At 36.4% G+C, this 72089-nt stretch overlaps 3 protein-coding genes across 6 annotated transcripts; 2 read left to right on the top strand and 1 right to left on the bottom strand.

Moving 5' to 3' along the window:
- Positions 1–731: 731 nt before the first annotated feature.
- LOC131159793 (uncharacterized) lies at positions 732–15601 on the bottom strand. Of its 2 annotated transcripts, XM_058114964.1 has the most exons (13): positions 15401–15601; positions 14928–15063; positions 14695–14818; positions 13972–14047; positions 12879–12975; positions 10266–10368; positions 9977–10110; positions 8882–9059; positions 8380–8534; positions 2263–2472; positions 1627–1974; positions 1400–1526; positions 732–1140 (listed from the first exon to the last, which is right to left on the bottom strand). In XM_058114964.1, exons 2-13 carry the CDS (start codon positions 15054–15056, stop codon positions 989–991), a joined length of 1833 nt encoding a protein of 610 aa, XP_057970947.1. In that variant the 5' UTR covers positions 15057–15063; positions 15401–15601; the 3' UTR covers positions 732–988. The 2 variants fall into 2 exon arrangements, with proteins under 2 accessions (XP_057970947.1, XP_057970948.1); XM_058114965.1 differs by lacking the exon at positions 15401–15601 and having other exon boundaries at positions 14915–15050.
- A 22892-nt stretch (positions 15602–38493) lies between these two features.
- LOC131160356 (uncharacterized) lies at positions 38494–39952 on the top strand. The gene is made up of 3 exons (XM_058115975.1): positions 38494–38660; positions 38881–38947; positions 39087–39952. The coding sequence occupies exon 3, from the start codon at positions 39178–39180 to the stop codon at positions 39823–39825; it is 648 nt and encodes a 215-aa protein (XP_057971958.1). The 5' UTR covers positions 38494–38660; positions 38881–38947; positions 39087–39177; the 3' UTR covers positions 39826–39952.
- A 10554-nt stretch (positions 39953–50506) lies between these two features.
- LOC131159687 (urease accessory protein D) lies at positions 50507–70400 on the top strand. 3 transcript variants are annotated; one of them, XM_058114778.1, is made up of 9 exons: positions 50544–50735; positions 50918–50983; positions 51177–51251; positions 51445–51489; positions 63903–63970; positions 64040–64136; positions 66740–66822; positions 66967–67132; positions 70177–70400. In XM_058114778.1, exons 1-9 carry the CDS (start codon positions 50637–50639, stop codon positions 70288–70290), a joined length of 813 nt encoding a protein of 270 aa, XP_057970761.1. In that variant the 5' UTR covers positions 50544–50636; the 3' UTR covers positions 70291–70400. The 3 variants fall into 3 exon arrangements, with proteins under 3 accessions (XP_057970760.1, XP_057970762.1, XP_057970761.1); XM_058114777.1 differs by having other exon boundaries at positions 50507–50735; positions 63903–64136; XM_058114779.1 differs by lacking the exons at positions 63903–63970; positions 64040–64136 and having other exon boundaries at positions 50514–50735.
- The last annotated feature ends 1689 nt before the right edge of the window (positions 70401–72089 follow it).

The following is a 72089-nucleotide window of genomic DNA, read 5'->3' as shown; positions in this document are numbered from 1 at the left end:
CAACTTACCTGATTTGAAAAAAAGTGCAAAAATAATTTGGACATGAAATATTAAAAAGGAGAAACAAGAGAAAAAAGAGCATGACACATATTGTTGACTACACAAGTGCTCTACATGAAAAAAAAAAAAAAAAAAAAAGTGAAGGATTCTTATTTTAATAGTAATACATTTAAATGATAAATAAAAAAATTGAGAAAAATAATAAACAACTAAAATTATAAATTAATCCCTATGTTATTTAACTGGAATCTATTTGAATCCCTATACTACTAATCAGTGTATTTTAAGCCTTGTATTGCTAATTTCATGCAACGATTATTCTAATTAAATTTAATAATGTTATTGAATCTCATTCACATATATAGTGTTAAATTAAAATTACACATTATATCATTGTATTAGAAGCCTAACATTTAAACAACTGAGAAAAAATAGTCGAAGAATTTGTATTCATTTAGTGATATTATTGGTTCTCAATTTAACTTTCTTTCATAATCCATATCCTTGGGAGCCAATGAACCCATATATATGACTGATTTAACTCCCACCATTTCATTCATAAATACCATTAAATTCCTGTCTGATCTCCTATTCTAATTATATCTAAAGATGTATTATAAAAAGATACCAGCCAAAAGCGTCGTCTCGGTTGGCTTGCTTGTGAAACAAAACCCACCACATGCACAAAACCAGAAATTAGTTGTCTTAACAAGATCACAAAATCATCAGCAGAAGAAAATAGGGTGAACATCTTCATCGCCATCACCATCATCATCATCATTATTATTATTTTCACATAAATACCCAATATCCAGGGGCAGGTTAGTGCAGATTACACAACATTGTGGCTTATGCATCGACACTATCAGGGGTTCCCCATAGGAAGGGACAAACTCTGCCTATAAAGACTTTAAAGCCGAGATGTTTAGGGGAGGGGTGGGTTGCTCAAGGATGAAGGTGAAGCTGCAAATGCAGACTGCATTGAAAATCAATGCCTGAAGTGTCTCACTTTCGTAAAAACAAGTGAAACCCCATATTTGTTACAGCAGTCTATGGCATCCCCATCTCTGATGCTCCCACCAGGCTCAGCAATAACACCAATCCCACTCTCACAAGCTTCTTCTACTGCATCTTTCCAGGCTGTTTTTAAACCCAAAAAAAGAAGAAGTGAATTTACAATCAGAGTATCATTTTAGAATTTTATTGTTTGGATCTAGTGCGTGTGTTTTGGTGCCATTCCCTCACCAACCCTGTATTTTATCCTACATTATACTTGGATCAAATCCCAATACTCACCAAATCTCTTTGCCTGAGCCCCATCAACACAAAAACTAAATCCCCAAGCGATCAACTAAATAGCCGACTATAAACTGCAATGATACTTGAAATTAGTACTTACCAAATGGAAAGAATGCATCACTAGCCAAAGCTGCTCCTCTGGCCTCGTCTCCTGCTTTCTTCAATGCTATCCTCAAGCTCTCTAGACGGTTTGGCTGCCCACTACCCATACCTAACATACAGTTATTCTGCCAGATAATGCCAACGATCAGAAATGCTTCTAATTGTCTTCATGCATCAGTCTCCAAAACAGTTGTTTATAATATAAAAGCATAATGTAAAACTGACCTTTGCTATTACAATTGCATTGCTCTTGACATGCTTTACACAGAGCCATGCAAACTCTGCATCATGGATTTCACTCTCACTTGGAGATTTATTAGAGACTACATCAAAGTGGATATCTTGGGGAGTTAAATCATCAGAATCTTGGGCTAGCCACCCCCCACCAACTTGTCTAAGCGAGAGCTTTCCTTTTTCATTCTTGTTTGCCTCAAGTATTCTTAAGGTCTTCGACTTTCCACGTAGAATCTCAAGCCCCTTGCTCGAATACTTCGGTGCAACCACAATCTCATAAAACATCCGAGTTTCACCATCTGTTGGGCTTCTAAACTCTCGTATTTCCTTAGCTAGATCCTTAAAATGCAGCAAATTGTGCACTCAGAACATTTCAAATGGGCAAGAGTCCAAGTTAGGCTGGTAAATTAGTACTTTTCCACTCCCACTTTAAAGGATGGGGAAGTGCTTCTGTTTTTGAAATTAAATAAAAGTTAAATTTGATATATTACACCTGTTTTGATGTACTGATAGCAGTAGTAATGCACAACTTGACATGGGGCGACAAGATTGGTCAACATACACACCAAAGAAGTTCATGCTAAAAAGGAATCCAATAGTTGATGTGAAAGCACCAATATAACATACCTCATCAACTTCTATGTTGAATGCTACAATACCACCAAATGCACTAACAGGATCAGCTTTCACAGCTAACCTATATGCTTCTAGGATATCATTGCGTGAAGCTACACCGCATGGATTTGTATGCTTCACGATTACACATGTAGAGTTTTTAAACTCAGAGACACAGTTCCAAGCTGCGTCAGCATCTAAATAGTTATTGTACGACATCTCCTGCACCAGTGGAAATTGACAGGATAACAATTGTCAGCATTGTAAAACTAAAATATAAAATAAAATAAAAGATAGTAGTTAAAGATATCTGATTCCAAAGAACTCCAGGATTAATCCACAGAAAATCAATAGAAGGGTGGTACAATATAATGAGCAATACCATAGGCAACCCTCTCTCAAAATGAGATCCGGTTATGATAGATTAGTCACAACTTTTAATATTTTAACATGCACTATAGGTAATAATAAGCTTTTTTCCTACAAAAACTAATAATATTTGTCTGGTGAATGATGCATTTTGACCACATTGCGCCATTTGACCAAAGTTCCAGGCACTGACAAATGCTACCAATCTCATGGTAAATGTTACCAAAGTTCAAAGGAAACAGCCTCCTGCATTAAAGCATAAGTAAGGCTGTGTACACTGAGCCAACCCTCCCCCTACCCCCCAGAAAGCAGGGAGCCTTGTGGCCTGGGGACGCCCTTATATATGCATACATATGTGTATATATATCCTGTAAGCTAATCACAGACTTGGAAGATAATTGCACAGCATATGAAAGAGCCCAATTTTTTTCAGTAGGAATATTTAGAAATTTTTTATATCACTACTAAACCTGTTTTGCTGTCAGGAGATGCTACTACTAATTCGCAGATTGACATCAATATTCAGGAGCAAAACCATAGGATACAGTCAGAGTTGGTGTCTGAAATTCAAAATATTCACAGAAAACAAACTTCATGGCCAATATGCACTTTACAAGGTATTGGCAACTTTTGAGGTGTCGCTGGACTTCCATTGTTCCAATCTCCATTACCTGAACATTTAACAATGAGTTTCCTCTCAATTTGGAAGCTAAATTGATTTTTTTTTTTTTTTTGGATCCCACTTTTGTTGCCTGCAACTTTTATTTTTTAATATATTATTGGTATAAGGCTATAAGCAATGATTAAAATTTACAGAACAGAATATTAACAAAAACAAAAGCAGCTTGACCATCTTCAATATACCAAAAAATATACACACTTAAGCCATAAATCTTCTTAGATTTAATGAAGGACGTTTCTTCTCCCCCAACATCTCTACTATTCTTTCTCTGGTGTCTCAAAAACAAACTGAAGGGACAAGTCTAATACCTTCATCTCTGTACAAATACTCACATAGTCACATCCATCCAGGCCCAAAACTTCTGAATACTGGAGCTCGTGACTGCCCAATATCCAACATCAAAAAAACCACTTCCACAATTCCTTGGTCCACCTATAATAAAGATGAATATGATAAACTGAATCAAACTCATCTTTACAGGGATAGCATCTGTTTTCCATTATCCTCCATCTTCTTTGAAGATCATCAAAGGTTAGGATCCTCCTCAAGCTGCTTCCAGAAGAAGGAATTAACTTTACCAGGATTTGCAACTTCCCAAACAATCTTCGAGGAGAAATTGACTCGCATCTCATTATGATAGGAGTTCCCCTTAAAATTGCACCCTAAAATGAGCCTCCTCTTGACACCATCCTCCCTTTGGAGAGAGAGTCTTCTAGTACAAATGAACTTGAGAAAGCCTCATCCTCCCAACATTGCACATGCTTTCAAAACTCACATTCCACACAAAACCTCCATAGTGGTCAACATGCAACAACTAATCAGTTCATCCTTTTCCTTAACCAGCCAAAAATGTCAGGGAAAAAAGATATTTGGGGCCATCCTCACACCACCCTGTCATGCCCAAAATTTAAATAAATAAGGAACTCAACTTTTCATAACCTACAGGCCACAATGAATGCCATGTAGCATTATGTTTTCCCACCCCTATCCACTTCCACAACCACACACCATCATCCCCTACCTTTTCTAGTAGCCCATCCATTCCCATCCAACTACTTTTCAGCCTTCACAATCCTCACAGCAGATTACGCTTCTCTACCACAAAGAATTATTCCAGTTCCCAATAAGGACTCTGTTAAATCAATTAAGGTGATTAATCCCAAACATCCTCTCATCACAGGTTGAACTGACACAAACTCATCTTTCCAGAGATTGGATCTGTTTACCATGATCTTCACTTCTTTGAAGACCCAAAAGTTAGAAACCATCCTTAAGCTGCTTCTGGGCATAGAAACTAACTTTACTAGGATTTGCAACTTTCCATATCTGTAAAAACACATCAAAGACCATCTTCTTCATCACATAAAGGAGAAAGTCCCGGAAGACATGATCATATGCCCTGTCCATAACATGCTTATATTTAAACAACCACTCTTTAATTGACTGTCAAACACCTCATCTATTACTACTATGCATGTGGAAGACTTCCTGCGTCCCCCCCCCCCCTAAAAAAAACAGTAAAATAGATTTAAACTAATAATATGCAATTAAGGCTGTAAACAAACTCCACTTGCAGAGCGTCAAATTTTTCATGTGTCTCTTCTTACCCTTCCCAACTGACTTGCCAAGAAGTCAATATAAAAACTGTATACCATGACATTTTAGGGGTTTCACATCTACCTCCTCAATAAAAGGTCCATCAAGGCAGCAAGCATGCTCGCCACCTATCCTATCAAACTCTATATCCCTTACAAAAATTTACAATCCTCTCACTCTAAATTAAGATCATGTAGAAGTTACAAATAGTCTTCATCTCCCCCACCTCTTCAAATATCTTCCCATCAATCTCCACATTGTTGAAAGTTATGCCTCATATGGGCATTAGCTAACCTATGAAAAATTTTGTATTCATGTATCAACCAAAAGGCCCCAGATTTCTAACTCAAAAGACATCTCCTTAAGCTAGATAAGGTCAAAGATGATATCTTTCTAAGCACCATCATTCTCTCATTCTACCACATACAGACAACCCTTAACCTCCTTCACGTCCAACAAATCGATTTCCTTCATTAACATCTATTTTATCATGCTCACATACTCATATCATTCATAATTATTCTGCCTCCTACTTCAGTCATCTCATCTTACAGAAAACATAAAATCAGCATATCATTACATGAAAGGTTGCGCCACCAGTCCCTCACCTTTTCCCCAAAATACTCTAGCCTAAGTCATATATTCTCTGCAAAAAGGGAAATGAGCCCCAATTAGCTCAACACGTCCAAAAAAATAGAGTGATAGTCTGAGACTGGTCTGCATATAAGCCTCTAGGCCACATATAAAGAAGTGTTCCCCCTTAACTGGACCAAGTAAAAGACCCCATTAAAAGCATAAGGTGAAAGAATATTCACATTAAAGACCTCTATAAACTCTCTCATGCAAGTATTCTCCAAGCACTCCACACTTTATCTTGCGCAATATATTAACGTCTCCAAGCACTCCACACTTTCTCCCATTAGTCACAGGCTATGTACCACCTTTTTTCTCACACTATAATGCATCTCCATAACATCTCTCCAATCTGTTCTTCCTCTAAACCATGAACACCAAAAAATATCCATAAAAAAACATTTACTGAGCCTTCACAAGACAATTTATTCAGATTTCCCCACAGAATTGTCAACCATGTACATCACTTAAAGTCTTTCCAAAGCATCACCGCGTGGTCAGCAGCACAATTTGCAGGCAAACTGATACAGTTCCCCTCCCCTCCCACCAGCACAAAGACTACTTGGTCTCTTTCCACTAGTCACAAGCTTTGTTTGTTGAAGGCAGATGAGATCCCTTTCCATTTCTAAAGCCTGAACCACAGCACCTTCCAGAAAAAATTCAGTCCATGAATGTTCCAGAAAAAGATTTGTAAAGGCTTCATAGCACACCCTGAGATGACTACAACCCCAGTACTGTTGTGGGTCAATAAAGTTCCAGCCTTCCAAATTCCCCTCACACCCATCGCTGATCCTTGCACAATTGGACTAGCTTCCACCAGCGTCCATGGTAACCAACAAGCATGTCCACTCTCCACTATTCAGGCCCCACAGTTGCAGCAGCGGGAGCTCAATTCACCTTCAAGCTGCATTCCACTCTAGGGGATCTAACTCAAGCTGTAAGTTGGTTACCAAGTGAGCTGCATGCTTAAAAGCAAACAGTGTTTTAAAATGCAAAAGTATAAGGTGATGCTTTTTATTCTAGATGAGGCGAGTCATACGCCTTCTAGGAATTTAGTTTTCATTTTAAAATATCTACTTAAATTTTATATATTACAAATAATATAATTTTATTAAATAAATTATGGAATCAGTTATATAAAATCCTAATACTTCAAATTCACTTTACTCCAGCTGTCTTTGCCCCATGTGTGTAAAGCCACAGCCATGTATCTGTCCAAGGAAACAAAATTAGTAATGTGTTATCTTCCCAGCAAGTAAAAAGGAATAAAAAAACAGCATTACTTTAAGATATGGAAGTTCCTACACATCTCTCATAACCCAAATTTCAGCCCTCATCTCTCTCATACTAGTGCTTTTAACACACATCATCTCAAAGAGAATCAAATGCAAAGGGCTCTTCGAGATCAAAACACAAGTGCAATCTCACACATAGGGCTTCTTTAAAGCAGATAAAGTGAGAGAGAGAGAGAGAGAGAGAGAGAGAGAGTTGGGGATTGGATAGGCTTGCCAAAGGGGGTTGAGAGAGGTTTTCAAAGAAGTTTCCAGTGTGCAAGCATCAATCTAAGAGTGAAGCGGGTGTTCCTTCTGCTCTGGAGAAAATGGAAAAAAAGGGGGGCTTTGGGCCCAAATATATATTTTTTTGGACAAGGCATGAAAGCTGTGTCTTTTTCTCTTGGCTGTACACCGAACAGAAAAAAGTATGCTTTTGGGACTTGTGTATTTTAAAAGGAGCCTTCTAATGTCTTAGGGCCATTGAAACATCTTTTAAAACATTGAACTCAAGTTATCAACATATCCAACTCGATCCACATATAAACCCTCGATGTTTTTATTTTCTAACTGATATGGGAAGGAGATTGAGCTACTTCACTATTCTAACATATTGAGGTGCTTCGTTGTTCGTAAAGTTCCTGAATATCCTTCCCACATCCAACACTGTCTTCTGTGTTGCAGGCCTATCAATTTACTTCCTGATTCAATACATACAACTTTTCAACCAGCGTCTCACAAAAAGCCCCATATAGACCAGTACCTTGCTTACAGCATGCACATACAATTGTATGTGTCGACAAACATCACTTTCCTCCGCACATGAAACAGAAAACCCTGATTTTTCTGATTTGCTACACTTCTCCTTCTGTGTTCCCTTTTCCATCCCTAAAGAATCTCACAGATTGTTGGTAAATTCAGAATACTGCATGTTCCATTGATGAAGACAAAATATGGAGAAGGTGTGTTGAAATAAATTAAAAAGATGGGTACACACACAATTCGTACTTGGGTAACATCCCCTCAATGCCTCTTTCAATATCATTTCTCTTTGATCAAAAAAAAAATGAAGTCCAGAGGTGCATTGAAGTTTGCAAATACTTGAAGGGTGGAAAGTATAGGTTGCCATAATTCTTAGAAAATGGGCAAAAAGTGCAATGGAAGGATGGTGAATCCTTCAAGTATAAAGATACACCAAAAAGAGGGAAATAACAAAGAAAAATCAGCTTAAGATGAATTATAAAGATACACATCTAAGAGAGCCTAGAAAATGAGGACAAAAAAGCAAACCAATCACAAAAGTGGGGGAAAATTGACTGCATGTTTGAACCATAAAAAACATCCATCAGGTGGAATGGTAGAAAGGCAGATGATACGTATCAAGCCCAGAGTTCCTTCAACTTAGTCACTCATGCTTCATGAAGTCAAACCAAAAAATAAAGGAGACTCCTGGAATAAAATAAACCACATGAACTAACATATCATGTGTTATATAACATATAATTCAATAATAACTGTACTGTGACCCGTGTGATGTGTCTAAATCATAAACGCAGGCCAATTAACTTGTCACCTGACCTTTCCATGATGTTGAGTAGCAGTTGCAATCCCACCAGCGTTAACCTCAGAAAGACTCTTATCAACATAAAATGCAGCATTTTGATGAGGATTTTCACCATAGCGAAGAGAATTTTTGAGTGTCAGAGGCACTGTCAAGCTGGGAGGGAATTTATCTTTCAACAAAGAAAAACCCATAACAATCATAATGAGGGCATTGAAATCACATCAAATGACATCATGTATCTTATTCTTAAAAAGTTTGATATGAATATGCTAATTTTTCAAATATTGATTTTTTTTCTCTCTTCTCCTACTATGAAATTAAACAGTCATCCAAGGATTACATGACAAGGTCTCTTTCTATTTTTTATCACCAATTGATCACTTCAATCATTTTAGATACAGATCCACTTTGCACAAAAACTGTGTGTTTAAATTGAATCATCTCAAAGCCATAGGGTTTTACACATATAAATCATAAGGTTGTATATAAATAAACAAACAAAAAGCAAAGGAATACCTCCCACTGTCTGCTTCCACAGCCACTCTGAAACTGCAGAATCATAAGAAGCAACATGTTGAAAAGCCTTCCAAGCCAACTTCCTGCGGAACTGCTGGTCATCCTGGTTTCCTTTAAGAAATTCTAGAAGTGCAGGATAGTCTTGTGAATCAACCACCACCAAGACATCATTGTGATTCTATGCAATATGAATGTACCAGATGGAATCAGAAACTACAAAAATTAGAATTTCATATGACAAACTTAAATAATAATCAAATACTCTAGTATTACATTCACATTTTCTTTCGTTAATGTTTTTTGATAAGCAGTTCCAGACATCCAGCCCATAAATATGCAACCTGTGCTTTCTTTTTATGTTTGTCAAAGGCTTTTTCCATCCCAAATTAAGGTTTAATGCCATAAGCCCATGCAATGTGCTTATAGCTCTAGAGTCTGGACTTGACTGGAAGCTGACAAAATGGAAAACATCTTACAATATTTATTGACAATTTGGCATAAGCCCCTGTCCAATCTCCCCAATGATAAAATAATTCAAATGATGGTTTTTTCAACTAGACCTCGTCAGCTACAAGCAGCTTGCCACAATAAAATGTTTCTACATCATCATAAGATGAGCTAAAAGCTTCATTGAGACACAACTGGATCCCCATACTAGGTGCGGATTAGAAATCCAGACCCTATTCAACTAATGACTTTCACAAAGATGATTTTCAGCAACCTAAAAAATAGCTTGTCAAATGACCTCAATGCCCTGATCAATTCTAGAGGCAGAAACCATTAAATACAATGCCACAGTTTTGATCTTTTGGAAATGTTGTGGAAAAGGAAAGGAGGATGATCTGACAATATAGTACTTTCTAAATTACTACAAAGACTAAAAAATGATAAGTTTTTTTCATCATTTTTTATTTACCGTCCCTCATTTTCTCCAATATCCAAATGGAGCTAAACAACAATTGCATTCACTTAGCTTTTAGTTCAGAGTTACACGTGCACAACCGAAGCATATATATGTCATACAAAAAAGAGAAACCCAGTGTAAATTTATGTATAATTTTATTCACAGCAAAATCAGTAAATGTAGATAATAACCTTTGCAGCGGCTCTGATCATTGCAGGGCCACCAATATCAATGTTTTCAATTCCATCCTCAAACTTGATTCCTCCAACAGAAGAAACTTTATCGTAAAATGGATACAGGTTCACCACCACCACATCAAACGTGCCTGTCACAGAACTGTTTTAGAGAAATGCACATCACAAAAGCATGCCTCAAAAGCGTATTAAAAAATGAAATAGTACAATAACTTCACTCACCTTCACTCACAACGTACAATGACATCACATTCTAGTTAATTCAAGAAATTGCAAGAGAACTTACCAATTCCATGCGTACTAAGAGCTTCCATGTGATGTTTCTTGTCCCTCCTAGCAAGAATACCTCCATGTATGCTGGGATGTAAAGTTTTTACACGACCATCAAGCTGTAGAACAAAATTAAATGAGCTTTTAAGGAACATGAACCACAGCTAATATCAAGAGCCACTAGGATATTCTTAGCCCCCATTTGGGAGCACTTAAAAAAAGTGCTTATGGCACTTGTCACTTAAAATAAAAACTTATACTAAAAAAAATTGGTGTTTGGTTTGTACTATAAAAAACACTTACTGCAAAAAGTGCTTTTCCAAAACCACTTCTCTTACAACTATTTAAGTGAATTTTGAGAAGCAATCTAAGATAGCTTTTTGGCCACTTATAAGTGGCACTGTTTATAAGTGAGGTCAATTTTGTAAATATAAGAAAATTTAGTGGTTATTTTATAATTTAAAAAATACATTAGAAGAAAATCATATATTATTTTGTTATATATAAGAAAATTTAGTGGCTATTTTATAATTGAAAAAATACATTAGAAGATAATCATATATTATTTTGTTATATATTATAACATATTAATTATTAATGAAACATAACTCAATTCCAGAATGAAGAAGAAGAATCATCTCTTAATTTAAATTAATATTAAAAATTATAAATTCTAATTTAATTAATAATATTATTTTAACATAAATTAATATGAGAATCATATGTTATAAATATAAATTAAGAACAAGATTACTGTTAATTAAAAAATAATATTATATTATTTTTACTCAATAAAAATATTTAAAAGTTAATTAAAATAAATTTAACATAATTATTAATTAAATTTTTATTTAAAAATTAATCATATATTATATTATTATGCATTATAACCTATTAATTATTAATAAAATATAATTAAATTTGAGAATGAATAAAAGAAACCATTTATAAATTTAAATTAATATTAAATAAACTAAAATTTTTAATTTAGTTATTAATACTATTTTTAACATAAATTAATGTGATAATCATATGTTATAAATATATATTAATAACAACATTATTGTTAATTAATAAATAATATTATATTGTTTTAGTTAATATAAAATATTTAAATTTTAATTAGAAAATCAATATAATTATCATTTAAATTTTTAATAATAAAAATATTAATATTTTTTTTTAAATATATTTAAAAATACATATTAGTTATTATAATGCAATTTTGGATTGAACAAGAGCTATTTATTAATTTAAATTAACATTAAAAAATTTAAAATTTTTAAATTTTATTAATAATATTATTTTTATCATAATTTAATATGATAGCAATATGTTATAAATATACATTAATAACAAGATTATTATTAATTAAAAATAATATTCTTATATTATATTTTTAATAGAAAATATTTAAACTTTAATTATAAATAAGTAAAATAATTATTAATGAATTTATTAATTAAAAAATTAATATTTGTAATTTAAAATATGCTTAAAAATAATCACATAGTACCCTACAATAAAAGTAAGTATCCAAATAACACTTCTTTAAAAACAATCAAACACCACTTAGAACTTTCAACACTTTTCCAACTCAACACTTAAAGAAGACATCAAGGTTTTTAACTTTGAATAATTACATTCATATCTAATTTCATAATGTGGCCCAATTAAACCAAAGGAATAACATAATTTCTAACACAAATACATTAACCAACAATAAAACAACAACATCAAACCAAGGTTGCTAAAATAGAGTGTCTAGTGTCTACGTTGGATTGATAAGGGTCTTGGAGATTATCACCGAATTAGATAAAGAATCCTGAAATTCTAGAAACTAAAAGATAACTAATAACTACTAATAATTTATGTGTTTAGTGTAAAATTTAAAATAAAATAAAAAAGGGTGTTCCCAAGCTACAAAGCTCCCCCTCTTTGCGAGGGCAAGGGGAGGGCCGTCGAAGTGTACAAAGCCTAAACCCTGCTTTTATGCAGAAAGGCTGTTTCCTTACACTCAAACCCGTGACCAACTAGTCAGAAAGGGGCAACCTATAATGCTAGGTTCCAAATACAGGGGAAAAAAAAGAGCAAAATAATAATTACTAGATGCACATAAGTATTGGATTCTAAAAAGATTTTAAATTTCAGAATTCTACAAATTGAAGTAATAGGCTCTAAAAACTATAAAAAAAATTTTAAAAAGAATAGATCTATTAGACAGATACAATTTTTATAAGAGATTCTAAAAATAACTGTAAGTATTTCTACAAAGTAAAATCCAACCCCCCCCCCCCCCCCGGGCGGCGGGGGGTTACACAAACAAATAGAGCTCCAATCACCAAACTCCTCAACCACACCTTCCACAGGAAATCCCCTTGCAAATCCCTGGTCTCTCCACTTCATAGGTCAGGATGTTAAAGAGGAGAAAAGGCAATTTTGAAGATTTGAAAGAGTGCTTTCAGTTAGGGCTACAAAAAAAATATTCTAGTATTTCAATTCAAGGAAAAATGCCCTCTCTATAAATGAATTATTAGGATGAAAATAAAAACTAAGCAAATATGGATGCTGTTAATTAGTCAACACTAAAGCAACCCAACCTAGGGAGGAACAAGAGAAAACAAGCTACCATTTCAGGAAAACAAGTAAGTTGCTCCACTTTAGTGACAGAAATTCCAGCATTCTCCAATGCAGATGCTGTTCCTCCAGTTGAAACAACTGTGTATCTGCAGGACGCAAAGAAGCATAGTTCTCAAAATCATAGGATTCTCAATTTGAATCATACAATTTGATTAAAATCACTAGACTATCAGCTCAAATCTAGAAGGTTAATCGATTTAAGCAAGAATGGACTACAAATCATATGATTCTTAATTTGAATCCTATGATTCTCGACTTGAATTTTACAATTCATAATTTAGTAAGCAACAGATCTGACCTAGATTCAATCATTCAATAGCCATAATTGGTTTCCAGTCAAACCCCCAACCATTTTAAAACCCAAATATTCACCATTTTGTAATGCAAAAAGGCCTTGAAACATTTTTTTCAAGGCCCCTTAGAATTAAAATAGACAAAATTCATTAACTGTTTTCTCTCCTTTGAATCATTTAAAAATTTTAGGGTTCCTAGACATGTTCTAACAAATTTGAAAATCTAGTAGAGTCTTCACTTGTCTGATCTCCTCAAGATAGTATATTTAGAAGCTAGAAATGTTCAGGTATTAAGATTTTTTAAGGATTTAATATTTCAAACATGAGCTAAGCCACTCAAGCTTCATTTGGGAATTGGAATTGACAAGGGGTTGAGGTCCATCCAATACTTTTAGCAAGATAAATCAATATTAATTTAAACTTTTGGTCCTGATGAGTAAGACTTAAGACCACATTATTACCAACAAAGAAATGACCTTGATAAAGGTCATCTGATGTCAATTGTCTACAGTATAGCATCCATATTCTCATACCTAGTATGCAATAAAACGACATGAAAACCAATTACATGGAATGAACATCTTTAGCATTGATCACCCGCACCTAAACACATTCTATGTTAGATCATAATGCTCAAGGTGATCTCAATGTTATGAGATAAAAATAAATATTCTACCAATCCAGGGTTGCTTCCAAGAAATTTAAAACATTGTTGTAAGTATAAATTCAGCATCTAATGCAATATCAAGTGCTTTCTAAAAAAATGTCTTAAAGGCTTCATAAATTCACCCCAAGTCTTGAAGTCCATTGCCAAGAAAAGTCAAATCCTTCTTGTCAGACAATGAGATTAGTGCCTGCTTGTTACCTGAATCAGAGCAGAATCATGTTTTAAAAAATAATATTAATAAAGGGAAGGAAATTTAAAAACAAAAAAACAAAAACAAAAAAAAACAAAAAAAAAAAGGCATATCATGAGGAATATTTCACTGTAACATTCTAGACAATAAATTTCTATATAAACAGGTTAAACAAAATACAACAAAGCGATTCAATATCCAAAGGACAACAAAATATGCTCTCTGGTCCGATCCTTATATGGGTACTGCAAAATGTTGCATGCATTAAGACTACCTCCTAGTAAATGTATTAACCACCCTCCCCCCATCCCCTCTCAACCCCAAGCAGGTAGAAAAATAAAAAATAAAAAAAAACATAAGATGTTGCACCAAGGACAATGAAGAAATTCAGTTTCATGAAGCATCCAATGCAACCTTATAATTTTGGATGGATTATGCCTTAAAGAATATGAAAGAAACCCTCAAAGAGCATATTGAGTATCAAGATTACTAACTCTGATTATTAATAAACGCAGTTTGCACAAGTCAATAACATAAGAATAAACATTACTCACTGCAAAACCTTGTGACTGATCCAGCATAAGCCATCATCATTACTTGTGCATATGCGTGCTCATATACATAAAAAAAAAAGTGTATAGAGAGAGAGTTGCACCAGAAATTGCATACTGAGCCTCAGCCTTAGTTGCAGAAAGAGTTTCTGACTCCGCCATGGCTTTAATTGGACAAAAATTTGATCTCGGTGATGATGCAACGGTGCACAAGAACGAGTTTGAAGGCTGAAAATCATAAATAGTGTAACAAAACAGACTGCAGAATCTAAAATATCAAAAAAATTAGAATCTTAGCAGAAACAATAAAAGTTAAGTTCTTACGGGATTGTATTACCAGCTGGGGCGAACAGAAAGTATTTTGAGAGTGAAAAACAGTGGACGGAAAGCGAGAATAAACTGGCTGCGGAGTGTTTTGGACAACGGCTACAGTGGCAGTAGCATTGACAGCAGAACCCAGCACCATGATATCACTGACCTCAAAGAAAATTTTTTAAAAAATGAAATACATAAGAACAAACGAACACCACTAAATGATATTATGACTGAGCAAAATCACTGGTACATTCGATCAAATAAATGGAAAATCCAGATTCCAGGCCCAAGCCACGGAGGAATCATTCACTCAGCCCAATCCAACACAAAACAATCTCTAACCCAACGCGAACTCCATTTTGGGAGCTCAGGTTCAGATTTGGCTATGACTAGTGTATGATGATGCGTTCATGCGTGCTTGAAATGTGGAGAAAGAATCAATGCACTCGAAGTACGGTCATCTCCCCATAAGAGAGAGAGAGAGAGAGAGAGAACCTGAGAGCTCAGAAGAAGCGGCGGCCACAATGGTGGACCGTGACGGCGGCAGCGGCGGACCGTCGTCTAGGGTTCAATCGAGAAAGGAGAGTTTTTAGTACAAAACAGTGTGTCCGGGTGCTAGTCCACTAGACCTCCGGGAGAAATGTAGCACTCAAATATCAAAATAAAGTCTTTTTTTTAAATAATAAGGAAGAAAATGAAAGCTTGTGCACTAATGCTAATCATTTATAAAATTTGAATTTGCATTTATGTATATTTACAAAAATAGTAATAATTTTAATATCCCTTGAAGTCTTAGATAGGACACAATTGGACAATTACTTCGATAAGTTTATCAGAGTCTTTATTTTTTTCAAAGAAATATAAATGTAGATATAGGATCTTGATTGCAATATTTTAAATATTAAATAAATTGAATTTATTTATCAAAATATAATTTAGAATATTACTTTCAACTTGCACAACCCTTATTAATTTTTTATATGAAAGTTAGTATACATATACGATCTTGAATGAAATGTCTTCGAACACAAAAACAAATCGTGAATCATAATTTAACACGCAAGTTAATTACTAAGAACCTCAAAATTATTTCATAAATTTTAAATTTTGAAATTCTAAAATATAAAAATAAAAACATTGAAGAGAAGTTTGAATGTTCATCTAAAGATGTAATGATATTCACTAATTAGAATTGATTAATAAATGTCACTATTAGCAACCTCTCCAATTCAAGATTTTATTTTAATATGGGTCCAATAATTTGTCTAAAGTTGTAAAGATATTAACAACTTGAATTTATTAATAAGTGTCATTAATGACAACCCGCCCAAGTCAAAATTTTGTTTTTAAATATAGACCCAAGAATTATGTTAAATGCTGCTAAATTTTCATCTAAAATGTGCAAAATATAATAGTTAGTTTTGCCCAAATTAGGGTTCTAAAAAAACGAAAATAAAAAAATGGGATGAAAATGAAACGTATTACAATACTAGAGTTGTTTGCATCTCGAATATGCGAACCAAGATGGGACCCCACTAAAAAGGGGACAGAGCTAGCTATATTGTTTGAGTTTTTTCCCTGATTATCTTTTTTTTTAAAATATATTAAATAATACCCTTTTCTGAAAAATATTTCACAGAATGATTCTGATGTAATCTCGCTACTCTAAGTAGTGAGATTTGCCACATGTTGACATTAAGCAAATCTCGCTACTCCATAGCGAGATTTGGTTGCCACGCGTCTTTGCGAAAATAGACCTCACATTTAAATCTTACTACTCCAAGTAGCGAGATTTTCTGTGCACCTTAATTAAATTTTTTTTCTAAATTATTTGAGTGAAGAATTAATTATTAATTTAAATTTTCACTTATATTTATAGTTTGTAATTTAGTTAAAAATATTTTTTATCAAAAAAAAATTAATATAATAGTCATACACTATAAATATACACTAATTATATTTAATTAAATAGGGAAATCTTTATATATTTTATTGAGTAGGAAATATTTAAATATTAACATGTTCCATTTGTTGCCACTATCTCTAGTACAAAGAGAGCCGATGATCCATCAATTTATCATATTGTTCCTTTTGATGAAGTTAAAATTTTAATTTCTGCATTTCTAGCATTTCATATTTTGTGTTTGTTCATTTATTATCCTCTCTCTCTCTGTTTCTATTCTGCTATTTTTTCCCTATAAATTCTAGCGTCATTTTTATTTTGCTGATATGGGTGTTTTGATTTTTTCTATTTTTTTTTTAAATTGGAATGATGAAGAGTAGAGAATAAAATGTTGATCATGAGGATAACTAAAAGATTGAGATATGCCTCCATTAATTTGGATTGTTAAAGGATTGGGATCATGGCTGCCTCCATTATTTTGTCTCTCCATGTGTCAACTAATATATTACTCATTAGACATTACTATAATTAATTTTGTTCCTTGGGAGTAGTTAGGTTGTGGGATGACCGTCTATATGGCTTATAAGATGAACAGCTTGCTTGGCTAACCAAGTAAGAAAACCGCCTATATGGCTTATAGGATGAACAGCTTGGCTAACTAGGTAAAGACTCTAACCTCTAAAGAAGATGAGACATGCGAGGATAATAAATTAAAGCAAACTTCAAAGTAAAAAGTATACAATGGTAGCAATAAGAACAATAATGTTGCTATGGAAAAAGGACATCTTGGGTTTCTTAAGGTTAACATGGATGGATTGTCAATAGGGAGGAAAGTGGATCTAAATGCTTCTTTTATATATGCTACTTTAGCCCAAGCACGGGAGGACATGTTCGATAATCCAACCACAGGCATCACTTCCATTCGTGAGTGTAATATTTCTTTTTTATATTTTTTATTAGTAATGTATAATTTACTTATTTTCTATAAATTCGATCTTAAATGTTTTGATGTGAAACTATTGTTAGATCATTGTTGCACCTCAATCTAACTATTAACTTTTAGAATCAAGTGGTTTAAGATGACATAAACATTTTGATAATCAAGGTCAAATTAGTAGGACTAGGACAGTAATGAGTTGCATGGATAATTCCTTTCTAGTTTTAAAATGTAATTATGATTGTGTAACTAGGTTCGAGTGGAGAGAGTGAGCAATCAAAAAAGGCCACCAAGCTTTTAAATAGATCATCCGAATTTGTGCTCACTTATGAAGATAAGGAGGGGGACTTGATGCTCGTACGAGATGTTCCTTAGGAGTATGCACCTTTCATTTTGTTTTAAATGATTAAACTAGTGCAATATATTTATACTTATGTATATATGTTTTTGTGAATGAGTCTTTGTGTGTATATATGCACATATTTATGACTGATGTTTGTATATGCACTACTAAGCCCTAAATGGCATCCCATCAAATGACAAGACTAACCTTGTGGAAGAGTAGTTGGTCTATTTCGAGCAACATTTTAAGGTGTAGGAGCAATAGCTCCACTACTAGTAACGTAATATTAAACATTTTGGACCATGCTTTTAAGGCCTGTTTCATTCTAGTTCTTAGGTACTTTGGACAGGCAGAGGCCTTGTTGTTGGAAAAGACAATATTGTCTTTGGAAATTTAGATGGTAAACATATGTTTGTTGGTTTGTGTATAGGATGTTTCTCAACACAGTGAAGAAGCTTAGAATCATGAAGACATCGGAAGCTAATGGACTTGGTACCTAAGATTATTAATTATGAAGACATCGAAGTTTGGAAACGCCCAGATGATACGAAATTATATGTTAACTAATTTACTTAACACAATTATAAAAATCAAGAAAATGTCAAACAAGTAGAGGAAACCACTTTAATACCTATAAACAAAAATAAAGAATATATTTGCAATTGTACTAATTACTCTGCAATTATGTTTATGACTCATGGAATGGAACTGTGGTAAAAGTTAATGGAATCAGTATGTTCACAACGTTACATTCACAAGTTTCGTATACATTCAACCTATCAAAATACTATACTAATTTCAGTAGAGTCCTGTTTACAAATTGAGCATATCCATCCACGCACCTGTGCAAAGAAAACATTCTTCAAATACAATTGATACTAGTATGTTCACAACGTTACATTCATAAGTTTCATATATATTCAACCTATCAAAATACTATACTAATTTCGGTAGAGTTTTGTTTACAAATTGAGCATATCCATCCACGCACCGGTGCAAAGAAAACATTCTTCAAATACAATTGATACCAGTATGTTCACAACGTTACATTCACAAGTTTCGTATACACTCAACCTATCAAAGTACTATACTAATTTCGGCAGAGTCTTGTTTACAAATTGAGCATATCCATCCACGCACCTATGTAAAGAAAACATTCTTTAAATTTAATGGAACCAGTATGATCACAACGTTTCATTCACAAGTTTCGTAAACATTTAACCTATCAAAATACTATACTAATTTCGGCAGAGTCCTGTTTACAAATTGAGCATATCCATCCACGCACCTATGCAAATAAAACATTCTTCAAATACAATTGATACCAGTATGTTCACAACGTTACATTCACAAGTTTCGTATACATTCAACCTATCAAAATACTATACTAATTTCGGCAGAATCCTGTTTACAAATTGAGCATATTCATTCACGCACCTATGCAAAGAAAACATTCTTCAAATACAATTGATACCAGTATGTTCACAATGTTACATTCACAAGTTTCGTATACATTCAACCTATCAAAATACTATACTAATTTCGGCAAAGTCCTGTTTACAAATTAAGCATATCCATCCACGCACATGTGCAAAGAAAACATTCTTCAAATGAACAAATTAACATGCTTGGAACTTTACATATGGGTCCTCTATAGATTCAGAATTAAGAAAAAATACATTATGTACAAATGAAAGAATGAACATATACATGCTGTAGAAGTGAAATAATACGACGATCATCGCCTACTCAGTGCCGCAAGGAGATCGTCTCCGATGTCGGGGTGGTTGCCGTCTGCGTCTGTCCTCACCTGGCTGCTCGTCTGCGTCTGGCGTCTAGTCACGTCGATGTGCTGCATGTCCGTCGTCTCTGCTCGTAGGTACTGGATAATCTATCTCCAGGTGAAGTGGACGGGGAGCTATGTCATATGTAGTCTCTGGATGAGTCCGAGGTGGCAACCCGGGTGCGTCCACCTCCTCTGCATCGAGAGGGTCATCTAGTAGGTATGACATCGACGGGATCGCAGCAGAGTCAAATCAATAATCCTTCGGTCTACTGGAGGGTCATCTGAACTCGATGGACAACTAGAGGTAGCTGCTCGACCACCTCGTACAGGAGCTGCTCAACCACCTCGTGATGCCGGGGCCCAGCATGGGGTAGGGATCCGTCGCCCGTCCTCATAGACAATGTTCAAACCAGCTCTCGCTAAATCGCTCACAGTGGGGTTTGATGATAGTACGTCAACCTGGTGTAATACGTCAGCCTACAGCATAAGAAAATAGTGGTTACGACATTGAACTGTAATGTAAATGGTAACAAATTAGGTATGCGTTCGAGTATTTGTACGAGGCTCATGTAGACCGCCGCGGTCCTATCTACGAAGCGACGTGTGATCGACCTGTACCACGTGTAATACGGATCCTCCGGACCCATCGGGCCGTCTGCCTCCACTCCCTGTATGATGCAGTCTCGCCTATGTCCCCACATACTCACGTACATTGTGTGCTCGGCAGGCCAGTCCGTGTTCCCCCAACCGCGACCATCAATCTCGTGCAGGTCATCCCCACGTACATTGACCCCTGAAGTAGAGAAGCGGTATAGGATGCCCTTTCAAAAGCCAAACTAACGTATCACTCGGTCTGGGAGATTCCACTCGATAATATGAAAACATATGAGTAGCACTCGGGCAACCAAAAGGTTGGACCCAACTGCATAGTTAGTCGGTAGGTCGGCTAAAATGTCATCCGTGTATGGCGCCCATACAAACTGCGTGTAAACATATGGTAAATGTAAGAGGTGGGTAGGGATATCTACAAAGTATGCAAAATACGGTCAATACACATGACCAAGACTACCTCATGCTCCCGGTGCATGTCTAGCTCGAATCTGTACCAGGGCAACGTATGTTGTGCAACACTAGGCGCCAACAACTGATCCCTCCACCTATACAAAATAAAATGTAAGTGAAAAAGGTGTAACTACTAGTACGTATTACCACTCAATATTCGTAGCACTTATACAAGGAATGGATTGTAAGTGGAGTTACTAACCTCCACGCAAGTGGAGCTGGGTCAATCGGGCGTCCGTCCTGGTCCCTCTGAATAAGACACCGGAGACCGTGGTGCGTAGGAGCTAACGACGTGAATCTCTCCCATGCCCAAACCTACAATAAGCGGAGTGCTCCTCCGATCTGTGAGTGGAAAACATCAGCAGCGCGACACATTTCCCGGTACAGCCACTCTAACGTTGCAGAGCCCCAACTATACTGGCGTATCTCTGCTCACTCCGCGAGGAGTGGAAGGAACATCAAGTGTGCGTAACTCCCCGAGAGGTCGCAAAACAGCATCCCACATATCAATCACAGCATGTGGGCACGTGTGTGGCACGCTACTGTGTGATCATCGGCAGCTTCCGGGAGCTAGAGAAACAGCTCACCCTTGAGAAACCACATGCGAATGCGGGCACCAACAAGCTCACCATCTGGATGCACCACTCCTAACAATCTCTCGCACATGCGGTGGAATGCTCCCCCTTGACCGGCGCCTCCCTCTTGTACTGGTCCAACAGTACGACCAGTGACGGACATCCCATCAATCGGTAGCCCAAACAACACCGCGACATCCTGTAGGGTGATAGTCACCTTCCTATGTGGCAAGTGGAACGTGTGTGTCTCCGGCCTCCATCGCTCCACCAACGCGGTCACAAGATGCCAATCCAACTGGATATGGCAAATCTGATATATCCCATAAAAGCCCGTGTCCCGTGTCCAATCAACAATGCGGGGATCCGCGCCTATCCTCTTGTGTACGCTCCGAGTGCCCCCTCGGCAATATAAAACGTTAGCATGCGAATCGGTCCACGCCCGACTGGACCGGTGACGATTGCCCATAGTCAGTACACTAGGATCGGACGGCCCTAGATCGATCCTACAAACAAGACAACATAGTTAAAGCATCAACATAAAAACCATCAGATTTAGTATCCATCATGGCTACTTTTTCGGGTGGAACTGAACAGAAATCTCAGGTTTCATCGTAGATGTGTACAACTGAAAATATCTCACCTAGATTTTTTTCTCAAGATGCACTATTCCCCATTGATGAACAGAGTGACTGAATTGCTCTAAGGCAACCGATAGCATGGAAGGAGATGTGTTCACCGAAAAAGGAAGGTGGCCTGGGGATCTTATATTTGGAATTTAGGAATAAGGTTCTCCTTACCCGAGCCGAAGATCATGAATCTTGACCCAAATGGATGCGGCTGAGTTATTTTAAAGACTCGCTGTTTCGGGATGCAGAGGCTAAGCATGATGCTTCCAAACTATGGAAAAAAAAATAGTTGATCTTAAAAATTGCCTTGTTTAGAAGGAGGAAGTAGTATGGCAGCTAAAAACTTGTTGAAATTATGGGGCTACAAATAGGCAAATTTCTTCATATATTGCATATGGAACGTGTGTGAAACAAAGAGATAGAAGTAGTATGGCACAAAGATGTTTGGAAATGTGGTAGTATTCCTAAGCACCCATAATCTCGTGGTTGACATGTGGCAGCACTCATAATCATTCTTTCGCCCCTCTTATAGCAATTAAATGTGTAGGACACATCATTTAACCTATAAGTGATAGGTCAGTGCGAAGGTCCAGTTGCATCCCCAGGTTGTGTCCTTCTTGGACATCTCGTGTGATTATGTCCTTCTTGAAAACATATGCTACACGTTATATTTTTCCTACCTTCCCGGGCGTCCATCTCGTTGTGTATACGTGAGCTCCTAGGCCGACCTTTATGTCGAGCATATGCAGGATTTGCCTACAAATTCGGCAACAAGGAAGCTGACCAATATGCCTCATGCATAATTGGATGAAAATCCGCAGCATATGTCGCATAGTGCTCGATAGTGCTCCAATATGGCTCAACATACTGGTTTGCATTTAGCCGTGTCTCGGCACAAGCTACGAGAAGGTGAGAGCAGCGATAGTGTAAAGATTGCCACTTCCCGCACGAGCATTCACGCCTCTGGATGCTCAAAGTTTGGACATTATTTCCTTTATGGGGTCCCAACTGCGTGGTCGTGATGCTAAAAGTACCCCTAGACTGATTGAACGTCGTGACTCGATGTCCGGTTGCCTTCAGCTTCCTTCTTTCCATCTCTAGCAATATATGCGGAGTCAACGCATTTCCTCCAAATATTGTGTTACGAGCAGCCTCCCGTCGGCTATTGAAATAATGTGCAACGTGATAAAATGTTAGTTGCACAAGGGCTGTTATGGGAAGGCTACGAGCGCCTTTTAGGACGACATTGAAACATTCGACTAGGTTAGTGGTCATGTTCCCATACCTCTTTCCACCGTCGTGGCACTGAGTCTACATATGAGGAGGGATCTGATCGAAGAACGACTTTGCTGGCTCTCCACCCTCGTCGAATATCCTCTCCATCCATTTGTCAAATTTTCTCACTTGATGCTCCCTTCTCACTCGCTCAGCCATTTGCTTCAGATTGACACTTCGCACTTTCATATTATAGTTGCTCACCATATGTTGAAGGTAGAATCGGTGGTGCGCATGTGGTGGTTGCCAATCATGATTGCGCTGCACTGCAACGATAATCCCTGGATGCCGATCTGATACGAGGCAAATGTCGTCCCTGTCGGTAATGGAACGCAAATAATATAGAAACCAATTTCGTGTGTCGAGGCTTTCCTCTTGCACAATAGCGAATGCAAAGGAAAATATTTACCTATTTGCATCCGGGCACGTCGCAATAAGGAGTTTGCCCTTGTACTTACCATACAAGTGTGTCCCGTCCACACATATAATGGGAGGGCAGTGACGAAAACCCTGAATAGATGCTGTGAATGACCAAAATACAGATACAAAGGTTGCACTGTTCTCGCTACCTGGAACAGGAGTCGACCTCCACTTGACTATAGTCCCAGGATTGTACGCGCGCATCGCTTCCATCCACTTCAGTAACGTTTCATAGGATTTCTCCCAATCACCAAATACTTGGGTAATTGCCTTCTATTTGCCCAACCAAACCTTCTTATAAGAGATTGAATACCTGAATCGACGATTTATGAACTCCTTCAATGTAGCGATTGACGTCGACGCATCTCCCCTTATCATATTCACTATCTCCCCAGCAAAGAGGGACGACGTGATTTGGTTATGGTCTTGCGACAGAAGTTCATTCAGACACGTGTGCGGACCACCATATTGGGTGATTTCAAATAAACGGTGTATCATCCGATACATGGCACGCAATCTCCACACGCAATCGTGGTCCTTACACCTAGCAACCCATAAATCAAGGGTAGATCACACGACGTGGAAGTCATAGTGGGTGCGAGCATGATATATTCGCACTGCGGCGATCAGCTGATCCTTCGATCCGAAGAGCATCCCCTTACTCAACTCAGAGGATTCATCCCAACGAGTCACGCGTATAAGAAGCTCATCCACCGCAATTAAAACTACAGCATCTAGGTCAATATGACCGTACATCGGAAGCTCGCCCATGAATTGGGCGTCAAATGTTACGTCATCCGTGTCACGGTGGGGTAAGTTCACATCATCGGGTACATCATTTAACCCTTCATCCATTTCCTACTCGTGCATGTCTTCATCTTTAAGATGAACATCGTTTGTAATGTTCATGTCCTCGTCCAATGCATCATTCGCAATGGCGAACAACGATGCTGGTCCCGCACTCGGGACGTCTTTGCAACCTCCCTGCAGAAACGTGTCAGGAACAGGTGCTTCGTACGCCGACGGCTCGAATGATGATTCTAGATATTCGTTAAAATCGACCATAGACATAGCACGAACCTCCGCACTAACATCAAGGTGATGTGTTTGTTCGGTGTCTTCACCGACTTCATCCAATTGCTCCATAGGCGCGTCTGACTGCCTAACCGCGATTACACCCATTTGAGGAATGATCTCGACATACAATTGTACCATTAAATATGTCTCATCGACGCAGTGTGTGTCTAATACAATGCGCAGCCCATAATCATCAGATATGGGAACAATTTCGTAGAAGGCTATATTATTTAACACTCGCAAAGGGTATCTTGCGGTCACCCGCAATGCATATTGATTTGGATCAATATGCAAATATTTATATATCTTCGTATATAATTTATTTAATTTACACCTAGGGCCAATTCGAATAGGTCGAATTGGCGGACTACTATACCTAACACCATCTAATCAAGTTATGATGTCCCCCCTATATATAATAATACCGTCACTAGAGCACTGCTTGAGCTTCCTGCCATTTAGATCGGTGATCGGGAAATAAAAAAAATCTACACAAAACAAAATTATATGTATAAGTGATATGTGTTACTTATAGCTTCACGAAATAAATACTTTAGGTTTATTTCACCTTTCAAACTGATTATAACAATACTCAAATGATTAATCACCTATTCACTTTTATCGATATTATTAAAATATCCAAACAAATTTAACAATAAATGACAAGGAACATATAAACAGAACAAATCATTCACATGTTTTTGCGTGTTTGTATTCTCTTAGTTTGACACGTGCTTTCGTTTGTATGCCCTTTCTAAAATAAGTGCACCACTTGTTGATTAGCTTTTCATGCTCCATAAGTGTAGTAACCGGGAAAATAATAATAATAATAATAATAAAATAAAATAAAATAAAATTAATTAATTAAATTAACAAGTAAATGAATAGTATGATAAGGAAAATATATATATATATATGTGTGTGTACATATATATATATATATAAATAAGTTATTATGATATATATGTACATATATATATATATATATATATAAATAAGTTATTATGATTTATATGTAATATATATAAGTTAAAGGTATATATATATATATATATATATATATATATATATAAAGTTGTACAAGTTTCTCCAAGAAGTTTTGCCTTAATTAGTAGTTATTATGATATTAATATATATATATATATATGTAAAATTGTACAAGCTTCTCCAGGAAGTTTGCTTTAATTTTGGAAGTGCTCTCTCTCTCTCCTATGACTCTCTCTCTCTCTTCGATTTCGGACTAGTTTTACGCCGAATCGACAAACCGAAGCCACCACGATGCTCCTGGCGAAATTCTCTACAAATCTGCTAGAGCGGATCGTCAGGGAAACGAAGTTGGATTTTATCCCAAATCCAGGGTAAGACTTTATACTCAATATTTGGATTTTTAACAGTTGAAGAAAGTGATATACGCGTTGAAATATTAAAGTTTAATACTGGGAGTTTTCGTTTCCAGGGGTGTTGATTGGGAAATTAGGAATCATCCCTAAATTTAGGTAAGACTTTTTAAGTCGAATTTGACTTAGTGGTAGTTATAGAAAATGTTCTACATACGAAAATACTGAACTTTAATTCTACAAGTTTTCATTTTTAGGGTGTTGAGTTGAGAACCCTGCAGGTGCAGGGGAAATTTTCTTAGGGGCATTTTAGGAATCAGGTAAAGAGATAAACTAAACTAATTTTGTTTTGAGATAATTTCTTTATATATATATATATATATATATATATATATATATATATATATATATATATTTAGCATCTGATTTGCGGAAAATGTTTTATATTTGCAAAATACTATGAAAATGATCGTATGATTGAATATGTGAAAATCTGTTTGTGTGGCATGAGTATAAAATGTATGAAAAACTATTTTCTGGGAATGTGATTATGGCACGGGTTTTTATGATGGGAAAACTGGCGTACGGGCCAAGATATATTTATATGTATATGTGATTTGCCGGCGTACGGGCCATGTTACGTGGATGAGATTTGCCAGCATATAGGCTGTGCTATGTGATTTGCCGGTGTACGGGCCGAGTTATGTGATTTGCCAGCGTACGGGCTGTGCTATGTGATTTGCCGGCGTACGGGCTGAGCTATGTGATTTGTTAGCATACGGGCTGTGTTATGTGATTTGCTAGCGTACAGGCCGAACTATGATAAAATGTGTAGTTCCGGCGTACGGGCCGATGATTTTCATGAAATATGTATATGTGAAAAATGATATGATTGATTTGATAAATATTGATATGAGATATCCATGTATCACAATTTTTAGTATATGTATATGATATCAGAACCTAGTTGACTTAATCTAGGCTAGCACTTGCACGGTACCGTTGCTTTGTGTCCATGGTCCTCGTGATCATGATATCTATGTTAACGCCGCTGTACGGAGTGGTGTGAGATTGGATGGTCGATGTGGTTATTTTCAAGAAGTGTGCTGCTATCGCCCCTGGTGTACGGACCAGTCTGGGTAGACCCATCGGACCTACAGACTACTATTTGACTTGGCAGTGGTCGGCCAACCATTGTCAGGTCCCGCCTTCGGGCCACACAACCTAGTCATGTGGGGGTAATACATGACAACAGCCAGCTAACCTACTAGGATTGTTTTATGTTATTATTATTATGAGATGAGATATGTTATGAAAATGCAGTATGTTCTGTCATGTTTTGATTTATATATAAGTTTTCCCATATTTGATAAACAGTACTGAACATGTTATGTATGATATATGTTAAACACAGAATACTCATGTTGCCACACACTAGTATTAGTTTATTTCCCTTACTGAGAGGTGTCTCACCCCTAAATTTTACAAACTTTTCAGGAGCCCCTGATAGGCGAGCTTGAAAGCCCCGCTGACCTAATGCTGGATATTTGCCTTTTCTGAAGGGTAAGATTCTTTTTGTAGGGACAGTTAGATTTTGTGGAAAATGTCCCTAGATATGATTTTTGGGATGTATATACTGGGATACCGTGATTGTAGTAACTCTGGTGTTGTAATACACATTGTGATGTATGATATGATGGTATGTATATGATTATACATTTTCTGCTGCATAGGATTCTGCTATATGTTCTGATGTATCCCTGGTACCTACGGGTCTAGGTGGATTGTGACCTACTGAGCTGGAATGTGAGATGTGTGGTATTGATTTTATGATGATATTATTATAAAAAAAAATGTGGAAAATGAGCAGGTCGTGACAGCTGTTGCTAGGCTCTGTAGACTTTAGAGTGCAGTAGAGACAATACCAGAGTTTAGGAAATGGTTTGAGGTTTTGTTCTACAGTCTAGAAGCAGGACTTCCGTGGTAGTTTCTGTGTTTTTCCTGGGGTGACGATTTCAGGAAAACCATAGTAAGCTATTGTTGGGTTGTGTTCCTAGAATGTAGGACTGGCGATTAAAAATGAGTTAGAAATGTTGAGATAAGTGGTGAGGATAGGTGGGTAAATTATGAGGATAGGATTACTGAATTGCAACTGCTATTTTCCAGGATGGATTCAGAAGGAAATAGTGCCCATGCGAGTGGCAGTGATGGAGCAGGACCATCAAGTGTTGTTGGGACCGACTCTGATGCGGTATTACGTAGCGTGGCTCAGTAGGTTATGACTGAGATCGCTAGGAGTTCGAGGGAGCAGAGTGGTCCATCTGCAGGCCAGGGGTGCACCATAGAGAAGTTCACAAAGATGAATCCTCCAGTGTTCTCAGGCGGAGTTGATCCTGTAGCCGCTGAGAACTAGATACAGGAGACCGAGAAAATCTTGACCGTACTACAGTGTACTGAGGAACAGAGGGTCCTCTTTGCCACCTATAGATTGACAGGAGAGGCTAAAAGGTGGTGGACTGCGATGATACTATTGGAGCAGCAGAGGGTGACTCCGATAGCTATGACATGGGACTGGTTTAAAGATCTGTTCTTTGACAGATATTTTCCAGCTACTATAAGGGAGGCTAAGGTAGAAGAGTTCCTGAGTTTGAAACAAGGACAGCTATCCATCCAGCAGTATGTAGCACGTTTTATCGAACTCTCTCGTTTCACCCCATACATCGTTCCTAATGAGGTGAAGAAGGCGAGACATTTTGAGAGAGGCTTGAGGTGAAGTATATTCAAGCAGGTAATGGTGCTGCGGATCTAGGACTTTGCTAAGTTAGTCGACAGGGCAGCCTTGGTAGAGGTTGGTGAGCGACTTGATGCAGAGGAGCAGGGACAAAGGAAGAGATCTGCATCTACTGACTATCAGCAAGGTCATAGACTAGGCGAGTGGAGAAGAGGAAACCATGGCAAAGGACGGAGACAGGAGACGAGAGGACGCGAGGTGCAGACAGGGCAGGGTCCTCCAATCTGTCAGATTTGTGGTAGGAGGCACTGGGGAGAGTGTTGAGCTAGTGGTGTAATGTGCTATCACTGTAGTAGATCAGGGCATATAGTGCGAGATTGTCCTACCACACCAGATGCAGCTCCGGTGTGCTATTGCTGTGGTAGATCGGGGCACATGGTATGAGACTGCCCTACCCCACTAGATGCAGTTCCAGCTCCTAGACCACATCGAGGAGGCTATCAGGCACCACGTAGGGTCAGCAGAGGAATACGACACTAGTTAGGGTGTTTACTCTGACGCCGAGTGAGGCTAAGACATCAGGTGACGTAATGACAGGTATGGTCATTATGCTTTCTTTTAAAATTATTACATTATTTGATTCAGAAGCTACACACTCGTTTGTATCCTCGGGGTGTGTTAAATTATGTGGGGCTGAAACACAATCATTAGATGTTGAACTGTTGGTATCTACACCGACTGGGTCAGTAGTAAGATGTAGTAGGGTACTTCGAGATTGTCCAGTTGATATTCATGAGAAGGCTTTGTCTACCGATTTGATTGTGCTGGACATGCACGGGTTTGATGTTATATTTGGCATGGATTAGCTAGTAGCTAATTTTGCCAGCATAGATTTCCGTGCACGAGAAGTGATATTCAAATCTCTAGGGGAAGCAGAATTTAAGTTCGTAGGGTTGCAAGTACAATCCCCGCCTCAGCTAGTTTCAACTATTCAGGCCAAGAGACTATTACTGAGTGGGTGTCAAGGGTTTGTGGCTGTGGTGAAATAGATGTCAAAAAATGAATTGAAACTTGCTAACACGCCTGTAGTAAAGGAGTTTACAGATGTTTTCCCATATGAGTTACTAGGCTTGCCACCCGATCCAGAGGTAGATTTTTCCATAGATCTACTTCTAGGTACATCGCCTATTTCCAAAGTACCTTATCGAATGGCGCCAGTAGAGTTGGCAGAATTAAAAAATCAGTTGCAAGATCTGCTTGATAAGGGCTTCATACGACGCAGTGTATCACCGTGGGGAGCTCCGGTATTATTTGTGAAGAAGAAAGACGGGACTATGAGGATGTGTATAGACTACAGGGAAATTAATAAAGTAACGATCAAGAACAAGTATCCTCTACCCCGTATTGACGATTTGTTTGACCAACTCCAGGGTACAAGGGTGTATTCGAAGATTGACCTCAGATCCGGCTACCATCAGGTAAAGGTGAAAGCAGAAGACATCTCGAAAACGGCCTTCAGGACACGGTACGGGCATTACGAGTTTCTCATTATGCCGTTTGGATTGACGAATGCTCCTGCGGTATTTATGGACTTGATGAACAGAGTCTTCCACCGATACCTAGACCAGTTTGTTGTTGTTTTTATTGATGATGTACTAGTATATTCTAGGAACTATGAGGAGCATGAGACGCACTTGAGGCAGGTTTTGCAGACACTTTGGGGAAAGAAGTTGTACACCAAGTTCAGTAAATATGAATTTTGGCTTGAGAAGGTCGTGTTCTTGGGGCATGTTATATCTGGAGACGGTATTTCTATGGATCCTAGCAAGATTGAGGCAGTAGTGAATTGGGTTAGACTGAGAAATGTCCAGGAGATCAAGAGTTTCTTGGGGCTAGCTGGATATTACCGTCGTTTCTTTGAGGGATTCTCAGCTTTGTCAGGACCCTTGACATGACTGATGAGGAAGAATGTTAGATTTGAGTGGGACGACTGCTGTGAGCAGAGTTTTCAAGAGTTGAAGCAGAGGTTAGTCATAACACCAGTTTTGGTTATCCCATATGGGGGTGAGGGGTATGTCATTTATAGTGATGCGTCCTTGAAAGGACTTGGCTGTGTATTGATGCAGCATGGCAGGGTAGTTGCGTTTGCATCCAGGCAGTTGAAAGAATATGAGAAGAACTATCCTACACATGATCTTGAATTGGCTACAGTAGTACACACATTGAAAATTTGGAGGCATTACCTGTATGGCGAGTAGTGTGAGATTTTCTCCGACCACAAGAGCTTAAAGTATTTATTCACATAAAAGGAACTAAATATGAGGCAGAGAAGGTGGTTGGAGTTGATTAAGAATTTTGATTGTACCATTAGTTATCACCCAGGGAAAGAACATCTTAGCTGATGCGTTAAGCAAGAAATCCAAGGAGCTAGTGTTGGCGGCTATAGGGATCCAACATCCGATCATGATGGATCTGGAGAGACTCGGCATAGAGTTAGTAGAGAGTGATCTCCCAGTAAGTATTGTCATCCTAGTGGTACAACCTACTCTGCAAGAAAGAATTAAAGCAGCTCAAAAGGAAGATCCAGTATTAGCAGAGGTGATATGCAGAGTGCAGATGGGTCAGGGGGAGGATTTCAGTATTGCAGATGATGGAGCTTTGTGGTTCTGTTCCAGATTATGCGTTCCTGCCGATACTGAGATCAGGAAGACTATTTTAGAAGAAGCTCACAGATCTTTGTATACCGTTTATCCTGGTAGTACGAAGATGTATAGAGACTTGTGTGAAACATTCTAGTGGAGTGGCATGAAGAGAGAAATCGCCGAGTATGTAACCCAGTGTTTAACGTGCCAGCAGGTAAAGGCTGAGCACCAGAGGCCGGTAGGGTAGTTGCAGCCGTTATTCATCCCATAGTGGAAGTGGGATCATATATCGATGGACTTTGTGTCAGGACTGCCGACGACATTACGTGGCCAGAATGCCATCTGGGTGATTGTTGACCATTCGACTAAGACCGCCCACTTTATACCTATCAAGATCAGCTACTCCTTCAGCCGTTTAGCGGAGATTTACATTCAAGAGATAGTACGTTCTCATGGGGTGGCAATATCGATTGTTTCGGATAGAGACCCGCGATTTACATCACAATTTTGAAGGAGTTTGTAGGAGGCTCTGGGGTCTCAGTTATCGTTTAGTACGGCATTCCATCCTCAGTCAAACGGGCAGACTAAGAGGACGATACAGATATTAAAGGACATGCTCAGAGCGTGTGTACTAGACTTTGGCGGTAGTTGGACTCAGTTCATGCCACTGGTAGGGTTCGCGTATAATAACAGTTATTAGTCTAGTATTGGCATGACACCATTTGAGCCTCTGTACGATAGGAGATGTCGTTCTCCTTTGTTTTGGGATGAAGTGGGTGAGCGGCGAGTAGTGGGGCCAAAACTTGTGCAGCAAGCGTGTGATAAAGTTCGGCTTATCAGAGACAGGATTAGTGCAGCTCAAAGCCGACAGAAAAGTTACGCTGACCATTGCAGCAGGAATTTAGAGTTTAATGTGGGTGATCACGTATTTTTTAAGATAGCTCCGATGAAAGGGGTTATGCGCTTTAGGAAGAAGGGTAAACTTAGTCCTAGGTTTATCGGTCCATTTGAGATTCTAGATAAAATGGGACCGGTAGCTTATAGGCTAGCTTTACCTCTGGTGTTGTCCAGGATCCACGACGTATTCCATGTGACTATATTGAGGAAATACGTTCTAGATCCTTCTCATATCAGCAGTTATGATGAGTTGGAGCTTAGTGATTCACTGGGATATGAAGAGGTACCAGTACAGATTCTGGATAGGAAAGTACAGGAGCTACGTAATAAGAAAATTCCTCAGGTAAAGGTTTTGTGGAGGAATCATGCGGTAGAAGAGGCTTCTTGGGAATCCGAGGAGCAGATGGGACAGAGATATCCGCATCTATTCTAAGAAAGTTGATGGAATAAAATGTAAGTAGTTAGATAGTTTCTTTTGCAGGTACATGTAATGGTTTAATTAGTGTAGTATTTTAGTTTTAGGAGAATGGTTTTCTTTTGTATATGTAATCTTCTAAGACTTGAAATGTAACCACGGTATTCTTCCGCCATAAGTGAGGGTAGGTAATAAAATGAGTAGACCCTTTCTCCTGGTTAAAGGATGGCGAGTTACAGGAACAGTAAATTTCGAGGACAAAATTTTTTTAAGAGGGGACGAATGTAGTAACCGGGAAAAATAAAAAAATAAAAAATAATAATAATGAAATAATAAAATAAAATAAATTAATTAAATTAACAAGTAAAATGAATAGTATGATAGGGAATATATATATATATATATATATATATATATTGAAACATATATATAAAGTTGTACAAGCTTCTCCAAGAAGCTTTGCCTTAATTAGTAGTTATTATGATATTAATATATATATATATATATGTAAAATTGTACAAGCTTCTCTAAGAAGCTTGCTTTAATTTTGGAAGTGCTCTCTCTCTCTCTCTCTCTCTCTCTCTCTCTCTTTCTCTCTCTCTCTCTCTCTCCCTCTCTCTCTCTCTCTCTCTCTCTCTCTCTCTCTCTCTCTCTCTCTCTCTCTCTCTCTCTCTCTCTTCGATTCTGGGCCAGTTTTACTCCGGATCGACAAATCGAAGCCACCACGATGCTCCTAGCGAAGTTCTCTGCAAATCTGTCAGAGCGGATCGTTAGGGAAACGAAATTGGATTTCATCCCAAATCCAGGATAAGGTTTTATACTCAATATTTGGATTTTTGACAGTTGAAGAAAGTGATATACGCGTTGAAATATTAAAGTTTAATACTGAGAGTTTTCGTTTTCAGGGGTGTTGATTGGGAAGTTGGGAATCATCCCTAAGTTGAGGTAAGACTTTTTAAACCGAATTTGACTTAATGGTAGTTATTGAAAATGTTCTCCGTACGAAAATACTAAACTTTAATTCTGCGAGTTTTCATTTTCAGGGTGTTGAGTTGAGAACCCTGCAAGTGTAGGGAAAATTTTCTTAGGGGCATTTCAGGAATCAGGTAAGGGGATAAACTAAACTAATTTTGTTTTGAGAAAATGTATGTGTGTGTGTCTATATATATATATATATATATATATATATATATATATATATATATATATATATTTAGCATCTGATTTGTGAAAAATGTATATATATTTATATATATGTTTTATATTTGCAAAATACTGTGAAAATGATCATATGATTGAATATGTGAAAATCCGTTTGTGTGGCATGAGTATAAAATGTATGAAAAACTGTTTTTTGGGAATGTGATTATGGCACGGGTTTTTATAATGGGAAAATCGGCGTACAGGCCTAGATATTTTTATATGTATATGTGATTTGCCGGCGTACGGGCCATGCTATGTGGATGAGATTTGCTAGCTTACGGGCTGTGTTATGTGATTTTTCGGCGTACGGGCCGAACTATGTGATTTGCTAGCGTACGGGCTGTGCTATGTGATTTGCCGGCGTACGGGCTGAACTATGATAAAATGTGTAATTCCGGCGTACGGGCCGATGATTTTCATGAAATATGTATATGTGAAAAATGATATGATTGATTTGATAATTATTGATATGAGATATCCATGTATCACGATTTTAGTATATGTATATGATATCAGAACCTGGTTGGCTTGGTTTAGGCTAGCATTTGCACGATACTGTTGCTATGTGTCCATGGTCCTCGTGATCATGATATCTGTGTTAACGCTGTTGTACGGAGTGGTGTGAGATTTGATGGTCGATGTGATTATTTTCAAGAAGTGTGCTGTTATCGCCCCTAATGTACGGACCAGTCTGGGTAGACCCATCGGACCTACAGACTACTATTTGACTTGGCAGTGATCGGTCAACCATTGTCAAGTCCCGCCTTCGGGCCACACAACCCAGTCATGTGGGGGTAATACATGACAACAGCCAGCTAACCTACCAGGATTGTTTTATGTTATTATTATTATGAGATGAGATATGTTATGAAAATGCAGTATGTTCTGCCATGTTTTGATTTATATATAAGTTTTCCCATATTTGATAAACAGTACTGAACATGTTATGTATGATATATGTTGAATACAGAATACTCATGTTGCCACACATTAGTATTAGTTTATTTCCCTTATGGAGAGGTGTCTCACCCATAAATTTTACAAACTTTTGAGGAGCCCCTGATAGGCGAGCGGGAAAAGCCCCGCTGACCTAGTGCTGGATATTTGCCCTTTTTGAAGGGTAAGATTCTTTTTGTAGGGACAGTTAGATTTTGTGGAAAATGTCCCTAGATATGATTTTTGGGATGTATATACTGGGATACAGTGATTGTAGTAACTCTGGTGTTGTAATACACATTGTGATGTATGATATGATGGTATGTATATGATTATACATTTTCTGCTGCGTAGGCTTCTGTTGTATGTTCTGATGTATCCCTAGTACCCATGGGTCCAGGTGGATTGTGACCTGCTGAGCTGGAATGTGAGATGTGTGGTATTGATTTTATGATGATATTATTATAAAAAAAAAATATGTGGAAAATGAGCAGGTTGTGACAATAAGACTCTAATATGAGTTTTGTTAAGAAGAATAACACCTAAAATAAGATCAATTTTATGTAGATGTCTTTTAAAGGAGGCAACCTAGTAAATCTTCCGGCTTAACATCTTGATATTGCGTTAAAAGATCTTCCAACCTATTATGAACTATGAAGATAAATCCCTTTCTTTTAGCTATTAACGAGTACACAATTGCACTTCCTTTAAACATTTTGGACAAAGTTAAAATGTCATTGCCCTCTTTCTTTGGTATTCGAAAACTGCCACCTTCTTGGTAAAATTTTCCATTAATTAAACGAAATATATTTACTTTAGGAGATTTTTGAGTTAAATTCTTCTAAACACTAATTTATTTAAAACATACTTTAGATTTTGAAGCAAACTTTTTCCACATGAGAACAAATAGATGAATTGAAAGTCTAATGAATAAATGAACTCTAGAGTTTGGAACCAACTTTCTCACCTATAGACCAAATAGATGTATACAAAGTCTAATGAATCAATGAACTTAGAGTTTGGACCTAACTTTCCCACCAAGAAAATAAATAGATGAATTAAAAGTCTATGAATAAACAAACTTTAGAGTTTGGAGCTAACTTCAATTTCCACCAAGAAAGCAAATAGATGAATTGAAAAGTCTAATGAATAAACTCTTAAAACATTAATGTCTATTGATTTTCCCCATATGACATATACTTAGGATTTTTCCAAATTGGTACTTCAACTTAGAATCAAAAGAACTATGAAATGGTGCTCTTAAGCAATTTTACCAAAGAAAGATTAATTGTTGTTTAGTAATTTTCTAATTTAAATTCTAAAACACAAATTGAAAATAGGTTAAAAAAATTTACTTCAAACTAGATTTAGTGCTCATCAATACAATATTCTATTATAAGTTTGATCTTAAAAAAAAAAAAAAAAACTGTTAATGTGGAGGACACTAAGATAAACATCTCATTAAAATGGCTACTAACACTCTGAATAGGCCTAATTAACTATTTCTTTTAATTAGTTAAACCATTGAATATGCTTAACAAAACGTCATATATCCAATATGCTCAATCAAGATATGATATTTTTTCTTATGCACAAGAGGCATATTCATATACCAATATGTTTATATCTAGTATTTATATGTTTAGTATTATTGTGTATATTATGTAACATTAGGTAAGTAGTATGTATATATATGTATGTATTTTAGTATGTTAATATATGTATTATATATATAGGTACACATATTAGCATATATATATATATATATATATATATATATATATATATATATATATTTCTATTATTATTATTATTATTATTATTATTATATGTATGCATTTATAGGTATTTATGTAAATGATTATATATATGCATATATATTATATGTAAACAGTAATATGTATAAGTGTATTATATGTATAGGTACGCATATTAGCATATATATATATATATATATATATATATATTTCTATTATTATTATTATTATTATTATATGTATGCATTTATATGTATTTATGTAAATGTTTATATATATGCATATATATTATATGTAATCAGTAATATGTATAAGTGTATTATATGTATAGGTATGCATATTAACATATATATATATATATATATATATTTCTATTATTATTATTATTATTATTATTATTATATGTATGCATTTATATGTATTTACGTAAATGTTTATATATATGCATATATATTATATGTAAATAGTAATATGTATAACTGTCTGTTATATATATCATATAAAATACATACAAAAAAATTTCAGCATTCTAAACAAAAAAAATTACATGTTTTGGGCAGTATAATAAAAAGGAAAATTCAAATACAAAAATAGAAATACTAACCTTAAAGAAAAGCGCTTCCAAACGAAGTTTTCAGCACTCTAAATTCAATCAACTCTGATTATCAAATAAGCTTTCGATCAAACAAAATTAATTTCAAAATTTATGAACCAAACATTGAGAATGTGTCTTATCCCATCTGGAGTTTATATATGCACGCTCTCGACGGTTTGAACCCCACTCGTGGCAACGGTCACCTGCGCAAACGTCCGGAATCCTTCAACAGTAACCTGCAGCGTTGCTCCTCCCCTCTGCAAACAGGTATTGCTCTATTCGCACAAGGAAGGAGGAAGAACGATTGAATTTAGGCTGAAGCAAATCTCGTTGGTTCATCCAGCAAGATTTGCCATGCGTCGATAGCGGGGTGGATGAGCATTTCAAATTCGAACACGGGTGGCCTAGCATTTAAGTATTCGACGCAAATCTCGTTGGATGAACTAGCGAGATTTGTCACGTGTCGACACGAGCCATTCTCTGAAAAGTAAATCTCACTACTTGGAGTAGTGAGATTACGTCAAAGTTATATTGGAAAATATTTCCCAGAAAGAGGTATTATTTAATATATTTTAAAAAAAAAAAAGATAATCTGGGAAAAAACTCTATATTGTTTCCCAGACTTCAAAACAACCATAGAGAGAGGGGGTGGGAGGGCAAGGGGCGGGAGTCATGCAACCACCTCAAAGCTTTAAAGGGTGGAGGGGGTATTTTGTTTATTGTTATTTTTTTTTATTACATAGACTCCAGCCACTAATAAGCCTTTCGGATCCCCTGATGTGACACCAAACCTATGGATCAGCGTTCTCCCCTTAGGTCTCACTGATCAAGTAAAGTCCGAAATACGGACACGGTTTCCGTGTATCAGTTGGACGTTCGATCAATCCGACCCCAAGGACATATCTTCATTATCAGCCACGATTCCGCTAACTTACAGAAAATTCTCACCATCCATTTGTCTTGCTAGCTCACAAAGCAAACTCTCACAACTAGTCTTTTTAATAAATTTATTCACGTGCGTTGTTCCTCCCTCCTTACTATTTTTTTTTTCAAGGTTAAAAAAAATAAAAAGAAAACAGAACCATTTCCTGCCACCATCCCCACCAAAACCCTAACTCATTCTTCAACGCTGAAAACCCTCCATCCGAGGTCCGGTGGCACATTTTCACGTCGGCCGGGAAGGGAAAGCTGAACGAAGCGACCCGAACGTTGGTGGAATGGTCGAGTTTGCTAGCATGGTTGTGAGCTTCTCTCTCTCGCTCTCTCTCTCTCTCTCTCTCTCTCTCACACACACACACACACACAAATTGCACGTGGTGTTTCGCTGTGCCCACCGTCCCTTCTATGCTTCTCTTTTGTGATTTTAGTTTGTTGAAGTTATTTTAAATCTTTGAAGGTCAAAATTAGTGTTTATTCAAGATTCTTGGAGAATTTTGTAATTGCCTTGATTCTCTGCAGAGTGCAGAGCCACTGACCGTGAGGTGTGAGCTGAGCCGCTGCCATTTTCTGTTTTTGGTTTGCTCCGGTAATTTCTATGGTTTTGGATTTTCAGTTTGTTGATTGTTGTTGATTTTTTTCCTCAAGTTCCTCTTGCTGTTTTCTGTTTTTGGATTGCTGTGGTAATCGCTATTGTTTCTGATCATTATTTGTTTTGCGGATTTCAGGCAAAAATCTGCTATTGTAAGAGTTCAAGAAATGGGTGCTTTATAGGTTAGTCTGCGAATTCAAGGTTGGAGGACTGTTTAAAACCGGAAAATGAGTGTAATTTTAAGATTAAGACATTATTTACCGAATGGGATCTGCCACAGATCCATAATTACCCCTGGGATAGCGTTGGATTCTATCAACTTTAGTGGAATATTTCGAAAACTAACCCAACCGGCAAGGAAAGAGGAGGATGACGAGGAAGAAGTTGAGATAGACCAAAGGAGGCTGCCAGCTGATTATGATCCAGAAAATTTTGATCCCACAGAACATCGAAGTCCTCCAACTGAGCGGGTTTTTAGGCTTGTAGATGAAATATCAGGACTCACTTTGGCTGAAGTTGCTGAGTTGTCTTCAATATTGATGAAGAAAATGGGTATGAATGAAGCACCAGTTGTGGGGGTCATGAGACCGGGAGCTGCTGGATTGGCAGGAATGGCAATGAAGACAACAGCATCAGCAAAGGAAGAGAAGAAACCAGAAAAAACGGTTTTTGAATTAAAATTGGAATCATATGAGGCAGCTTCAAAGATCAAAATAATCAAGGAGGTCAGGACTTTTACTGATTTGGGTCTCAAGGAAGCAAAGGATTTAGTTGAGAAGACCCCATCACTGATTAAAACAGGAGTGTCAAAGGAAGAAGGTGAGCAAATAATGGAGAAGATGAAAGCTATTGGGGCAAAAGTTGTAATGGAATGAAAAAGACAGAAGTATTGGGTGTTTGTTTTCTGCCAACTTTTTTCTGAATCTAGTTTGTCATTTGAAGACAGTTCTTGTTTTTTTCTCCAAATTATTTTCACTGAAATGCAATCACATTTATTCTGAATTTGCCAGTAAGTACCTTTTCCTTGTGTTGGTATCTGGTTAGAAAGTTGAAATGTTTGATATAGAATGCCTAGAAGGTAAGAGTTTTGCTCAATTTTTATTCTTCACGGAAATAATTAGTATCTCTAGCTCTCATTAATTTCTTATATTTTTGTGTTATTGACATATAATTCAAAGGATGAATGAAATAAAGTGGATACTTAATTTGTGGTGTTTCATATGCTTCCTTATTGCCATGATTCTTTTGCTATTGGTTTGGATGTTCTACTGGAAAAACTTAAAGCTTTAGCTATTTCATATTATTTTGTTGGGTGTATTTTAGGTTTTGTGCGTATTTCTTCTTAATGTTCGCTTTCATTCTTTGCTACAGATACTTTATCTGTTGAGTGGGATCATTTGACGGAGATAGATGTAGAAACTGCCTCTTTCTTATCAAATGTATATTTTTCTATTCCACCACCCCCCCCCCTCCCCCCGCCCATTGGAAAGTATTCATGTCATAATTCATAATTTACCAGTGCAGAGATTGTTACTTTTAATTGGCTTGGAGTTGCATCGTTTCAGCACACTGATTGTCATATATTACTAATGAAGAAACAAGCATTTGAGATTTGCTTCTGAATGCCATGTAAGAGACGTAAATGGTGGAAAGTTTAACAAAACAAAGTGATGAAAAGTTTTTGGAAAATAAAAAAAGGCACTAGTTTTGCATTTCTTTAAAATTGAACCATTGGTACCACAGATCCAAGTTTTGGCAACTAAAGAGCTTAGCAATCATTAAGGCATGTGGACAAGTTGGGATCATGCTAATGCTAAGAATATAGATTGTAGTGAATCCACACAATGAAAAAAAAGGCTCGAGCTGATGCAATTCAAAACTAACTAGATGGTTGGGAGATAGTGAGTTCATGCAAGTAAGCTTTTTGTGATGTAGATACAACTTCTTTCGCTCGCACTTTCTTTGTGACAGGTAAACAAGACTAAAATATAGAGCATGCTTATCTAGAAGCATGCATATGCTAGTTGGAGAGAGGTTTCAACTTTTAACTTGAAATTTTGGTGATCAGTGTAGTTGTAGGTTGGATCCATGGGAAGTACTTGACTGAATGAGCTACATTGAGGCGGTTTTAAATTCAAAATTGTTGGCAGGTGAGACAATGGTGAATATAGCATATTTGAATTTGAAGAAATTCTCTATGGTGGGAACTTGCATGTCTCTACCTGCCTAAGATAACTAGAATCTGCCGAAGGATTCATGGAATCATGGCTGTGATGTTTTAGCACTAAAAAACAGTTGCATGGAATATTTCTTTCAACCTGTTGAGAAGAGATGCTTAAAATGGGGTAAGGGTCATCATTGGCAACCATGATATATCTTGGAATCAAGAGTTTCTACCAGTGTATGGAAATCTGGAGTTTAGGTTGTACTGAAAGCTGATAAAAGTGCGTAGAGTTGCTCATTTACATTGCCCTGGAAGACAAAATTTACTAATTGAAAAAGGACATGCTCATAAGCTCTAGTGGTTTCTGTCAGATTGCATGGTTCAAATTATAGAATGAGTTGTAAGGCTTGCTAAGCACTCCTTGATTTCTATTGGAAATGGTCGTAAGGTTGGCTTATCGTGTGATGTCCCCATGGATGTTTCGTGAACCATTGTCTATCCATTAAAATATACTTGCAGGCTATTCATGATGGGAGAAGAAGCACCTTTGCCTTTGGATTCATGATGAGAGAAGAAGCACCTTTGCCTTCGGAAAGGTGAGGTGAAGGTCACTTGGTGCAGCGGATGCTTCTAAACATTCATTACTTTTGCTTCCGTTTTATGATTCATTTCTGCATTTTATATTCCACGGAAGTAAATATTTTCCTCTTAGTCTCATGAAACTCTATTTTCTAAATCCCTGTAATGCATTTTTGGCTCGAGTATTGCAGGGTCTTTTCAAAGCTGATATCTGGTCTTTGAAGGATTGCATTGGGCAGATGCTTGCTATTCTTTCAAATTTTCTTTTCAATTTGCTTTTCATCCCTGAGTTATCCAATGAATATCCATGGCAATCATGCCAATGCAAATGAATTTGTAACTCTCTGTTTCCTTCCCTCTTTCTCCCTGGGCTGTCTTACCAGTTTAACCTCTTTGCCCCCAATCATATTATCTTTTATTTGCTGCATTTGTTTGGAGCATGATAACCATCTTAATAGAAATTTAGAAATTCCCGAGTGAAGACTCTTGTGACTTTTGTTTTGAGACAACCTGATGAGTTAGAAATACCTTATCTTGGCATGGCTGTGAAGATGTATTTATTTATGTGATGTTTAATTTGCGGAATGTAAGTAACATAGGAAAGGATTATAGTGAAAATTGAAATGGAAAGTATGATGAAATCAAGTGATAAATTTGATTTTATTCTATTACCAAACATGCCCATCTGAGCACCAATTGGGTAGGGCAAGCTATGAACAAATTTAAGGGGCCAGGGCCACGATTAAATATTATTTGGCTCATGCAATTTCTCTACTCTTATTAGAGTAGGTTGGTTATTTTTGTTAAGACTTTGTTTGAAACTTTAAAAGCCTGTTTGGAACTGAAAATATTGGGAAAAAGAAAAAAAAATATCAAGGAATTCTCATTCTTATGTTTGATTATCAAGAAAAATATGAAAGAAAATAAAAAAAAAACATCAAATCTATGAATAAAATTTTGATTTTACACATAACTAATATTTAGTTTTTCTTAATATTTAGTTATATTAAAATGAACTTTCATTTTCGAATGATTTTTAATAGAGAAAAAAAATATATGGGAAAATGAATTTCCTCCTTATTTTTCCTTTCTTTTCTTTTCCCACGTAAAATCCTTGATCCAAACGGATCCTAAAGGAAGAAAAACAATTTGAAAAACAATGAATGACATTACGTGTTAAACATATTAGGATAATTTAATTACGTATTTGACATGCAAAAATAAATTTGAATTTAGTTTTTGCTTTTTCAATATTATTCATTTTAATTTTTATTTCGCTTTTTAGATCTCGTGGTGGGATAGTTGTAAAGAGGGGCACACAACTTTTCTTATTTAAATTTGCAGACAAAATAATCCACAAATTCAAGTTGATAGACCAACCATTTGTCTATTCTTTCTTAGGATTATGATGATTATCATACTGCTCTTTACTTCTCTTGTGTAAGAGAGCAGAAGAAATAGTTATAGTGTTGTCAAAACACCACTTTATCTTATACTTGATATTCTCTACTTAATTGATGATAAGGAATAAAAAGATGAGTTGAATTTTTGTTTTCTTTTTGGGATAGAGGTGAGGAGAATATAGTAAGTTCAAAGGGATGCAAGATACAACAAGGCCTATAGACTAGGACAAGCAGGCAAAATGAAAATTAAAACAAACTAGCTATCAAAGCTAGAAAATTAAAAATTTTTTTTTTTTTTTTTAATATCGCCGGGTGTCCACATGTGTTTTACGCTCCGTCACTAATCCCACACTCTATGGAGCTAGCCCCACAACACCACAAGGATGGTAAATACAAGAGCCTAGGGGAAGAATCGAACCCGAGAGGCTTTATCAGCTGACCGTCAAGCGGCACTCTCAGGAAGCGACCTTGCCGCCTGAAAACCACACCCGGGGGCAGTTTCTTGCTAGCCTTTTAGACTGAGAAGTATGGCATCCTATACCCCCTTTTTTTTCATATTATTATACTGAAGAAACCATTGATATCACAAGTTGAATTCTCAAGGATGGCTAGATTCTTGCTCTCCGCATGTGATAGACTGTGATAGCTAAAGCAAACTTGTTTTCTGCTGTGGCTCCTCTTAGATTGGCAATCCTTTTCAGCTCATCATCCCATTTTTGTTTAGGACAGTAATGGATTCTCATAGCAGCAATAACAAAGCATTTTTGATAAGTGAATTTTCAAGAAAAGAATAGGTGAATTTTGTTTTCCTCCATTTCATTGCAGAATATTGTGTTTTGAGAATACAGACTGCCCACAGTTTTTGATCTATTCCCCAACAACCATCCATAGAATCATAGCAATCATATATTAACTCATGGCCTCATACTTCTTCCTAATTGCCTCTTAAGCCTCCATTAAAGATAACTGAGAAAGCTTTTTCTTAGCAAAAGTAATTAAAAAATGAATTGATTGTTATCAACCATATTTGCTTATTAGTATTATTATTATTATTATTTTTTTTTTTCATCAGTCCACTTTGTAACATTGGTCCTAGATTACCTCGTGTGCATAGTGCAGACATTCTATTAGTATTCGATTATATTTGAACAAATTTTCATTATTAATAATATCTAATATGAAGAGAACGTATAATGGATTTTTTTTTTTAATTTTCTTAATAACATTCTTGATCCAAATAAAATTTTAAGATTTACTTTGAGATTTGGAAAGCATTAAGAAAAAGGGAAGATGACTATTTATCAAGGAAAGAGAGAGAAAAAAAAGATGTGTTGCTAGTTATTTTTTGACCAAACAAATCTTAACCCAGAAGAAAATAATTCATGATAAGAATAAAAGAAAAAGAAATTTTTCACCGGGCGATCGAGCGGCCACTTATGGGCGGTCAATCGGTTCCTTTTTTCCCTGTTTTTTCGCTCACGCGCAAAGGTTTTTTGGCACCATTCGAATTTTGAATTCTTTTCTTCTCATGGGTTGATCATTTTGGTTGCGCTATGTGCTCTAATTGTCGCCACGTGCTAGGAAAGAATGACGACATTGATAGTTGACCGTTGATAGTTATTTTAGTTTGAAATTGAATTTTCATAATTCAAAAGTCAAACTTGTTTCCCTCCATTTGCATCTACAAATAAATCATGCATAGGTTATTTTGAGGTAAGCCTACAGAGGGGAAAGAGAGGAGAGTTGAAGAGACTTAGACAGTTCATTTAGTTTGACAAAATAGTTATTCTTTAGAATAAGAATGAATACAATTTAAACTTTTGGAACAATGGAATAGTTATTCCTCGTATATTTCTAATCATTAATAAAAAAAGGAATAGATATTCCTGTAATGCAATTTGGGAATAGTTACTTCTTATCTATTCCTTATTATGGACTCATAAAAAGAATGTTTTGTTTACAATCAATATATGTGAAAGCTCAAGATTGATCTTCAACTCGATAAAAGAAGTATGGAAGCGCTAACTAGAAGTTGTAAAGGAAATTGTTTTCAATCCATTCAAACATTTGACATACCAAGAAGTCCTTGCTATTGTCAATATTTATTTACTGGATACCCAAAAACTACAAAAGAAAACTAATGACTTTTGAGATTTACCTTCCCTAGTGATGGAGATGTAGGGAAAGGTTTTTCAATCTTATCAAATTTTGCATAGAACTAGTTGATTAATAGAAAGAGAATTCACTACTGAAGAAACAAAAGATTTGAGGGAATTGTAATAAATGGAAGAAGATTTATAATAGGATATCCAACATAATTAATCCACAATTTTTATAAAATTTAAAAAGAAGAAAAAAGGATTACTTAAACAAAAAAAGCCAACAAAATGATGTTGACGTCCCATTGAAAGTGCACTTGTCAATTCATAAATTTATAATAAAATTTAATAAAGAAAATGATAGCGTTCATGAAGCTCGAGAGAGTTGCAATCATATATAATCTGAATAATATGATGAAAGGGTAATTGATGACATTAAGAAACGTAGTGGTCCAAAGAGAGAACATACAAGACAATGAAATCTAATTTTAGAAAAGAAGCTAAAAAAGAAACTTTTTAGTACATGCCTTCAAGAAATCTACTTTAGCCATTGCAAATGTTTCGCTTCTATTATCTCTAGAACCTTATCAAATTGTTCCTTTCCATCTAATAGAAAAGAAAAGAGTTCTCTCTTCCTCTACAGTTGATCTATAATGTTTTGTGAGTATTCTTATTGTAATAACCTAAGAAATTCTTCCAAGCCTCGTCGACGAATACAGGGGGTTTCATTGATGAGAGTTCTTCAGGATCTCGTCAACGAAGACCGATCTCGTTGATGAGAAGATACCGAAAGAGGATTTTTGGAAGTCTAAAATTTGTTGACGAGGGAGCAAGTTCATCGACGAACTTTCTACAAGAGGCGTCGATGAATCCGACTTTATAAATAGCTGAAACTCATATTTTTAACAAAATTTTCAGAGCAAAAACATTTTTTTTCTCTCTCTCTCTATGTTTCCCTCGCCTTCTCTCTTCGATCCCGGCTCCATTTCTCGCTGGATTGAAGATCTGAGACCACCACAATGCTTCTGGTAAAGTTCTCTACAAGTCTGCCGGAACTGATTGTTGGAGAAGTTGGTTTGGATTTCATCCCAGATTCCGGGTAAAGTCTTTTTGTCAAAGTTTGGCTTTTCAACAATTGTATGAATTGTAATATGCAAGGAAATAATGATATTTTGTTGTGAGATTTATGGTTTCCAAGGTGTTGAGTGGTGAACCCTGAGGGTGTAGGACCAGTCACAGTAGGGGATTCTAGCAGGAATCAGGTAAAGGAAATATGTTATGCTATGCAACTTTAGTATGATTTCAGTAGAAATTATATGTTTTTACCAAATTATAATTCAGAGCAGGAATTTATATATTTTATCAGTTATGTTTAAAATGTTTTAAATTACTGTGTGGCATAAGAATATGGATACAACACAGAATCATGTTTTACAGTATTTATAGAGAAACATGTTTTACAGTATTTTCAGGATTATGTTTTACAGAATATACAGACAGGGAACATGCTTTACAGTATACCATGATTATATAGTTTTACAATATCATGACATATAGAAATATAGTTAATCTTAGAAATTACAGTTAATATAGTTACAGTTTACTACAAACGTCATGGTTAATACAATTATTATAGAATTATGGTAAAACAGATAGTTGTATATAGAAATGTATTATATAGTATCAGACCCTGATGGACCATTACAGATACAGTTTACAAAGCACAATACCGTAGCTATATACAGTTCAGAGTGCAACCACCTATTTAGATAATACGTGGTAGATAAGTCGATCATGCCTATGTTATGGACAGGCTCCCCATCAGATATGGGTTGAGAATGGCCGATCTGATTGATAGAGTATAGTGGTTTATCCTAGTAAGCCAGCCAGTGATAAATCCTGCCTACGGGTCGTACAACCCTGTCATGAGGGGTTAAATCATGACATACTGTAGTAACTGGGAAAAATAAAATTTTTTAAAAAATAATAATAATAAAATAATAAAATAAAATAAATTAATTAAATTAACAAGTAAAATGAACATTATGATAAGTAACAAATATATATATATATATATATATATATATATATAAATATTAAAGCATTTATATATATATATATATATATATATATAAGTAAGTTATTATGATATGCATTTAATATATAGGTTAAAGGTATATATATAGAAAGTGTGAAAGCTTCTTCAAGAAACTTTACTTTAATTAATGATTACTATATATAAAATATAACTCAAGCTTCATCAAGAAGCTGCTTAGATTTTTTGGAAGTGCTCTCTCTCTCTCTCTCTCTTCTCTCTCTCTCCTACGACTCTCTCTCTCTTCGATTTCGGGCTAATTTTACGCCGGATCGACAAACCGAAGCCACCACGATGCTCTTGGCGAAGTTCTTTACAAGTTTGCCAAAGCGGATCGTCAGGGAAACGAAATTGGATTTCATCCCAAATCCAAGGTAAGGTTTTATAATCAATATTTGAATTTTTGACAGTTGAAGAAAGTGATATACGCGTAAAAATACTAAACTTTAATACTAAAAATTTTCAATTCCAGGGGTGTTAATTGGGAACGTTGGGAATCATCCCTAAGTTGAGGTAAGACTTTTTAAGTCGAATTTGACTTAGTGGTAGTTATAGAAAATGTTGTACGTATGAAAATACTAAACTTTAATTCCGCGAGTTTTCATTTTCAGGGTATTGAGTTGAGAACCTTGTGGGTACGGGGAAGATTTTCTTAGGGGCTTTTTAGGAATCAGGTAAGGGGATAAACTAAACTAGTTTTGTTTTGAGAAAATGCATGTATATATATGTAGCATTTGGTTTCAGGAAAAATAAATATATTTATATATATGATTTATATTTAGAAAATACTATTTAAATGATGATATGTTGAATACATGGAAAATTTGTTTAGTGTGGCATGAGTATAAAAATGTTGTGAAATACTATTTTTTGGGAATGAGGACGATATGGATTTCTATGATGAAAAACCGGCGTACGGGCCGAGATATTTATATATATATATATGTGTGTGATTTGCCGGCGTACGAGCTGTGTTATGTGGATATGTTTGCCGGCGTACAGGCCGTGCTATATGGATGAGATTTGCCAGCGTAGGCTGTGCTACGTGATTTGCCGGCGTGCGGGCCGAGCTATGTGATTTGCCAGCGTACGGGCTGTGCTATGTGATTTGCCGGCGTACGGGCCGAGCTATGATAAAATGTGTAATTTCGGCGTACGGGCCGATGATTTTCATGAAATATGTATATGTGAAAAATGATATGATTGATTTGATAATTATTGATATGAGATATCCATGTATCACGATTTTAGTATATGTATATGATATCAGAACCTGATTGGCTTGGTCTAGGCTAGCACTTGCACGATACTGTTGTTATGCGTCCACGGTCCTCGTGATCATGATATTTGTGTTAACGCCGCTGTACGGAGTGGTGTGAGATTGGATGGTTGATGTGGTTATTTTCAAGAAGTGTGCTATTATCGCCCCTGGTGTACGGACCAGTCTGGGTAGACCCATCGGACCTACAAACTACTATTTGACTTGGCAGTGGTCGGCCAACCATTGTCAGATCCCGCCTTCGGGCCACACAACCCAGTCATGTGGGGGTAATACATGACAACAGCCAGCTAACCTACTAGGATTGTTTTTATGTTATTATTATTATGATATGAGATGAGAAATGTTTATGAAAATGCAGTATGTTCTGCCATGTTTTGATATGCATATGTTTTCCCATATTTGATAAACAGTATTGAATATGTTATGTATGGTATATGTAGAACACATAATACTTATGTTGCCACACACTGGTATTAGTTTATTTTCCTTACTGAGAGGTGTCTCACCCCTAAATTTTATACATTTTTTAGGAGCCCCTGATAGGAGAGCGGGAAAAGTCCCGTTGATCTAGATCAGTTGTTTGCCCTTTTTGGAAGGGTAAGTTTTTGGTAGGGACAGTTAGGTTTTGTGGGGATTGTCCCTAGATTTCATTTTTGAGATGTATATACTGTGAGATAGTAATTGTAGTGACTCTGGTATGTGTTATGCACATTATGATGAGATGTATATGATTTTATACTTTCTGCTGCGTAGGCTTCTACTGTATGTTTTGTTATATCCCTAGTGCCCACGGGTCCAGGTGGATTGTGACCTGCTGAGTTGGAATGTATGATGTGATGATAATTTATTTATAAAAAAAAAATATATGTGAAAAAGGAGCAGGTCGTTACACATACAGTTATCCACAGGGAGGTTTTTCAGTATTTATATGTATATACAGTTTATAGAAACAGAAGATGTACTTATGTATAGTAGAAGTATTATGAATAGAAAACTTATAAAAGCAGTTATGTTAAGCAACGTGAACAAGGTAGTATTATATATTATTTGTAACTATATTCCTAGATTTAGTTATTCATAATTGTATAGATCAGATTTTTATAGAAATGTAATTCACTTGCCACACACTAGCAATAACATATTTCGTCTTATTGAGCGTCGTCTCATCCCATTAAATTAATATTTTTCAAGTGATCCAGTTAGGCGAGCAGAGCAGGCCTGCAGATAGAGGGGGCTACAGTGCTACACTGTTAGTAGGGTGTGTTTTTTTTGGGAAAGAGGGGTATTTTTGTGTAACCCTAGTTTCAGTTGAGGGCATTTTGAGAATAATTGTATGTGTACATTTGGGAATATCCTAGCACTCTGTTATTGTATATATATATGGTTATGGTTATATAATTTTAGCTTATCGTTGCTTAAGTTAATGGTTTTATATTAATTAGAAAATAACGGAGCAGTGGAATTTCATAGTATTTATTAATATAAAAAAAAATTTAGCAGGTCGTTACACTTATAGTTTGACATCGAATGTTTTGTAAGTGAATAGTGTTTAGACTTTGATGTTTTGTGAGCATTTTGATTTTGAGTGTCATGTAAGAGTTCTTCTTCGTGTGAATTTTTGTATAGTTCTATGTTCTTGTTCTTATTTCTTTGGTTGGTATCGATAATAAAGGTAAACTTGTTAAAAAGTCATAGATAAAAAAACATTGACATTCCTTCGAGTTTGCAAAAGACGTAATGTGAACCTACCTTATACTTGAAATTTTCAAGAACCTTCCCTAAAGTTAAGAAAAAGTCTCACGGGGTTTCAAAAATTTTACAAACTTTCTAAGAGAATGCCAAAAACACAAATCTCTTCTCAAATTTAGCAAAAAGATAGTCAAACTTCTTTTTTTTTTTAAGTCAATATTTAGTTCAGAATTCAGAGGAAGGTTGAAAATTGCATCTAAGGCATAACAATACAATCGGACCAACAGTTAATCTAATCTTTTTCCGGGGAACATCCCGCATTCTCTCCATTTTACTGGGTTTGCAGCTGACTCAGAGAGAGAGTGAGAGAGAGAGATGGAAACGGGTAGGGTGTTGGTGGAGAAAGTGGGAGGGAGATCCAGAGTCACTCAATGCTTCTCAAAGTATCCGCTCAAATTCATGATTCCGAGAAAGGTTCGAATCGTACTCAGTATGCGCTTCGTATTGTTACTTTTCTTGTTGCTTTATCTTTCATTTATTTATATATTTTGTTATCTTGATGATCATGATTCTGGGTAAATTTATCATCGCAAATATGCTAAGTTATCAACACAACAATCTAAACTTGCCCATATATTAAATTTGGTCATTGTCAGGTGAGCCCGGCCCAAACTGACGCTGTTTGGATTTACAGCCTCAGCTATGGCGGTGGCATTGTCTCTGTATGCCTTCATCTCTCTCTCTCTCTCTCTCTCTCTCTCTCTCTCTCTCTCTCTCTCTCTCTCTCTATATATATATATATATATATATATATATATATATTACAGGATATTGGTATAAACTTTAAATTTTTTTTTTATTTTTATGATACTCGGTAGAAACTTTAAGTTTTTCTTTTTATGATACTCGGCATAGGGAGATTCTATTTCATCTGAATTTACCATTGGAGATGGTTGCACCGCGGTCTTGACAACTCAGGCTTCTACGAAGGTTTTCTTTTTTCTTTTCTACTCCACCGTCATTTGATTTTTCTCTATATTCATTGGTTTTAACCAAGAAGGGCTATACCTTGTAATTGAGTAGAAGTTGCACGCTTCTGAATGAAATAACTTATGCTCCATTAGATTCTATCTGTAATTTATGTGTTGTTTTCTCAGGCTTTTCTGACTTTATTTCGATGTAGGTGTATAAGTCTGTGGGATCAAAGTGCTCTGAACAGATCTTGGAGGTATACAATCTTTTCTTTACCAAATGATGGACAAGAAAGTCATTTTATTTATTATTGTGTAGTTCACATTGAATTTGTGATATTGTTATTTTGCTTTGAACTGGTATGTTTATTATTTATAAGTAATGAATTGTTTATAGGGGTTGCAAGGGAAAAAGGTTTTGAAATGAAACACCGACTTTCCCACACCCATCCCCACAAAAAATAAAAATAAAAAAACTAGAAAGAAAAGAAAAAAATGGATCCATTTTTTCTTTTCTTTTATATTTGGAAAATGGAAAAAATTAAAGTATATTTTTAGTGTGCAGTTGGGTGCCTTGTTAAACATTCTTAGTTTTGAATTTGACGGTGAAATCCAATGGGATTAATGGCACCATTTATGAAAGGGTGTGATGTAGGACAGCAAAGAAATAGAAATAGAAATAGAGAGAGAGAATTAAGGGAGAGAAATAAAGAGAATGAGGGAAGAAGGAGGGAGAAGTGAGAAGAAAAGAAGCTATTGGACATAATAGAGAATGGAGAATAAATTAAAGAGAGAGAGAGAGAGAGAGAGAGAGAGAGTATTTCATACCATGTATGAACCAAGTGCTTCCTATAACTAACTAAAACACATAGTTACATAGAGAACCCCACATTATAGAAAATTTTAAATTACACAACACAAAAAAATTCTAATACAATCATAGTTTCATAATTCTACACCTAAAATAAGTATGCCGAATAGGCGGCTAAAAGGATGTAGGCAGTCTGCCATCATCTCTTTGACTAAAAGGAACTTGGCTTTGGAGAGTGGAACTATGAGTATGACCCGATACAGTTCAAGAGCATTCCCACTGTAGAAATCCAGAGTATCTTCGAATATCTTGAAGTAATTTAGGGAAGTATATATTGTATATTATTGAGAGAGATTTGTTTAGGAGATTATTTCCATATTTAGATCTTCCGATTGTATTATAAATGTTGTAAATTAGTCTATACAAGATTTATTAAAGAAATACAGAAATTCCATTCTGTTTTCATGGTATCAAAGCTAGGAGATTAAACCTAGCTATCAATGGCGGAAATCGCCAGCCAAAGTAGAGGTTCGATGACCTCTGAATCTCACGAGGTCCTCCAACAGAGTTCCACAAGGTTCGAGAACTCCATGGATGCCTCTTCATCACCTAGGCCCTTGTTGCCTCGACTAGACACCACCATAACGGTCGAGACATCCACTGTTACTCATTGAGATCTAACGACTATTCCAACTGCAGCCGTAGCTGTAGTCCCATCAATGGCTATAGAGCCCATCACCAAGATTCAAATCACTGCCGTCGTCATTCGGACTCCTACGACTGTCTAGATTTCAAAACAAGCCCTAGAAGGTTCGGCGATGGCAACCATCGCAGGAACAACAGTCGTGTGTACGACCGTCCAGATTTTAGAACAAGCCCTAGAAGGTTTGACGATGGCGACCATTGCAGGAACAAGAATTGTGTGTATCTCGATCGTGATTTCAGTGGTAGGCATGGCGACTATTCGGAGTCGGACGAGGAGTTGAAGGGTTTGAGCTTCGAGGAGTACTAGAGACTCAAGTGCCAAAAGCTCAGGAAAATGTTGAAGAGGTGTATTTGGAGCTTTACGCTGAGCCCTTTGAGGAACAAGAACGAGGAGGAAACGGAGCTGGAAGCAGAGGGAATTGAAAAAGAAGAGGAAAGACTGGAGCAAGACCTTGATGTTTTTGGTTTCGACAGTGAGATGGGGATTAATGAGAAATGTTCAAGCAATTGGCGGACTAGACCTCGTTTAGTTATTACAAAGCTTCGCCTTCCACAAATATTTCTTTGGGTTCTTTAGCCCAAAGAGGTAATTTTTTGCAAGCCTTGAATATAACTTCTAAATCCAAAAGTCCTTGGATTATTGATTATGATTCTTCTAACCACATGATCGATGCCTATTATCTTTTCTCATCATATACACCTTGGGTTGGAAATTTGAAAGTTAAAATTACAGATGGATCACTCTCGTCTGTCGCAGGCAAAGGGAATATCCAACTCTTTGACTCCATCACACTAGAGTCCGTTCTTCATGTTCCTAATTTATCGTGTAACTTACTATCCATTAGCCAGTTAACTAAAAACTCCAATTGTTCTGCTAAATTTCTTTCCTTTCATTGTGTTTTTCAGGACCTATCATTGGGGAAGACGATTGGCAGTGCTAAGGAGTATGAGGGACTCTACTACTTTGAGGAGGCTAATGTAAGTGAACAATGTAAAACTATTATTTGTGATTCTGCATCTGTTTCTAGTGATAGTGAAATTTTGTTATAGCATTCTAGGATGGGTCATCCAAATTTTCAATATCTAAGACGTTTATTTCCTTCTATTTTTTCAAATAAAACGTCTTCTGAATTTGAGTGTGAGATTTGTGAACTTGCAAAACACTAGCGTACTTCCTTTCCAAAATCCACATACAAACCATCCAGACCCTTTACTACGATTCACAGTGATTTATGGGGGCCCCCACGCTCTCTTAATCGCACTCACACGAGATGATTTGTTACTTTTATTGATGATCATACTCGTATTTGTTGGGTTTACTTGTTGAAAGATAAACTGAAGTTCGTTCTATTTTCGTCAGCTTCAATTCCATGATTCAAACACAATTCCAAACTCACATTCAAATTTTACGTATTGATAATGGTACGGAATATTTCAATGATATCTTGGAACATTATCTTCAAGAAAATGGAATTGTTCATCAAAGTTCCTGTGTGGATACCCCTCAACAAAATGGGGTTGCTGAACGTAAAAATAGGCATATTCTTGAAGTAGCTCGGACATTGATGTTCACTACAAATATGAAAAAATATTTTGGGGGCAATGCCATTTTAACAGCTACACATCTCATTAATCGAATGCCTAGTAAAGTTATTTCTTTTGCCACTCCTCTCCAGAAACTCCAGGAATGGTTACCTAACACTCGGCTCCACTCCAATCTCTCTCTGAAAATCTTTGGACGTATTGCATTTGTTCATGTTCATGCTCACAATCGGGATAAATTGGAACCTCATGCCATTAAGTGCATTTTTATTGGTTACTCTCCTACTCAGAAAGGCTATAAATGTTATGATCCTATCATAAAAAAATTGTTTGTTAACCTTTATGTCATGTTCTTTGAAACCACTCCTTACTTCCCAAAGCCCTCTCTTCAGGGGGAGAAATGGAGTGAAGATCGGTTCTTTGATTTCTCTGTTGATGAATCTGTGCCATTCACTGAGTCTAGCATTGCATCATTTCCTGAGTCTACCATTCCATCATTTCCTGACCTATCATGTACAAAAGATCACTTAACCTCAGGAGGAGATGCAAAAAAACAAAACAACACAGAAATATTTGTTTACTCAAGAAAGCCAAACATAAAGAACAGGGAGAATCTCATACCCGAGGCACTAAGAGAGTTGGAACTGGTGATAGCTCCGAGCAACCATGAGTCCACTGTCCACGCCCAATCTCGATCAGGTAATAGATGGTCATGAGCTCCCTTCTGATATGCCTGTACCCGATGACATCAATTTACCCATTGCAGTTAGAAAACAAACTAGGTCATGTACTCAATATCCTTGGTCAAAATACATGTCTTATAAAAGCCTGTCTACAAAATATCTTGCTTTTACTTTTAACCTTGATAGGATAAAAATTCCAAAGAATATCCAAGAAACCTTGGAGATTCCTAAATGGAGGGAAGTTGTCATGGAGGAAATGTGGGCTCTGAAAAAAATGGAACTTGGGACATTATGAATTTGTCGAGAGGGAAGAAGTCAGTTGGTTGTGAATGGGTCTTCACAGTGAAATATAAAGCTGATGGGAGAGTTAAACGATATAATGCCAGACTCGTTGCAAAAGGGTTTACACACACCTATGACATTGACTACATAGAGACATTTGCACTAGTGCCAAAATTGAATACAGTTCGTGTCCTCCTATCCTTGGCGGCTAACTTAGATTGACCACTACAGCAACTTGACATTAAGAATGCATTTCTAAATGGCGAGTTAGAAGAAGAAGTCTACATGACGATACCACTAGGTTTTAGTAAGAAAGGTGAAGAAAATAGAGTATGTAAACTCAAGAAGTCCGTGTATGGACTTAAGCAATCTCCCAGAGCATGATTCCACATATTTGCGAAAGTGATAAAGAATCAAAACTATAGACAAGGGCAATCAGATCACACTATGTTCTTCCAACAGTCTGAAAGTGGTAAAAAAACAATTTTGATAGTGTATGTTGATGATATAATCCAAACTGGAGATGATACAGTGGAGATTGAAAAATTAAAGAAAGTCCTAGCTGTAGAGTTTGAAGTTAAAGACTTGGGACAAATGCGGTACTTCTTGGGAATGGAAATTGCTAGTTCAAAAAAGGGTATCAGTGTCTCTCAGCGAAAGTATATCCTTGATCTCCTAACTGAAACTGGCATGCTTGGATGCAAACCTAGTAAAACCCCGATTGAAGCAGTAAAGAGGATCGAAGACTGCGAAATACCAGTTGAAAAAGAGAGGTATCAGAGATTGGTTGGTAAACTAATTTATCTATCACATACCAGACCCGACATTGCATTTGCGGTAAGTGTGGTAAGTCAACACATGCATTCACCGAAAAAGACTCACCTAGATGTTGTGTATAAGATCCTTAGGTACCTCAAGGGTTCTCCGGGCAAAGGATTCTTCTTCAAGAAATGTGAAAGCAAGGAAGTAGAAATTTTCACAAATGCGGATTGGGTAGGATCAACAGAAGATAGAAGGTCTACCATCGGATATTGTACCTTTGTATGCGGAAATTTGGTAACTTGGAGGAGCAAAAAATAGAATGTAGTGGCTCGAAGCAGTGCTGAAGCTGAATTCAGGGCAGTTGCACAAGGGATATGTGAAGGAATGTGGTTACGAACACTCTTGGAAGAATTACAAATCCCGGTGAAATTCCCTATCAAACTCAATTGGGACAACAAAACAGCCATCGGTATCTCTCTCAATCCAGTTCAACATGACAGGACTAAGCATGTAGAAGTGGACCGACATTTATCAAAGAGAAGGTTGAAGAAGGAACCATTTTTCTGATTTATGTACCTACTAAGGAACAAACTGCAGACATCTTTACTAAAGGGCTAGCCCGCCAGAACTTTGATGATTTCATTTGCAAGCTGGATATGATCAATATCTATGATCCAACTTAAGAGGGAGTGTAGAAATCCTGAGTATCTTCGAATATCTTGAATTAATTTAGGGAAGTATATATTGTATATTATTGAGAGCGATTTGTTTAGGAGATTATTTTCATATTTAGATCTTCCGATTGTATTATAAATATTGTAAATTGGTCTGTACAAGATTTATTCAAGAAATACAGAAATTCCATTCTGTTTTCACTCATGAGCACTATAAGCCATGTAGCATTTGAAGTTGAAAGACCTATCCACAAAACCAAGTATTGTTGAAAACCATCCTGAGGTAGTCTCTCAAACGCATCATTCCTAAATAGACTCCAGTCCGTCCTGTGGTTAAGAAATGGAAGGAGCCTCAGGAACTACGAACACTACATGTTTACAAGATAACAAAGTATGAGGCTCAAAGGTGTCTTAGTAAGGCATTAAATCCTCCACATTAAAAATTGGACTAATGGTTATATTAGTAGGCAATTCAAGTAAACATGCATTAGGTCCAAGTTTCTTAAGGATAGGAAAGGGCCAATGAGATGGGCATGGACCTTTTTAAATGAATTTTTCAAGTAGTGTTCAAGTCTAATGGGAACCATGAAACTATCACCCAAATTAATTCTCTAGCTTTATGATGCACATTTGCAGCAAGTTTGTGATTCGTATTACTCCTGGCAAGTTTTCGCTTGATCTCAGCCCACAACTCATGGATGTAAAAGAACTGAAATATGGGCATTTGGTGGTAAATCAAAAAAGATCTATAGGTGCATGGAGTTTGTAAACAGATGCATGCTGAAAAGGACTCTAACCCTCACAAAATTATTAGAAGCAAACTCAGTAGTGGGCTGCACCAAGTCCCAATTGCCCTATTTTTCTCCCACTATACTCCTAAGTAGCTCATTGAGACAGCATATCACAACCTTGTTTGATAATTTATTTGGGGGTGGCAAGCAAAAAAAAAATCAAGGGAGTCTTTCACATTCCAAACTATCTTCCAAAAGTAACTAGAAATCTTGATATGCTATCAAACACTATGGAGGCAAATCAGGCAATTTGACTACCTCTTTAAAGAACAATTTAGCCACATGAAAAGCATTGGGCGTCTTATTACATGGATAAAATGTTCCATCATGGAAAACCTATCACAACAACAAATATGGAATCATGTATGTATGTTGTTTCTGGGATTCTAAGAACAAAATCCATATTTAGGTCTCTTCAAGTTGTGTGGTAATGGAAGAGGGGTATAAATCATGTCTCCTAGATTTGGCTAAATGATAGGTATGACATTAAGACACTATCCTAGCACCATCCCTCTTCATAGGAGGCCAATCAAACCTGTACTATTATCCTTTTCTAGATGACAAGCTAACCCACGAGCATGCAACTCTCAAACTAAGTAATATCTAAAAAAGTGCGGGAAGGCATGACCTAGTACTATAAATAGGTAACCTTCATGGATGATAAAATCTTAAAAAAATAAAATAAATTTACGATGACCCTCATTTACCTCCTAAAACATGATCCCAGAATTAGAACAACTACTTGAGGCCATGAGCTAATAGAATGATGTTTAATAACAAAGATATACTCATTAATAAAGTCTACAACCAGCATGCTTAGCATAGCATTTAACTTCTTAAACGAACTAAGATAGCTCAAAGCAAAGTGGTTGGAAAAGAGTACAAACTACTGGAATAACAAATAATATCTCCACTGTTGGAGTAATACCACAATAAAACTTTTTGACATCTGTGTTATATCTCTGTTCAGCATTTGAGAGTTTTTCATTGAGAAATGCCACAGAGTGCCCTTCTTGACTCAAAACACCATCTATACCCAAACCCAAAGGCATCACAAGCAACCTCAAAGACTACTCAAATCCAATTGCATAACTGCAAATGCTTCAATCATATTTTGCTTAGTTTCTCTAAAAGCTCTGGCTGAAGGGGTCAATGAAACTCCCCTTTCTTTTGATAGTTAGTGATGGGAGCCACATGGGAGCCATTATGGTGCCAGAACCCCTTATTAGTTGCAAATAGAAAGTACTAAGTTATTAAAGCTACGAACCTTAGAAATAGTCCTTGGCTCAAGTGGTCAAGCCACTCCCTAATGGCTGTATTGTTACTAGGAACAGTGGCTATTCCTTGCATAGAGGCGACAAACCAAAAAAGAGCACACTAGATAGTAAAAAAATGCACTTCTTGAGGTTAGTATACAAATTAGCATCACTCAAAGTGACAAAAACATTATGAAGATGTATCAATGCTCCCCCCTAGTCTTACTATAGATTAGCATATTATTGAAATAGTTTGGTAAGAATTTTCCTATGAATGTCTATAAAAAATGTGTCATAACCCTCATAAAAAGTGCATGGGGCGTTAGAAGTCCAAAGGGTATGAACAAGCACTCAAATAAATCATCATGGGTCTTAAAAGCAGTTTTCATCTCCTAGCTTAATTCTAGTTTAGAGATATTCATTGCGCAAATATATCATGGATTACCAACTAGATCCAGCTAGCATGTCAAGCATATCCTCATAACTAGGGATAGAGAGCCCATACTTGATTGTGATCTAATTTAGGCTTTACAATCTACACACATCCTCCAAGCCTCATCCTTCTTCGGGGTTAAAAGGGCTGGTATTGCAAAAATGGACTATGGCTATGTTTCACAAAGCCCTTGTCAAGGAGTTCTCCTACCTACCTATTTGATTCAGCATGGTCCTTTTGGTTTATTTTATAATGAGGCAAATTAGGTAATTTTGAACTTGGAATGAGATCTATAGCATGCAAAATGTTTCTCAAGGGCGATAAATTGGATAAATGTCTTCCCTACTATGATTGCTCACATCAAGATCATAAAGCTAGTAAACCACGGTCATCCTAACAAGAGATGGGCAACATCTGAAAGTATGTCATAGTAGACTCTTTATCTTTTTATAATCTCCCAATTGGATGGGTACAAGGCACCTCTTTGAAGTTCTATTTACTCAATTTTAATAGCGTGGGATTGTGGCTGTCCAGTAAGGTTCAATTTACTTAGAGATGCTTTGGAGATTACATTCATGCTGCTACCTCCATCAATAACTAGCTTGCATGTTCTATCCTTACATTGGATGAAAATGTTAAAAGTTTTGTTCCCCTTCACTTTCATAGTAGTGGACGAAACACCTCACCATCACACTAACACTATTATCATCCTCCTCAAAATCATCTACAAGCTCACCTTCATCCCTTGAGTACTCAACAACATCTACAATCAGATCCACAATTTGGCATGTCATCAGTCTCACGCCCCAAAGTTAAGGATCGTTGGGGAGATTGAGTAGCTCTGTGACCCTAGCGTGGTAATGATGACACTACACAGATGAACTACTAGCTTGAGTAATACTAGACTCATTGGAGCGGATAACATAATAGGGCTCTATTTTTTGTTGTACTTTCTAATGATAAACATCATAAACTGAGAATGATAGATCTAGATTGAGGGAAGGATTTGGATTGGTGAGACTCACTATCCTAAGATGATGATCTATGAGGGATCTTGTGGTACTTTTTGATGGCAATTGCTTTCTAATAAGCTACCTCTAAGGACTCAGAACCTCTCTCCTAACATCCTCCTTAAGACCATTCACAAACTTGGTGACTTTGTGGTGTGTGACCTTAACAATACTACTCCTAAGAAATGGCTCCTCAAATTGCTCAATATGTCTTGCTGCAATGGTGGTATGTCGATGGTTCAAGAGGTCACTAAAAAGTTGGTTCTTATAGGAAGGAGGAAGGTACTTCTCTTTCAATTGTTGTCTCATCACTTCCCATTGGGTAATGGGAGGTTCATGTACTCACCCTGAGGGTTTGTTGAACAATTTTCCAGTACTTCTTGGCTGGTCCTACAAGTTTCATCTTGGCAAAAATCGAACTTTGCTCTCACCTTGTATATGGTTCCACTCAAGGTCTTAAATTTCGATTTCGACTCAAATTTCGATGTCGATTTGAAAAAATAACGGAAACTAGTAGTAAAGCATGGAATTCTTTGTGAAACATTAGAAATGGTTAACAAACATAAAAATATAAGTTTTAAGAATAATATATTACAAATTAAATATATCTATGTTTTGTATGAGGTGGAAAAGTTGTAAAATAGTATGTGTATCAAACATGTTTGTAAGATAATGTACATTAAACATATTCAGTTAATGTAAATGAAATTCATAAATCATTTAAATATTATTTATTATATAAATATTGATAATTTAGACATGAATGGTTAAATAAAATATTACTATAAGTTTATTTTTTCATATAATTTCAAAAGCACTTGTGATAACCTTTTGTTTCAATAAAATAAATAAAATAAATTAAAAGAGAAATTTCACTTCACTCTCGAGGTTTCGATAAATTTCGACAAATTTCGTCAAAATTTCGAGGTTTCGATAAATTTCGGATGATTCGTTGAGATTTCAACGGAAATTATGCAAGATGGGAATCGACTACCATTTCGATTTCGAAGGTGACGGAAATTGGAAATTTCGACAGTTTCGTGGAAATTTAAGACCATGGTTCCACTCAACGTAATCCTCCATTTCTTCTACCCAATCTAAGAAGAAACTTGGGTCTAATTTTCCATCATACACATCTAGCTTGACTCTGTTAGCAATATCTCCATAGTTCTCCCCTTCATGCCTAAGGGAATGTAGAGCATGTCTACGGTTAGGTTGGTATCCTACGCTGTCAAACTCATCAAAACTATGCTCCTTAAACTAAACTCTAGGCTAACCTGAGGTTGGAGGGGCTGAACTCGTCTGTTGTCTTGGAGTCTAGCTCATCTTGTTAGAGCTATAGGGCCTCCTGGAGTGGGAAGAGTGCCCTAGGCTTACCCTACTAAATATAGGGGTTCATGAGAATGCTTAACTAATTGTTCTAAGCCATCTACTACAAGGCATTTAGCCAACAATTTTGTGGCTTGTGCAAATTGTTCAATGAGATTCTCAAATTTTTGGGGTGTAGAGTCTTGAAGAGTGTCTAACTAGACAAACAAAGATTGGGTGTCAATTGGTGCAAATTCGATTGTAATCATTGCTATGGTTTTGTTGGAGGCCATGGATAATGCAATATGGCACAATGATGCTAAGGAAGACTAAACTTGATTACTAGTGCTATGAATCCTAAAAAATTACTACAATGCACATACATTAAGGCATTCAACATAATGCACATGAGTTGACATGGTCTTACATGGTATGACAACAAGGGAGGATGCGCATGAACAAAGATTCAAGCAATGAATAAAGAAATTAATATGAAAAAAGGTTTTTTTTTTTCTTTTTTTTTTGGGGCAGGGGGATTTAATGGTAATAAGAAGCTCGGAGTTATGCAAATTACTATTATTCCTAATCATGTAAATGTTAATCAAGAATCAAGATAAATAGGAAAATACTGGTTATCTCACAATTGCAATGAGGCTATAGCTATCAGCATTGTCATGCGATTTCTCAGACTCCAACTTTCTCAAATCTTCACAAAAACACCCACAAACTGCAGAAAATAGTCTTGAATCCAGTGTTGGTGCTAAATTTATCCTCCAAAATATGTATCATGCGCTAGCACTTGAATATCCTCAATGAACTTCAAAATATTGGAAACAAAAACCAAAAATATTGGCTAGAATCAATTCTCGTAAATCTGCAGGTTGGAGAAGGTTCTAGTTCAGCCTCATATGCATGTTGTGGTCTCATGTTGCTGCCAGCAAGGCTTCTTTGGTGACAGTCTTCCAGCTGGTAGTAGATTGTGGGGTGTGCAAAGAAAAGGTCAGAGAGTTAGGGATTTTGAAGGGGGTTGGCTGGGAAAAGTTAGTCTGGCGCATGGGGTTTCTCTGGTGATCGGACGGCAATAAAATTTCAGGGTATGGCGTTTCAGTGGTGGCCACCTTCAATGGTGATGGAGATGTGATGAAATGATGCTGTAATTTAGAGTTTGAATTTGAGGGGTACGACTGTAATTTTTGAAGAAGTTGCAGATGAACAGTGCTTTGAATTTCCAGTTTTTCTCTATTTGTTTGCATGAATGGTTGGAATTATCTGGTTTGAAGCAATGTGTGAAGAAATTGGAAGTGAATTGAATGGGTTACAAATATGCTATGGCCTTATGGTGTGTAATGGTGGCAGTTAAGTGATGGAAGAACAGAAAATAGTGAAGACTGGGACTGAACTGAATTTTGCTCTGATACCAAATTGATGTAGGACGGTAAAGAAATATAAAAGAGAGAGAATTGATTAAGAGAAACAGAGAGAAGGAAGAGAGAAGAAGAGAGAGAGAAAGAGGTCTGGAAATCTAAATTCAAATTGATTAACTGTTTCATACAACTTTAAAACCAAGTACTTATACCTACAACAAGAGAGAGAGAGAGAGAGAGAGAGAGAGAGAGAGAGAGAGATTAAATGTTACATACAACTTACGGACAAAGTACTTCTACCTCACATTATTACATAAAAACTCCAACATAAGAGGAAATTATACAACAGAAGAGAGAGAGAGATTAAATGTTTCATACAACCTACGAACAAAGTACTTCTGCCTCACATAATTACAAAAAAACTCCAACATAAGAGGAAACTATACAACATAAAAATAAAAGTCCTATACAATCACAGTTTCCTAATTCTATGCCTAAAGTAAGTATGCTGAATAGGTGGCCTTAAGGATGTAGGCAGTCCTCAATCAGGGTGTCATCACCAAAAGTTAATTCATATTATCAATTTTCATTTTTCTTGAAATGATACTTTCAACCTTTTGCTCAGCAAGGGTAAAACATGAAAAAGAAAATTGCATTTTTTTCAACTTTTTATAGCCATTTGTGTGTAGGGATTTGAATATCATTTTCTTCAATAGCCCCATTTAGGCTGATGAAATTTTTAAGGTCAGATGCTTTCAGATTCTAAATGATAAGGGCGCCATTCAATTTCTCTGGGAGATTCAAATTACTGGTTCCGACAGTTCATTTTGGTTAGTTTAATTAGTTGAACATAAATATATGAGGCTATAGGTAAGCTCAACTTTAAGTTCTTTGTAAACAGAACTTATGTGGAGTTGGAATCTTACTTGTTTTTGCTGTTGGAACTGGCAAAAGTTGGGGATATGAAAATTTGTAAGACAGTTAACTTTTTGTTTAGTTTCATGAAATCAATTCTTAGTAACAGTGGCTAATTTATTGCCATGCAGTAGGCAAAAATTGGAAGCGATGCTCTCTTTGCCTATGTTCCGGATCCAGTGACGTGTTTTTCCACTGCAAGGTATATCCAGAAGCAAGTTTTTAGAGTGGTATCTGACTCGAACTTGCTTATTGTTGATTGGATCACCAGTGGGCGGCATGAAAGTGGAGAAAAATGGGAGTTTGAACTTTATAGAAGCACCAATCATATCTTATTAGAGGACGGTCAGCCTTTATTTCTTGACACGGTAATATTTTTGATCCCGTGCATTTATGATTAGTTTCATATTGTGCTGATGCTCATGAGTGATAATGGCAGTAAGCAGGCTATTCTCAAGGAGTTGATCTGATTTTGAATTCATTAACTAGACAATTTCCAACTTCGATCAAGTTAACCTTACTAACAACATATAAGTAGGCATATCTTGACATGAATAATCAATTGGTTATGAATTACTGATGGGTTGGATGGGTTTGATGATTTGGTGACATTTATGTTTAGTGGTTTCATATGACTATTACTCATCTTTTCTTGGTGAATCTTGGGTTGCCTGCCATTTTTTGCCTTCTTTAAGCCTTCTATGACTGTCAACTGTTGCAAACTTATTTCTTACTAATGCTGTCCTACTTTACATGTCTTTTGTTTTGGATGCGGTCCAATCTGAATTCAAAATATTGACACCGCACAATATGGAGCTTTTTAGCCCCTTCAAACTTCACTTTATTTAGTTTATTTTATGAACTCAACCATTTTGGATTCAACCAGTCCATTCTTTCTGCAGGCCCTTTCTTATTATATTCATTTGGGCGCAATTATTGTTTGAACTTGTGGATCTCAGCTTTCTACAACTTGTTTGCAAAATGTAAATTGTTGTTTCTTATGTTTTTTAAGTGTCAAAGTAGTTTTTCTTGTTCTTCTATTTTGATTTCCCGTCCTGTTTAATGGGAAAAGAAGATGTCATTTTCACTTTATTTTTACCCCAAGCTCATTTGTATTAGTCACAACTTGTAATGTAGACATTGTTTAAGTTTGAGCAGGGGCATGCCTTATGGATGCTTAATGAACACCTTGAAGATCAAAGTTTGAATCTTGAGTTGATCAAAAGTCATCCTTTGAGGTGGGAGTGAACAAAGTTTCCCATTTCCACTCCTACAGACTCAATTTATGTGCAAGTATGATGACCATCTATATGTAGGTGAAGTTAAAATATTAAAGCGTAGTTTATGTTGCCATTTTCCAAACCAAGCTTAATCAGTTTTAATGTCTGGGATCAATGGAATTTGAATCCACTGCCCTGTAATATATATATTTCTTGGAATTGTTCGTTAAAATTGAAATTTAAGATTCTCATTTGGAAATTGCTAAACTGGAGAGTGTGTTGAGACTCGAGGGGTTTCCTCTAGTTTGATGTTGGTGAGAGGAGGGATCACTTGGTGAGTTGGGAGGTTCTTTGTAGGTCTTAGGCTGTAAGAGCTGGGCTGAGTCTTGGTAATTTGGTGTCTAAGAATATTGCATTTGTGATGAAGTGATTATAGCGCATTTCCTGAGGTTATTTCATTTTTCCCCTTGGAAGTTAATTCTCTTTGGCACAAGGTGATCAAGAGTAAATCTGGTGGTGTTCACCTAAGATAGCCTTTGGGAATTCATTTCGTAGATGTCATCCTTATTTTTCTTTTTCAAAATGTACAAAATTGGAGATGGTTCTTGGTTTCAGTTTTGGGAGTATTTATGGGATTGGGAACAACCTTTTTTCTACTACTTTTCTCTTTCTTTTCCAGCTTTACCACTTAATTATGTGCCTATTTTCTCTTTCAGTTTTGATGGGAAAAGTATTTCTCAAGATTTTCATTCCCTCGAATTCTTAGTGATAGGGAGTCGAGTGAACTCTATCTATTACTCAATTTCCTGGACTCTTTACACCCATCTTTCGATTAGATTCTAGAATATGAAAGTGGGATGGTTTTTGTTTCTTATATATTCTCTTATTCCCAACTGATTCTTCTCTGTTCCTTTTCCTCCTGTTAATCGAATTTTGAAATTCAAGGTTCCCTTAAGGTCAAGGCTTTTGTTTGGTTGGGCATCCTTAACAGAGTTAATGCCAACACTCCGCTGTAGATTAGGAAACCTCATAGTCTTTATCACTTGATGTGTGTGTGTATGATGTGCTATGGCAATGATGAGTGGCAATGATGAGTCACTTTCTCATATATTTTGCTTTGTTTGATAACTTGGAGCTCATAGATTAAGTTACTTTCTTGGGTGAATATTGGATTTTCTTGAGCTCTTTGGATTTTTTTTTTTCCCTTCTTTTTTTGACTTCTTTCAGAGGCTTTGGGAGACATAGAGATGCAGGCAGGTTGTAGTTGCATGAAGTGTGTAGTCTATGTGGTGTTTTGAGGCATTTGGTTGGAGTGGATTTCTGATAATGTATTTTTTCTCTTTGCTGTACATTTGCTTTGGGACAAAATTGTTTTCATTGCTTCTTTGTGGGCTTATTCCGTAGGTTGCTTTAACTGAATTTACTTCTTGGTTGTCCAGCGGGAAAGGAACGCTTTGTTAGCATTATTTTATTCTTGTATTTTCTATTGCTCGTTTATGCTTCTTTTTTTTTTTTTTTTCTTTTGTTTTCTTTTGGAGGATATCTTGTCCTTCTCTTTGGATCTCTGCCTCTCTCTTCTTTTTAAATTTTAAATTTCAATTTCTTTTGAAAAGATATATAGTTTTCTTCATTATATGCATGAATAAAAGAATTTGTGGAAGGGCGCTTCTAATTTGACGCATGAGGAGGTCGTGAACTCCTAATATCTTGCTTTGCCCTTCTCTTGCTTTACCATTTTATTTGCAACACAGGTATTACTAGAGCGGGAAAGCTTTTCTTCTATTTCTGAACGGATGCAGGGCTACCAAGTCATGGCCATGATCATAATCTTAGGGTTGGTCCATCTTTTCTTTGACTTTGCTTTACCTTCCCTTCCTGGCGATGATATTATTTACATGGAACTTTTGTTAGCTTCTTAATGCTTAAAATGATGGAAGGAAACAAGATGAAACAATCAATTGTCACTGCTTGTATATAGGCCTAAGTTGAAGCATGTTCAAAATCAATTTCAAGAAGATGTGAAGAGGATGATGTCAGAGCAATTACACTTTCCGTCGGCCTTGGGGAACAGTAGAAAAACAAACTCGGATGACCATTTGACTAAACCATCCTTCATTGGTTCTTGCAGTGTTTTTGGTCCAAAGGTATTTTTTTTTCAAATCTCTATGTCATAATGAAATTAATTGTTTTTTGCTCTAAAAATGGTTACTTATTGTGTTTTTTTTTATACTAAACTGTAGCAGCAATGTCATTTAAACTACGCAAGCAAGTATTAGTTTTTTTAATTTTTTTTAAACAACTTTTGTAGTAAAATTCACAGATACAATTAATGTCATTTCTATTCCATCCATCAGCCAATACACCCTTTGAGTTTAGTAGCTCTAGTGTCCTGTTAGTCCCAAATTCTGTCTGGAGTACTAACCTCTGTGTTGGAATTGGTGTAATCCCAAGAGGGGGGTGAATTGAGTTTTAAAAACATTTTGGCTAAATTAAACATTTACGCCGATTCACTATATATCATATCCCATTTTAATTATGATCGTGTATGTAAAAATTGAATAAATAATATGTACAGACATACACGTGTATCTCATTTAAAATAAATTTGTGCATGCAATTTGTTATAACTATAAATGAACAAGCATACACATGCTGAATTTAAAGTGTAAAAATTAAATGAGATAAGGAGAGAGCGACACACGATGTTTGTTATCGAGGTTCGACCAAATCAGCCTACGTCCCCGCCTTGGGCATACTCCCCTAGGATTACACTATCTCTGCTTACTTAAACGGGCAGAGAAGAAGCCGTTACAACCTCTCCTTATGGGGCAAGGTAAACCCCAGCTCAATTATAAGGTTGAACCCAACTTGTCTCACTTACGGGGCTGAGACTCTCCAGTTCAATTTACCGGGTTGAACCAAACGGTCTCACTTATGGGGCTGAGACTTCCCAGTTCAATTTCGGACTGAACCCAATCGATATAATAAAAATATTTTTGTACATAATAATGCTTCTGAAAATACAAGCAATACACGTTTAAGTTCAAAATATATGCACTCTAATATGATATGAAATATGTTCAGTAGAGTAAGGATGCTTTCAAAATAATTTTTGTAATCTTTGAAAATAATGTATATGATAAAAAATTTCAAAGATTTAAACCCTACAAAAGATTTTTTCTAAACAATATATTTTTTTTAAGAACAAACTGGAGAACCTAGGGTTTTGGTTTCAAATGATTTTGTACAGAACAAAAATACAAACATTTGATATTCAATTTGCAAATGAAAGCAAGAATGTATTTCTCCAATATAAGATTTACCATGGAAATATTTGGAGAAATATCAAAACAAACACCCAAAATGATTTTCAAAGTGAAAAGGAAATGAGAGAGTTAATGCCTAGAATGAAAAACAAAATGCCTATAAAAATAACTCTCTTGTAGACATGGTTTTCAAAGACTAATTGAAGAGAGTTGGAAAGTGTAAAAGATTTGCCTTAATAAAAGAGTTTTGCTATAAAAATGTGTTTTGGGGGAACTTTGATTAGGATAAAATTAGAGAGAAAAATTGACTAATCAAAGTTGCTAATCTGAGTTATGAAATGGGTATTTATAGTTTTTCAACAAAATATGACCGTTGGGGATCGATTAGGAATTTTGAAAATTGTTTTATTATGTTTTTACCCTAATTACTCTGGTAAAAAATTGGCAACCAGAGAGGTTCGGTCGCCCGGTGCAATGGGCCAGTCGCCTGAACAGACATAGCAAATTTGAAATAATTTCAAGGTTCAGTTTGCCGTGGGCAGTGGCCGGTCGACCGATGAAGGCGAAAATCCAAACCTTTGAGGTTCGGTCGCTCGTCCTCAAGTTTGGTTTGTCGGATCATGGGCTTCGGTTTGCCGAGGCATTTTTGAACTTCAAGTTTGGTTTGCTGAGGGCGGTAGGAAAAGTCAAAGTCAGGTTTCGGTTGATCGTGGGTAAAGCGTTCAAATTAGGTCTGTCGGCCGAGTTATGGTCTTCATTTTGACTTTTGGACAGGTCGGTCATTTGAAGCGTTTATAACGCAAGGAGGTCAGTTGATCGAGGCTTTTTGAAAAACTTATTTTTCCTATCTTTTGACCTTATATGATATTGTCCCTTTTTGTGTGTTGGCAATTTAGGCTTAAGGGAATTTTCATGATGTGTCTTAAGGTCAACCTATGGCTTTGAAATAACCCAAAAAATCTGATGTCGGTTGAGAACCCTAAGGTCAGTCAACGGACTTGTGGTTCCCTATGGTCAGTCTGTGGCCATTTGAGCATACAATCCATATCATGCAGATACATGGATTATTATAGACCAAATAATAAAATCAAATGCAATTACAATTCAAAACATGTCTCCTTCTTTTCTTTTGCTCTTTGACATCATGGAATGCGCCAGATTTGTGCTTTAAGACCTACCTTAGCTTCCATGTTCTTTTGATCATATGTGTGACCTGAATAATACTTGTTTACGCACTAAAACACACACATAAGAGACACTTGTGTTTGTTAGCATCAAAACAGAAATCGGACTAAAAAAGCCAACACTTTGATTTATCCAGATAAACCGATTGAGTCACTTTGTTACATTTATCCAAGGATAATTTATTATGTGGAAAGTTAAGGCTGTTACCATTTATGTTTTGCTCCTTCAACTTTAACATCACATTTGAATTTAAAGCACAAAGATTCCTAATTCAATTTCTTATGCTTTTAGAACATTCTTTCTGTAAATCATAGGATGGATATTGTTGTGTAAAAGATTAATGGAGCTGTAAAATTTGTTCATTTCTTTCAAATTTCATTTAACATTTCCAAGAGATTATCAGGTTCACATCTGATGAGGATGCCTAGATTGGTATCAATGTATTATTCGGCCTAAGGCCTACTTGGAATCTCTGAAATACTGAATGCCCTATAATCAATGACATAATTACATTTTATTTTGTTAAATTAAATTTCATTTTCTTTCAGCTGCCTTGACCAAGTTCTTTGTCTTCCTGTTATACTAACAACACCACCTGCATCTAAAGATCCAAATTTATGCTCATTTGTGTATTTTTCTGAATATATCTGCTGAGTTATCATAATATAGTGCATGGTTTTGTTGTAAAGCTTTTGCCTATGAATCACATGCAAGCCTGTGGTTCCCTCTATATGCAGGGATTTGGTGTCGTCGTTCGAATAGCTTCCATGACCACAGAATCTGTTTATAAGTTCTTGCAGAATCAATTGGCTAGCATGGAGACACTGTTTGGGGTTCCATTGTATCGTTGAAGATGTATGGAGAATTTATTAACTGAACTGAGTGTTATTTTATTTTTATTTTATTTGCAAACTTTCTACAAACAGAATTAAGCCTTTGCTATGCTATGAATTATTAGAAATATGGTCTCCCTATGTTTATCTAGAGGCTTTAAGATAAGTAGAAATAAAACAGAATATATGAAATGTAATTTTAGTAATGATAGGAGGAATATTGGAGACAAAGTTAAACTTGATGATGAAGAAATAAATAGCACTTGTAGATTTCGTTACCTTGGATCAATTATGTAAGCTGAAGGAGAAATTGAAGATGATGTAATGCATAGAGTTAAAGCAGGTTGGGTAAAATGGAGAAGTTCTTCAAGTGTTCTATGTGATCGTAGAATACCCTTAAAATTGAAAGGGAAGTTTTATAGGACAGCTATAAGACCAGCTATGCTATATGGATCAGAATGTTGGGCGACGAAGAAACATAATATCCAAAAAGTAAAAGTTGCCGAGATGAGAATGCTTAGATGGATGAGTGGTATAACATTGAAAGATAAATTAAGGAATGAACATATTCGTGGTAAGTTAGGTGTAGCTCCTATAGAAGATAAGATAAGAGAAGGACGACTCAGATGGTATGGACACTTGCAACGTAGGCCTTATAGTGCACCTGTGAGAAAGAGTGACTTAGTTACTGTGGGGGGCAGTAGAAGGGGTAGGGGTAGACCTAAAATAACTTGGGAGGAGATAGTGAGTAAGGATTTAATATCTTTGAATTTATCAAAAGAAATGGTCCATGATCGCATAAATTGACGAAAAATGATTCATATAGCCGACCTCACTTAGTGGGACTAAGGTTTGGTCTTGTTGTTGTTGTTGTATGGTCTCCCTATGTTAGGAGAGGCTTTGAATTCGGATTTGTATTGGATTTAAATAAAATGTAATATAAAATTGTATTGAAATTTGTTCAAATCCACACAAATTTAAATCCGAGGTCTGAAATTCATGCTTCCAAACGCAGCCTCAATTCATTCAAGAGTGGATTTAAAGTGTTTATTCTTCTTCATGAGATAGCAATCTATGTTGATTATCTTGTCTCTTAAGGTAGGTTCCCTGCAACCAGTGCTACAATCAGAACAGCTAGGGCTCAATACATCTAAGTCCCTTCTGTGGATTTTCTTTTTGATGGATATGGCATGGAAAAGGCACAAAATATGAAAGAAATTGTCCCAAGGAAGCTTTGTGAGTTTGTTGGAGTAATTACCTTGTGTTGCATAAAAGGGATGAAGTAGAGACTAGGAAAAATAAGAAGGTGGGATGTCTTCCACCGACATATTGGCAGGACTTGTAAAAAAAAACGTGATTTTGACTTGGTTGATCCATTCTGTACAATGATGTATCTCAGCAAGGAGATTAGAATGGTTACTGTCAAATTTAACAGTTGTCAATGACTAGTCTCTAACAAGTTATGTTTTTGGGTAATTAATTCTTCGAGGTAATTTGACAAGTTATGTTTTTGGGTAATTAATTCTTTGAGGTGATGTGTTGACATATGAGACGAAGTAGGGTGATAGGAGGCCTCATGCAAACTAAATGCAGTTGAGCCACCCTTTACTATAGCTAGATCATATCATGACTTTTAGGCTACTTGTTAGATATGCTCCTAAATCTTAAAAAGGATTGCGGCAGTTGATTTTATGGGAGTTGAGGTTGTTTATCACTGCATTGAGTTGAGGGGAGGAAGTGTTATGCTATGTTCTTCTGGAAATTTTTTTTTTGTGAATGCGAACGACGCAGTTTTGTGAAACTAGACAGACAGTTGA

The sequence above is a fragment of the Malania oleifera genome, chromosome 7 (assembly GCF_029873635.1).
Source record: "Malania oleifera isolate guangnan ecotype guangnan chromosome 7, ASM2987363v1, whole genome shotgun sequence".
Classification (NCBI taxonomy): Eukaryota; Viridiplantae; Streptophyta; class Magnoliopsida; order Santalales; family Ximeniaceae; genus Malania; species Malania oleifera.
Note: the sequence above shows the minus strand (reverse complement) of the source record. Positions and strands in the feature narration are given on the sequence as shown.

Excerpts from the sequence above, each read along its gene's own strand:
- LOC131159793 (XM_058114964.1), bottom strand. The coding sequence starts at position 15,056 with ATGGTGCTGGGTTCTGCTGTCAATGCTACTGCCACTGTAGCCGTTGTC. Across the intron at positions 10,369-12,878 it reads TTACTTGTTTTCCTGAAATG|CTTGATGGTCGTGTAAAAAC; the intron begins GTAGCTTGTTTT and ends TTTGTTCTACAG. Across the intron at positions 9,060-9,976 it reads TGATCAGAGCCGCTGCAAAG|AATCACAATGATGTCTTGGT; the intron begins GTTATTATCTAC and ends CATATTGCATAG.
- LOC131160356 (XM_058115975.1), top strand. The coding sequence starts at position 39,178 with ATGAGTGTAATTTTAAGATTAAGACATTATTTACCGAATGGGATCTGC.
- LOC131159687 (XM_058114777.1), top strand. The coding sequence starts at position 50,637 with ATGGAAACGGGTAGGGTGTTGGTGGAGAAAGTGGGAGGGAGATCCAGA. Across the intron at positions 50,736-50,917 it reads AATTCATGATTCCGAGAAAG|GTGAGCCCGGCCCAAACTGA; the intron begins GTTCGAATCGTA and ends GGTCATTGTCAG. Across the intron at positions 51,252-51,444 it reads CAACTCAGGCTTCTACGAAG|GTGTATAAGTCTGTGGGATC; the intron begins GTTTTCTTTTTT and ends ATTTCGATGTAG.